The sequence below is a fragment of the Cyprinodon tularosa genome, unplaced genomic scaffold (genome assembly GCF_016077235.1).
Source record: "Cyprinodon tularosa strain WSP-4 unplaced genomic scaffold, ASM1607723v1 ctg1162, whole genome shotgun sequence".
In the NCBI taxonomy this organism is placed as follows: Eukaryota; Metazoa; Chordata; class Actinopteri; order Cyprinodontiformes; family Cyprinodontidae; genus Cyprinodon; species Cyprinodon tularosa.
The window spans coordinates 145,312-216,818 of NW_024037962.1; the positions used below are offsets into that span (position 1 = coordinate 145,312).

At 45.5% G+C, this 71,507-nt stretch overlaps 2 protein-coding genes across 3 annotated transcripts; one reads left to right on the top strand and one right to left on the bottom strand.

Annotated features, from left to right (window-relative positions):
* Positions 1-2,802: 2,802 nt before the first annotated feature.
* nek6 (NIMA-related kinase 6) lies at positions 2,803-35,500 on the top strand. Its single transcript, XM_038307458.1, has 10 exons — positions 2,803-3,006; positions 7,429-7,520; positions 7,827-7,967; positions 8,106-8,168; positions 11,311-11,421; positions 23,082-23,190; positions 23,982-24,089; positions 24,186-24,280; positions 30,139-30,252; positions 34,870-35,500. Exons 2-10 carry the CDS (start codon positions 7,443-7,445, stop codon positions 34,981-34,983), a joined length of 933 nt encoding a protein of 310 aa, XP_038163386.1. The 5' UTR covers positions 2,803-3,006; positions 7,429-7,442; the 3' UTR covers positions 34,984-35,500.
* An 8,619-nt stretch (positions 35,501-44,119) lies between these two features.
* On the bottom strand, positions 44,120-54,114 carry psmb7 (proteasome 20S subunit beta 7). Of its 2 annotated transcripts, XM_038307468.1 has the most exons (9): positions 53,985-54,114; positions 53,419-53,512; positions 52,888-52,985; positions 52,677-52,817; positions 49,834-49,949; positions 46,590-46,648; positions 46,360-46,511; positions 46,205-46,231; positions 44,120-44,280 (listed from the first exon to the last, which is right to left on the bottom strand). In XM_038307468.1, exons 1-9 carry the CDS (start codon positions 54,044-54,046, stop codon positions 44,169-44,171), a joined length of 861 nt encoding a protein of 286 aa, XP_038163396.1. In that variant the 5' UTR covers positions 54,047-54,114; the 3' UTR covers positions 44,120-44,168. The 2 variants fall into 2 exon arrangements, with proteins under 2 accessions (XP_038163396.1, XP_038163404.1); XM_038307476.1 differs by lacking the exon at positions 46,205-46,231.
* Positions 54,115-71,507: the final 17,393 nt, after the last annotated feature.

A 71,507-nucleotide genomic window follows, 5' to 3' on the forward strand; every position in this document is an offset into this window, starting at 1 on the left:
TTTAATTAATTTATTAGTTTCTCTTCTGAGTCTTTTTCCATTCATCCATACATCCAAGTAGGTCACAGGTTCTGTACAGACATCCCTCTGCCTGGAGACTCTAGCACATACAGGCCAGATGACCCCCGTTATCATCCTCATGCTTGAACCTAGGAGGGTCCCAGTGGGACAGGGGTCTCCTCCCAGTGGGACAGGGGTCTCCTCCCAATGGGACAGTGTTCTCCTCCCAATGGGACAGTGTTCTCCTCCCAATGGGACAGGGGTCTCATCCCAATGGGACAGTGTTCTCCTCCCAATGGGACAGGGGTCTCCTCCCAATGGGACAGTGTTCTCCTCCCAATGGGACAGTGTTCTCCTCCCAATGGGACAGGGGTCTCCTCCCAATGGGACAGTGTTCTCCTCCCAATGGGACAGGGGTCTCCTCCCAATGGGACAGGGGTCTCTTCCCAATGGGACAGTGGTTTCCAGCTGTCCAGTATTGGGTGAAACACAACAGATGGGTATTTTCTCCTCCCTCCTCACAACTTCAGAATAAAAACTTACATTCTGCCTTTCAGAATAAAAGCTTACATTCTGCCTTCACAATAAAAGCTTACATTCTGCCTTCACAATAAAAGCTTACATTCTGTCTTCACAATAAAAGCTTACACTCTGCTTTAACAATAAAAGCTTACATTCTACCTTCAGAATAAAAGCTTACATTCTACCTTCAGAATAAAAGCTTACATTCTACCTTCAGAATAAAAGCTTACATTCTACCTTCACAATAAAAGCTTACATTCTGCCTTCACAATAAAAGCTTACATTTTACCTTCACAATAAAAGCTTATATTCTGCCTTCACGATAAAAGCTTATATTCTGCCTTCACGATAAAAGCTTACATTCTACCTTCACAATAAAAGCTTACATTCTGCCTTCACAATAAAAGCTTACATTCTACCTTCACAATAAAAGCTTACATTCTGCCTTCACGATAAAAGCTTACATTCTGCCTTCAGAATAAAAGCTTACATTCTACCTTCAGAATAAAAGCTTACATTCTGCCTTCACAATAAAAGCTTACATTCTGCCTTCACAATAAAAGCTTACATTCTACCTTCACAATAAAAGCTTACATTCTGCCTTCACAATAAAAGCTTACATTTTACCTTCACAATAAAAGCTTACATTCTACCTTCACAATAAAAGCTTGCATTTTACCTTCACAATAAAAGCTTACATTTTACCTTCAGAATAAAGGCTTACATTCTCAGTGATGGGAGTAACGTTACTAACGCCGTTACCTTTTTTTTTAGTAACAAGTAATCTAAATTATTACTCTTACTGTAACTATGATGCCATTACCATTGCCGACACCCCGTTACTGCGCGTTATACTCAGGTCGCACAATGAACCTTTTTTTCATGCTAGGACTCGTGAGCGCCTTGTCATGAGAGAGAGGAGGATGAGAATGATTGATGTATAGTGACATTCCGTCTGTAAGTTGGGTAGGTGGGTGTTTCCGCTGGTGGGTGTTAACGTACAGCACACACAGAGAGATGGAGAGTGAGGAGGACTCCCGCAGCAAAAAACCTTTTTCCACATGGAAATAACGGTGTTACGTCGAGCTGCGTTTCCCCATCAGATACGCTTTGCCCTGCATCTCCACACAGCGCAGGCGGCATGATTGACCGTGCAAGTGATAGGAAATGCGCATGCTCGCTAAAGGAGCGCAACAGTCGCCCTGTGCTCGATGGATGGATGATGGATGGATGATGGATGGATGGATGGATGGATGGATGATGGATGGATGATGGATGGATGATGGATGGATGGATGGATGATGGATGGATGGATGGATGATGGATGGATGATGGATGGATGGATGGATGGATGATGGATGGATGGATGGATGATGGATGATGGATGGATGGATGGATGATGGATGGATGGATGGATGGATGGATGGATGATGGATGGATGGATGGATGGATGATGGATGATGGATGGATGGATGATGGATGGATGGATGATGGATGGATGGATGGATGGATGATGGATGATGGATGGATGGATGATGGATGGATGGATGGATGGATGATGGATGGATGTTGCAGTATCTATAACAACCCAAACTCACAGGATTTCAGAATCAGACATCGCCAGTTATTAATTTCATAAACTCACCAGATCTGAACGCCCTGTTAAAAACCTCCCCCCCATAGAGGTAATGCAGCCTGATGATATTTACACCCCGTCAGATAGCGTTCCCCCCATGTAAAGCAGGGGAACGCCATCTGACGGGGTTTATAGGCCCGTCAGATAGCGTTCCCCCCTGATGTCATTTACGTTGAGTTGCACTAAATGCTAAACTCTCTGCAGGTTCTTGTCTTTGTCGTCCGCTCTATTCAGCTGGCTTTGGAAACACACGGCGAGAAGGTGGGGGCCGGGGGGGAGGGCTACGGGGGCGAGAAACGGAAAAGTAACGCAGTAGTTACTTTTACTAGTAACTAGTTACTTTTATTGTGGAGTAACTCAGTTAGTAACTCAGTTACTTTTTGGGAGAAGTAACTAGTAACTATAACTAATTACTTTTTCAAAGTAACGTGCCCAACGCTGTACATTCTACCTTCACCATAAAAGCTTACATTACATGAAGGGAAGCAGTCATATTTCCACCACAATATATTCTATTTCCTATAAATGAAACCATAGACCGTTAGATTTGGATGATATTTTCAGTTCAAGAATAAGGTCTGATTGAAAGCAGGGGGCGCTGTTGTCCCTCTGCGCTCGGAGTGGTTCTCTGGCATCACATGTCGGAACTGGCAGAGCTGCGACGTCTGACCCAGTTTGGAGGAAGCGCTCTTTGTCACATTTCCTCCCGTCAGAAACTCATCTCATTCAGAAACCAGCGCAGCGCGGCGCGGCGTGGGGCGGGGGAGAGGGACCGCAGCCACGCGCACAGACTCAGCAAGTTTAGCTGCTGCCACACCGGGTTCTGGTTCAGGACGGGCTCCTCTCAGGTAAGACCTGCAGGGACGAGGACTTTAGGGAGGTGTCTGACTGACAGTCTGCAGCAGGAGCTCCTCACCGAGGAGGAGCAGAGGGAGGGAGGAGGAGCAGAGGAGCGCTGCCAGCAGGGCGCGTGCTGTCTGTCTGACGTGATCAGCGGGATTATGGCCCCACAAAGTCTGGTTGTTTTCAGGAAACTGGTCCTGTGATGCTGCAGGCGCCTGATGCAGACCGTGGATGTCCTCCATGCTGCTGCTCTCCTCTTCTTGGTGGTTTAGAGGGAATCCTGTTAAAGTTTGGTTTGGTCTGAAACTGATCTTTACCTGAGTGACGTATCTGACTGATTCTGGCCTCACCTTTACAGCTGCTGGGGTCCATTAGGTCAGGATGGTCTGGATCCTCAGAGCAGCTTTCACAGTCTGCTGTTTCACCAGCAGAAACATCCAGAAAATCATTCACAGACTGTATGTATGATAAAGATATGATACAGATAGATTAGCAAGGAAACAGAGAAAGGAGAAAACTAAATATGTTAGATGAAAAATTAAACCCTCACTAAGGAAACAGAAAAAAGCACAAATAATCATTCCATATTCTAAAATCTTCAATATTAAAAACATGAATCCAAACACCTGACAGAAATTAATTAGAACTTAATAAGTGGCTATAATATAAGATCATGGCTGATAAAGTAGTTTATATCAAACGCTGTCGTTTTAATTTATTAAAATATGAGTAAAGATCTTCTCAGGTCAGAATGAACAGATAAACATCAGTCTGAGCAGAGGAGCCTCACTGTGGGAGGAGCTGAGCGTTCTCTGCTCCTCTGGAGAGGAGGCCGGGTCCTGCTGAAGCCTGCAGGCTGGAGAGGAGGCCTGGTCCTGCTGATGCCTGCAGGCTGGAGGGAGGCCGGGTCCTGCTGAAGCCTGCAGGCTGGAGAGGAGGCCTGGTCCTGCTGAAGCCTGCAGGCTGGAGAGGAGGCCGGGTCCTGCCTTAAGCCTGCAGGCTGGAGAGGAGGCCGGGTCCTGCTGAAGCCTGCAGGCTGGAGAGGAGGCCTGGTCCTGCTGATGCCTGCAGGCTGGAGAGGAGGCCTGGTCCTGCTGAAGCCTGCAGGCTGGAGGGAGGCCTGGTCCTGCTGAAGCCTGCAGGCTGGAGAGGAGGCCTGGTCCTGCTGAAGCCTGCAGGCTGGAGAGGAGGCCTGGTCCTGCTGATGCCTGCAGGCTGGAGAGGAGGCCTGGTCCTGCTGAAGCCTGCAGGCTGGAGAGGAGGCCTGGTCCTGCTGATGCCTGCAGGCTGGAGAGGAGGCCTGGTCCTGCTGATGCCTGCAGGCTGGAGGGAGGCCGGGTCCTGCTGAAGCCTGCAGGCTGGAGAGGAGGCCTGGTCCTGCTGATGCCTGCAGGCTGGAGAGGAGGCCTGGTCCTGCTGAAGCCTGCAGGCTGGAGAGGAGGCCGGGTCCTGCCTTAAGCCTGCAGGCTGGAGAGGAGGCCGGGTCCTGCTGAAGCCTGCAGGCTGGAGAGGAGGCCTGGTCCTGCTGATGCCTGCAGGCTGGAGAGGAGGCCTGGTCCTGCTGAAGCCTGCAGGCTGGAGGGAGGCCTGGTCCTGCTGAAGCCTGCAGGCTGGAGGGAGGCCTGGTCCTGCTGAAGCCTGCAGGCTGAGGGAGGCCTGGTCCTGCTGATGCCTGCAGGCTGGAGGGAGGCCTGGTCCTGCTGATGCCTGCAGGCTGGAGAGGAGGCCTGGTCCTGCTGATGCCTGCAGGCTGGAGGGAGGCCGGGTCCTGCTGAAGCCTGCAGGCTGGAGAGGAGGCCGGGTCCTGCTGAAGCCTGCAGGCTGGAGAGGAGGCCTGGTCCTGCTGAAGCCTGCAGGCTGGAGAGGAGGCCTGGCCCTGCTGATGCCTGCAGGCTGGAGGGAGGCCGGGTCCTGCTGAAGCCTGCAGGCTGGAGAGGAGGCCTGGTCCTGCTGAAGCCTGCAGGCTGGAGAGGAAGCCGGGTCCTGCTGAAGCCTGCAGGCTGGAGAGGAGGCCGGGTCCTGCTGAAGCCTGCAGGCTGGAGGGAGGCCTGGTCCTGCTGAAGCCTGCAGGCTGAGGGAGGCCTGGTCCTGCTGATGCCTGCAGGCTGGAGGGAGGCCTGGTCCTGCTGATGCCTGCAGGCTGGAGAGGAGGCCTGGTCCTGCTGATGCCTGCAGGCTGGAGGGAGGCCGGGTCCTGCTGAAGCCTGCAGGCTGGAGAGGAGGCCGGGTCCTGCTGAAGCCTGCAGGCTGGAGAGGAGGCCTGGTCCTGCTGAAGCCTGCAGGCTGGAGAGGAGGCCTGGTCCTGCTGATGCCTGCAGGCTGGAGGGAGGCCGGGTCCTGCTGAAGCCTGCAGGCTGGAGAGGAGGCCTGGTCCTGCTGAAGCCTGCAGGCTGGAGAGGAAGCCGGGTCCTGCTGAAGCCTGCAGGCTGGAGAGGAGGCCGGGTCCTGCTGAAGCCTGCAGGCTGGAGAGGAGGCCGGGTCCTGCTGAAGCCTGCAGGCTGGAGAGGAGGCCTGGTCCTGCTGAAGCCTGCAGGCTGGAGGGAGGCCTGGTCCTGCTGAAGCCTGCAGGCTGAGGGAGGCCTGGTCCTGCTGATGCCTGCAGGCTGGAGGGAGGCCTGGTCCTGCTGATGCCTGCAGGCTGGAGAGGAGGCCTGGTCCTGCTGATGCCTGCAGGCTGGAGGGAGGCCGGGTCCTGCTGAAGCCTGCAGGCTGGAGAGGAGGCCGGGTCCTGCTGAAGCCTGCAGGCTGGAGAGGAGGCCTGGTCCTGCTGAAGCCTGCAGGCTGGAGAGGAGGCCTGGTCCTGCTGAAGCCTGCAGGCTGGAGAGGAGGCCGGGTCCTGCTGAAGCCTGCAGGCTGGAGAGGAGGCCGGGTCCTGCTGAAGCCTGCAGGCTGGAGAGGAGGCCTGGTCCTGCTGAAGCCTGCAGGCTGGAGAGGAGGCCGGGTCCTGCTGAAGCCTGCAGGCTGGAGAGGAGGCCGGGTCCTGCTGAAGCCTGCAGGCTGGAGAGGAGGCCTGGTCCTGCTGAAGCCTGCAGGCTGGAGAGGAGGCCTGGTCCTGCTGAAGCCTGCAGGCTGGAGAGGCGGCCTGGTCCTGCTGAAGCCTGCAGGCTGGAGAGGAGGCCGGGTCCTGCTGAAGCCTGCAGGCTGGAGAGGAGGCCGGGTCCTGCTGAAGCCTGCAGGCTGGAGAGGAGGCCGGGTCCTGCTGAAGCCTGCAGGCTGGAGAGGAGGCCGGGTCCTGCTGAAGCCTGCAGGCTGGAGAGGAGGCCGGGTCCTGCTGAAGCCTGCAGGCTGGAGGGAGGCCTCCTCTGCAGCTGATGCTGCATGGCGTCCATCTGAGCTCTGGAGGTGAAAGACAGCAGAACTGAAAGGTCACCTGATGCTTGGGCTGCAACTAATGATTGCTTTGCTTATCAATTATTCTGTTGATTATTATAATAATCAGAGCCAAAGGTTCCTTAAAGAGGATTTTATACAGAAATAAACCAGGTGAAACTAAAACTGTTCCTGGATAAAGCGTATTTACAGATGAAAAGGTTTTTAATCTTCAATGCAAAATATTTATATATAGTTTTTCACATTCTTGGTATAATTGCTGCTCTCAGCTCTGTCAGCTAAAGGTGTGTTTTCAAGTTTTTATATTCCAGTTTAACAATTAATCGATGTCCAAATGTAGCCGGGTCAGTACCGTTCATTCAGGTTCAGGGTTTTTTTTTTTTTAAACCTTTCTCCTTCTTTGTTTACATGCTGCCTGTTTGCCAGTGAGTGAAAACAAGCAGCAAATGGCTAAACGGGAAAGAAGCTCTGCAAAAAAAACAAAATACCAAAAGCAACCTTTAATCTAGAGATTATTCAAAGTTGCTCCAGACCAGAGCCTCAGTAAATGGGAGGTCCAGGAGGAGGAAACGGTTCGGTGGTTCAGATGGTCCAGTCCCATCTGGTGCCAGGAATTACTTGCATGCCTTTTTGCATGAAGACGTTTTAATTTTAGCTCATAGAAATCATGAAATGCTTTGGTGACTTTCAGTTGTGTGACGTGAGCTGCAGCTTAGTTTAACTTTAGTCAATGAGCTGCTCGTCGTTCATTCACTCACAGTTTCTTTCCTTTTTTGACCAACAAAGCAGATGTGAGAATATTAGAGGGGAAGCTAAAAGAGCTGACTCATGAAAACAGGCAACATGAACATCCTTTTACTCTAATGTTCTCTGGGTTTCAACAGTTCCACAAAGACATGTGGATTTAACCTTTAGGACATTTCATCCCAGTAATGTCAATAACGTCCCTGCATTTAATGCAAACATGGTTGATCAGACAAACTAGACAGAGATGTTTATCAGTGTTTGGTTTCCACCACCTCTCAGCCAAGCTCTTCTCCTGCCGTTCGTAGTTCTTTGTGTTTTATAGTTTTATCTCCTGTCGCTGTTTGTTGCAGGTGTTTGAGTCAACATGGAAGCAGAAAACAACAACCAGCCTGCTCTGGACAATCACAACAATCTGTGCACGCTAAAAGCTCAGGAGGATCAGGTGAGAGGGGTGGTGCCTCCAGCGGAGGATCAGACGTTCACAGTAAATGTTGCTGTCTTAAAGTAACACTTTTAGTGTTAAAGTAACACTTAAGAGTACATTTGGTCCCACTCTGAATTAGTGTGGGACCAAATGCACTCTCAAAGTGCTACTTTAACACTCAAAGTGTTATTTTACCACTGCAACATTTACTGTGTTGGAGCTGCTACTGGCAGGCGTCCATGTGGGCGTGTCAGACCGGACCATCTAGCACCGCCGACCTCAGTCTGACTACTGTTTTATTTCTCTGACCCTCCCATTGAACAGAAAAACGCATCAAGCCTGAAGTACTGCTGCACTGCGGCCAACTTCCGCATTGAGAAGAAGATCGGACGCGGTCAGTTCAGCGAGGTTTATAAAGCCACGTATCTGCTGGACGGCCAGCTCGTTGCACTCAAGAAAGTCCAGGTATGCTGCCTCAGAAACACTCCAGGAAGTAGTCCCGCCCCAGTGTGTCGGCCACTGGCAGGAGGCTCATATCCATTAACCTAAAACATTTTACAGTGCAACACACTCAGATAACCACACTCTGCTCTACCACTGCAGATCTTTGAGATGATGGATATGAAGGCTCGTAAGGACTGCATCAAGGAGATTGATCTTCTGAAGGTAAGGCGCTAATGGTAAACTGAGACTTTGACTTAAATTAAAACCCCTGCAGACATTAGTCCTGCATAATCCTGGTGATTTTAATCACCAGTTATTGCCACAAATGCATGCGGCTGCTGTGCCCGTAGCTTAGCAACAACAGAACTGATGACATCACTCAAAGTTTCAGGAAAGGCAGAAGGTGGAATATAAACTGTTGCCAAAACACTGGTAAACCCTCTAGGCCGATAATACGGTCGGAAACAACAGTTCAGCATCTGGGCTGCAGTGATGAATCTTCTCACCAACATGTCCTCCATCTGTTGGTCACTAACTCTGCCAACCCCCCTCCTTTGAGTTTCCCAGTCTTCTTTAAATGTCTGCCTGCTGGTACGGTCAATTCAATTCAATTCAGTTTATTTATATAGCGCCAAATTCACAACACATGTCATCTCAAGGCACTTTACAGTTCAACCAGATCATACAGTCAAATTGATACAAAGTTTTCTATCTAAGGAAAACCAGCTGATTGCATTGACTCATTGACTCAAATACAATCCCCCACACTAAGCATGCTTGTAGCGACAGTGGAGAGGAAAAACTCCCTTTTAACAGGAAGAAACCTCCAGCAGAACCAGGCTCAGTGTGAGCGGCCATCTGCCGAGGCCGACTGGGGTTCAAGGAGACAGAAGCAGAGATACAAAAAGCAGCTGTAAAAGGCGGCCCCGTCCAGAGTCAGAGAGACGCCGGAGTCTGAGCTATGATCCTGCAGCCATGTTTCAGTCAAACACATCATGCTGCATTGCTGGTATTCTGGCTGGGTGCTTGCTGGGACTGGGAGTTCTTCTAAGATGTTTGCTAAAGATCTACATTGGCCATGATGACTGATGGAAGAGATATTTTAAATTTCTTCTTGCTCTCTCTTCTTCTTTGCTACTTGCATCCCGGCACCTCCTTCTAAACTCTGTTGGTACTTGTAGAAGTAGTTGAAGTGTTATTTAGAGATGTTAAAGACCTGCTGCTCCTGGGTGTGATAAAATCAACTTGCTATGGTTGCTATGGTTGCTATGGTTACGCATCATAACAAGCATCCAAAAAGGACAGAAATATCAGTGAAAAACCCTCCAGTTTCACATCTTTCAACAACAGAGGAGAAAAAGTTTAGAAAAAAGAAACTGATCCACAAAGAAAGGAATATCAGAGGAAGGCTAGCAGAGCGACTCCAACATTCAGCCTCCTTAAGCAGTACTGAACTCTAGAACATCATGGATCCTTCCTGGAGTAAATCTCTTCTGCTGTAATTATTGATCTTTTCCCCTGAGCTTCATCTTCCTTCACGTCAAAATCCAGTTTACCTGCTACGCAGATGACACCTCGCTCTACCCCGCCTGCAACCCCTGCCATGTCAGCCCCCCTTCCCTCTCTCCTCGTACCCCTCAGATATCGACTCTTAGTTCAAAACAAATTTTCTTGAACTAAACTCAGATAAAACAAAAATTCTCTTAACCAACAGCTTTTCTTTGACTATTGACAGCTTCTAATCTCCCCCTCCTTTAAAGTGACGTGCCTGGGTGTCATCCTTGACAGCCCCCTCCTCTTTAAACCCCAAATAAATAGCATCACCTGTTCTGCTTATTTCCACATGCAGGCTATGAACTGCTTTGTCCCTGTCAGCCCCTCTTCACTTTGTCCTTATTCATGATTTCATCGCCTGCTGTAGTTTCCTCCTGTTCCTGCAGCCCATAGTATTACCCCCACCCCAACCCTCCACCTTATCAGCCCCGTTCTTAGACAGCTTCATGTTCTCCCCATCATGGCCTCATGCCACCGAGGCCCTGACTCCTGCATCACTGGGATCATGTGTACTTCATATTCTGTAGTATTGTGTTAACTTTCAATTCTATTCAGTTTATTTCTATAGCTCCAATTCACATCATGTCATCTCAGGTCACTTTCCAGTTCACCAGATCATCCAGTCAGATTGATTCAAAGTTTTCTATCTAAGGAAAACCAGCTGATTGCATCGACTCATTGACTCTTCAGCAATCCCTCACACTAAGCATGCTTGTAGCGACAGTGGAGAGGAAAAACTCCCTTTGAACAGGAAGAAACCTCCAGCAGAACCAGGCTCAGTGTGAGCGGCCATCTGCTGAGGCCCACTGGGGTTCAAGGAGACAGAAGCAGACATAGAAAAAGAAGCATAGATACAAAAGGCAACTGTCAACCAGCTCCACAGGCGGCCCCGTCCAGGAAACACACAGCCAGGCAGACGAGCTCCGAGCCAGCTCCCATGTCAGAGGATGAAGAGAGCACATCCAGTTAGTCACAGTCAGAGAAACAGGACTACACTGGAAAACAGGCCAAGCTCCAACATCTAGAAACAAAGGTGTTGATGGCAGCAGCACAGCTGATATTTCTCTCCAGGATGGTGTCACAGCCAAACAGCAGTGACACCATCAGAAACCTTTATTCATTTTAATCGGACAGATTCAAACAAAAGCCTGAAAGTTTCTTTGGTTCACTGATCACCTTAAAGCAGGAAGCATTACGTTGATTTTTTGGGGTGATTAAAGTTGACTTTAATTCCAGTTTACTCTGAGCTGGAATTAAAACCTAACAGTGGTAGCTAAATGTTCACTAAATGGAAATATTTAGCCAGCTTTAAGTGGTAGCTGTCGCTACCCGATTCTTCCCAGAAGCCTGATCCATGCTGCGCATACGCAAACAGAATAATAACATCTGATCGCCAAAAACGTAAGTAATGAAGGTACTGAAAATACTTATTTATATTCCTCAATCATTAAAGAATGCTAAACTACATCGTATAGAAAATATAGAAGATTTTTCTGAAAGAAAAGGTTACGTATTACATTCTCTCCATTGTATTGCGTGACATCATCGTCGGACATGCTCTGAGCAGTCACAGTATTGTTTCAAAGTATTGCTTTTTCAGTTTTTAGAATATGCAATATTTATGCAAATAGAAAATATTCAAAAGGAATGCGCAGGACGGACGGAGCTTCAGAGACGGATCGGGTGGTGAGAGTTGCGGAATCAAAAAATATCTTCTGCTTAGGTTTAGCTAGCATGAGATGGTCGGTAAAGATAAAAACGCTCCTTTGGAATAATTACTAAGAATGTTCTTCCTGTTTGTGTTTTTCAGCAACTGAATCATCCAAATGTAATCAAGTATCTGGACTCCTTTATTGAAGACAACGAGCTGAACATTGTGTTGGAGCTGGCAGATGCTGGAGATCTTTCCCAAATGATAAAGGTCAGGCGCCACAACCAAGAGCTCGCTTTGGTTAGATCAGATGGAAAATTAAAAACCTTAAAAATGTTTAGACACCACTAAAAAAACAAAAGGAACACTTTGAACGAGGATTAGAACACATTGAAAGACTAATCGTGCTGGATATCCAAACTGAAAGGCAATGGCTAACATGTTGGCAGCATTAGGAGGACACATGGTTGGCTGAAGATAGACTTAACCTGAAAAACTGCTGCAGCTGGTCCACATGGCGGGCAGGTCCTTCAGTAGCTCTCCAAGGTCCTGACTGGTTGGTCTGCAGAGGAAGACCTCCTAGGGACAAGGGCGTCAGGAGGTCGCATCACATCACTGAGCTCCCGGACAGTTTGAGGTGCAACCTGGTAGTATCAGATAGACCTGAACATGATGATCCAGAGATGTCTAATTGGATTAGATCACTGAGGTCATTTAGTGCACCTGCTGATATAAATATGACCATCTAACAGCTGAAAACACTCCTACTCAGTATTCTGCTTATTTAACCAATAACATAAATTCATTTAGACTTGTGTATTCATGACTGGCATCAATATGGACCTCTTACACCTTCTAACAGTTAAATGAAATAAACATGGCATATTTTCAGTGTTGTGGAACCTTAACTGTCATGGTTGGTTTAAGTGATCTGACCCACATGCAGAGAACCACTCAGAGACCAAGGAGAAACGTTTAACAGGTTTATTAAATGTAGATGAATAACAGAAGTTGGATCTGGAACTCAGCGGACTGGTGAATCGGAACTGGAAAGTCTGAAGGGGAGATCACAGTGATCAGTTCAGGGATCGTAGGAAATTTGACTGAGGCTTGAATATTACTGAAGAGGAACTCAAGTTTGAAGGGGCTCTTGTTAATCCCTGAATCCAGCTTGTGGGGGTTAATCTAGAGAGGAGACAGATAGACAAACGTTGGACCCAGAGGAGTAAAGGAGCGGACTGTCACTTGGATTTCCGATGAGGACTTGAACGGATCATGTGGAGGTTTTCCCCTGCTCAGTGTGTACTCAGTTAATCCTTCCAGGGGGAGAAGGTCCAGGTATCTAGTTACTCAGGAAGGCTTCCTGCTGAAGAGCAAAGACAAAAACTTGATATTTCTCAGAGAAACAAAGCTTAGGTTAGATTCTGCTAATCTCAGCTTGGCTAGAGTACCCAAAACTGGCAAACACTCTGGCGTCGACGTAGTGACAGCCCACTGCTCAAATACTCCTCCAGTAATGGTCCAATGAGCCGGATGTGTGCAGGGAGGCCCAACGAGGACAGGGCGCCACCTGGTGGTGGAGAGAGAAAAACAACCAACACAAACAGGATTCTTAACATTAACAAGATAAAGTCTAACATGAACGTCCACCAAAAGATGATAAATGGCTCCTCATCAGTGGACGAGTAGCGTATTTGCATCTATGTGTAACATTTGCAGTCTAATCTGTCTGATACATCTGTTGTGCAATTTTACCCAAAGATTATGAATATATTAAACTGGGAGGTATAGTTAATTAATATGTCATTGAAATCATGGGTAAAGCCAATAAATGTTATCTAATATTATTTAAACAATTCGAACTGTAATCTGCTTACTCACCAGGGTTTAGTCTTTTACATTAAGGTCGGACTCCTGGACTGTTAACCAAAAGGAGGGTAGATCTGACCTGAGTGACAAATCGTTCACTACATAAAATAACTAAAAAACACCAAAGGTTAAAATACAATGATGCCTTTAATAACTATTAATCCCTATCACTGGATTATTTTATATAATGACTGTGTAAATGCTAAACTATACTGAAAATAAGCACAAATAAATAAAAGCAGACAAAAAAGGATTTAAAGAGTCCATTCAAGAGTTTTTGAAGAATGTTCAAGTTTTAAGGCTTAATGCATTAAAAGTTTCCTTTAAAATACCAGCAGATAAATGTGAATAACTAATGCAGAGATTTGAAATGCAATCAATCAGTGAAAATGAACAAAAGACTCAGGAATGCATTAAAATATAGTAACGCTGTAAAGAATGGGTTAATTCAGCTGGTACCAGGCGGTCCGGTTTAGGGGCAGGACAGAGGACTCAGAAAGGCTGCTACCATAGGGAGCTAGCAATAACAAGCTATTGTTATTATCTTGGAGCTAACAATGCTATCAAATCCAACCGTAGTAGCCTAACCCTTGAACCAAATGCAAATGAGGAATTAAGAAGACAGTAACACGCAGCATGGATCATTCAGCCAGGATCAGTTAGCGTTAGCATTCAGTTCAGAACTCTGACTGAGAAACCATCTGCAGTTGAACCAGAAAGCTTCTTTTAAATAAAACACACAACACATCTAAAATGAACTTTTCTGCCTAGCTCTCGCCCAAGCAGAGTATCTGCTAAGCATCAGATGAAAGAGGGGAAAGGTGCTGGCTCAGTGGAATGGAGGAGGTGGGCTTTGGTTCCGTTCTAGAGTCTGATTTGGGTTGGTTGGTTCTGTTCAGTCCTAGAGAAGCAGTGTTGCCAACTCCTCAGAAAGGAAAGTAGCTATTGGCTGTGCTATAAGTCGCTGAATGACGTCATTGCCTAATTTCCATAATATATATATATTTTTTTTTACTTTTTTTTTATTTAACTTTTTCTTTTTTCCCGTGTGGTCCACTAAGGACCTTAAAAATCATGCTAAAACATGAACATTTTGAACCATAACATTTTTTTTTACATTACATTAACAATCTAAATGGGAAAAAGAAGACTATAAAGAATCAATGACAATGTGAGCAAATGGTAATTATTGTTTTTTTTTTTTTTTACTAATAAGAATTAGAATATAGTAACATTGGTTGGGCTGAAAATGGCCTATTAGCTGTTCTATGAGCCCTAATGCAGCCTGGTTAAAAGCCCTAGAATGAAACCACAGGTTTTCTTCCTTTTATGGTTTGATCATGAATATTTAGATGAGCTGTGCTCTGATTGGTTGGTTTACAACGAGGGAAGCTGCTGAGCAAAGACACATCATAGCAACAAGCACTCAGTCACTGAAACATCAGATTGTTGATATGGTAGGGGGACCAGACGTCCTCTTTTTCCCGGATATGTCCTACTTTTCATACCTAAAAAAATGTCCGGGGGGAGTTTCAACATCATCCGGGATTTTGGTCGCCTACAGTGCAGCACGGGTCGAAACAGACCAGGCACTTGAACCGAGCCGTCAGCTCCGGGGCTGGTCTGGGAACTCCGGTGGCCAGGGGCAGGCAGCCATCAGGGGATGAGGCAACCAAACCCGACCCGGTGACGGTAGCCTGGGCATCGGTGGCCCTGTGCTTCCCCCCGCCTGCTCGGTAAGGCAGGCGGGGGGAAGCACGGTAAGGATCGGTTCGAATGCCCGGTCCGGTCCAGTCCGGTCCGGTCCAGTCAGCGGCCCAGCGGCCACCCCCCTGGAAGGGATTCGAACAAACCAGCCAGAAAACCACTGAATTTAAAAGAAAAAGTTCTTAATTTATTTTAAAAAAATGTTCAAAAGATGATAAACTGGGCCTAAAAACAGAGGTCAACAAAACAGACCTCAGTTCAGGTACTAACATAAAGAACTGAAGCACAATCTGACCTAACAAACAAGACATGTGTCATGATGGGTTCCAGAAAAGCCCAGTATGCAGAACACCACGGAGACAGATGAAAAGTTTAACAAGTTTTATTAAGCACAAGCATATGGAATAAACACAGGAACTGGTTCAGGCCTGGGGGCAGGTTCACTGGAGTCTGTGAGGATGACAGTTCAGTTAGCTTGGGAGCAGATGAGTTTGAGTTTGAGAGTTTCTGATTGATACCTTGAGGAGTCCGGGTTTGGCTTTGAGAGAGGAACTGTTGGGTCCAGAGACTGTTTAGTTCAGCAGAGTCCAATAACCGCTTCAGCGTCTTACTTCTAGCGTGAGGGCAGACCTTGGCTTTGGGTTTCCAGCTCTTAGTCCAGAGCTGCATAGGAATCCAGAGAAGAGTCTTCAGGTTTGGCTGAGAGGGCAGGCTCGGCAGGTTAAGCTCTTCCAGAGCTTACAAGGGAAACAGGAATCCTGTAAGCAGAGACAAAGAGGGATTAGAATCCAACCAGGGAACAGAAGCAACGAAGGTACTCAGGAGATGCTAGGCTCAGGTGCTAACCAAACTGGATAAACACTGAGGCGTTGAGGCAAGGTCTGAAGGCAGGTTATATACTGGAGGATCCTCCTGATGATGAGATGCGCCTCAGGTGTGTCGAAGGCTCAGCTCAGGAGGATCCACGGCGAACTCTGCTGGAGAAAGGTGGAACTTCTCCAGATCCCAACTGTCATGATGGGTGTCACAGAGAGTAAGCCCAAGATGCAGAACACACACGGAGGCACTGGTAAAAGTCCAAAGAGTTTATTAAAGGCACAAGCACATGAATCACAGTTCAGGCAGGGAACTAATCCGCTGGGGTCTGTGCGGGGAAAGGGAGATGGCTGGATGTGAGCTGAGTTTGAGCTTCCAGCTCACTGCAGGGAACAACAGGGGAAATCCACATGGGAACCTCTTAGGGAAACTCCACAGAGGAGTCGTCAGGTAGCATCCACGTAGAATTCATGGGTAGGCTCACCAGGGCAGGTTAGCAGGTTAGCTTTCCTAGAGCGTCAGGCTAGGGACTGGCTTCCTGTGATGCAACTCTCCCAGAGCTGCAGGCCAGAGACAGGTGCCAGAGAGACTGCTCTTCCAGGGCTTCACGAAGAGACAGGAGGTTAAGCTCATCCAGAGCTTTCACAAAGAGACAGGAGGTTAAGCTCATCCAGAGCTTTCACAAAGAGACAGGAGGTTAAGCTCATCCAGAGCTTTCACGAGGAGACAGGTGGTTAAGCTCATCCAGAGCTTTCACAAAGAGACAGGAGGTTAAGCTCATCCAGAGCTTTCACGAAGAGACAGGAGGTTAAGCTCATCCAGAGCTTCACGAAGAGACAGGAGGTTAAGCTCATCCAGAGCTTCACGAGGAGACAGGAGGTTAAGCTCATCCAGAGCTTCACGAAGAGACAGGAGGTTAAGCTCATCCAGAGCTTTCACGAAGAGACAGGAGGTTAAGCTCATCCAGAGCTTTCACGAAGAGACAGGAGGTTAAGCTCATCCAGAGCTTTCACGAGGAGACAGGTGGTTAAGCTCATCCAGAGCTTCACGAGGAGACAGGAGGTTAAGCTCATCCAGAGCTTCACGAAGAGACAGGAGGTTAAGCTCATCCAGAGCTTCACGAGGAGACAGGAGGTTAAGCTCATCCAGAGCTTCACGAGGAGACAGGAGGTTAAGCTCATCCAGAGCTTCACGAGGAGACAGGAGGTTAAGCTCATCCAGAGCTTCACGAAGAGACAGGAGGTTAAGCTCATCCAGAGCTTCACGAGGAGACAGGTGGTTAAGCTCATCCAGAGCTTCACGAAGAGACAGGGGGTTAAGCTCATCCAGAGCTTCACGAAGAGACAGGAGGTTAAGCTCATCCAGAGCTTCACGAAGAGACAGGAGGTTAAGCTCATCCAGAGCTTCACGAAGAGACAGGATTCCTGTGAGGCAGAGACAAGGAAGAGTTAGAATCTGATCTCACACTTGAGATAACGAAGATTCTTCAGTAACAGAGGCTCAGGAAGCTAACCAACTAAGATCAACACTGCGGCGTGGAATCAAGGTCAGGCAGGAGCTTATAAAGGAGAGGTCTTCTGATAAGAGGATTAGGAACAGGTGTGCAGGAAGGTTCCAGCTCCAGAAGACCCACAGTGCATCCTGCTGGAGACAGGGGGTAATCTCCAGATCCCCACAGTAACTCCAACCCTAAGGGAAAAACAAAGAGAGCAGAAAAAGGATCCTCGGCGCCCTCTGGTGGGCAAGCCTGAGGATCCCAACAGAGCCCCCCCCTCAAGGGCGGATTCCAGACGCCCCCCGAAAAAGTCCAACAAAAACAAACAAAAAACAACCCACCCAGGGTGGGCGGAGGGGGCACTAGGGCGAGGAGGGCCAGAACCAACAGAAAAAGAGGTCCAACAAACAAAAAACAACCCACCCAGGGTGGGCGAAGGTGGAAACAGGCCAGGAGGGCAGAAAACAAAACCAGAGTCCAGAACAAAAAACGATCCACTTATGGTGGACGAAAACAAATGAAAACCCAAAAACTTTCTTGGGCAAAGTCTCTGGTGGCCAGCCGAGGGACCGGCAGCGGGACTGAGTCTCAGATGACCGGACAAGGGACCGGCAGCGGGACAGAGTCTCAGGTGGCCGGCCGAGGGACCGGCAGCAGGACACAGTGTCAGGTGGCCTGCCATGGGGCCGGCTGCAGGACACAGTCTCAGGTGGCCTGCCATGGGGCCGGCAGCAGGACACAGTCTCAGGTGGCCTGCCATGGGGCCGGCAGCAGGACACAGTCTCAGGTGGCCTGCCATGGGGCCGGCAGCAGGACACAGTCTCAGGTGGCCTGCCGTGGGGCCGGCAGCAGGACACAGTGTCAGGTGGCTTGCCGTAGGGCTGGCAGCAGGACACAGTCTCAGGTGGCCTGCCGTGGGGCCGGTTACAGGACACAGTGTCAGGTGACCTGCCGTAGGTCTGGCAGCAGGACACAGTCTCAGGTGGCCTGCCGTGGGGCCGGTTGCAGGACACAGTCTCAGGTGGCCTGCCATGGGGCCGGTTGCAGGACACAGTCTCAGGTGGCCTGCCATGGGGCCGGCAGCAGGACACAGTCTCAGGTGGCCTGCCGTAGGGCTGGCAGCAGGACACAGTCTCAGGTGGCCTGCTGTGGGGCCGGTTGCAGGACACAGTCTCAGGTGGCCTGCCATGGGGCCGGCAGCAGGACACAGTGTCAGGTGACCTGCCGTGGGGCCGGTTGCAGGACACAGTCTCAGGTGGCCTGCCGTGGGGCCGGTTGCAGGACACAGTCTCAGGTGGCCTGCCATGGGGCCGGCTGCAGGACACAGTCTCAGGTGGCCTGCCATGGGGCCGGCAGCAGGACACAGTGTCAGGTGACCTGCCGTGGGGCCGGTTGCAGGACACAGTCTCAGGTGGCCTGCCGTGGGGCCGGTTGCAGGACACAGTCTCAGGTGGCCTGCCATGGGGCCGGCTGCAGGACAAAGTCTCAGGTGGCCTGCCATGGGGCCGGCTGCAGGACACAGTCTCAGGTGGCCTGCCATGGGGCCGGCAGCAGGACACAGTCTCAGGTGGCCTGCCGTGGAGCCGGCAGCAGGACACAGTGTCAGGTGGCTTGCCGTAGGGCTGGCAGCAGGACACAGTGTCAGGTGGCTTGCCGTAGGGCTGGCAGCAGGACACAGTCTCAGGTGGCCTGCCGTAGGGCTGGCAGCAGGACACAGTCTCAGGTGGCCTGCCGTGGGGCCGGTTGCAGGACACAGTCTTAGGTGGCCTGCCATGGGGCCGGCTGCAGGACACAGTCTCAGGTGGCCTGCCATGGGGCCGGCAGCAGGACACAGTCTCAGGTGGCCTGCCGTGGGGCCGGTTGCAGGACACAGTCTTAGGTGGCCTGCCATGGGGCCGGCTGCAGGACACAGTCTCAGGTGGCCTGCCGTGGGGCCGGTTGCAGGACACAGTCTCAGGTGGCCTGCCGTGGGGCCGGCTGCAGGACACAGTCTCAGGTGGCCTGCCGTGGGGCCGGCTGCAGGACACAGTCTCAGGTGGCCTGCCGTGGGACCGGCAGCGGAAGCGTAGAAGCTGCTCAGGAGGCCGACCGTTGAGATGAATGTGGAGCAGCGTCTTAGGGAGACCACCGCCGGGCCGGAGGCACGGTTGAGGTTCAGGAGGCCGGCCTACGATCCGGCAACGGAGCAAAGTCTTAGGTGGCCGGCAGCGGGGTCGAGGGCGACGCTGACACTCTGGGGGTCTGCCGCGGGGCCGAAGGCGAAGAACCTTCTCAGAAGGAAGATGCCCAAACTTCAGCAGGAACCCCCACGGGGTACCCCGTCCCCTCCTCGGCAGCTCAGGCTCTGTAGCAACCGCCGACTGCGGCTCAGGAGGAGGCTCTGAGGAGACCATCGAGTGCGGCTCTGGAGGACGCTCTGAAGAGGCCGCAGACTGCGGCTCTGCAGGAGGCTCTGAAGAGGCCGCCGACTGCGACTCTGGAGGAGGCTCTGAAGAGGCCGCGGCTCTGGAGGAGGCTCTGAAGAGGCCGCGGACTGCGGCTCTGGAGGAGGCTCTGAAGAGGCCGCCGAATGCGGCTCTGGAGGAGGAGCAGGGGAGCCCGCCGACTGCGGCTCTGGAGGAGGCTCTGAAGAGGCCGCGGACTGCAGCTCTGGAGGAGGCTCTGAAGAGGCCGCCGACTGCGGCTCTGGAGGAGGCTCTGAAGAGACCGCGGACTGCGGCTCTGGAGGAGGCTCTGAAGAGGCCGCCGACTGCGGCTCTGGAGCAGGGGAGCCCGCCGACTGCGGCTCTGGAGCAGGGGAGCCCGCCGATTGCGGCTCTCGAGCATGGGAGCCCGCCGATTGCGGCTCCCGATCAGGAACAGGGGAGCCCGCCGATTGCGGCTCCCGATCAGGAACAGGGGAGCCCGCCGATTGCGGCTCCGGCTCAGGAACAGGGGAGCCCGCCGATTGCGGCTCCGGGTCTGGAACAGGGGAGCTCCGGCTCCGGGTCTGGAACATGTGGAATCACCGACTGTGGTTCCACCTCTGGGACTGGAGGGAACATCCATGGAGGCTCTAGTTCTGTCTCTGAGGAGGCTTGAAAAGTCTGTAGAGGGCTCTTGGCGAATTGTGGTCCCTGTAGAGAGGCTCTTGGAGGCCTATCACCATCAACTCCGAATTCAGAAGTCCTTCTAACCTTTAGCTCAGGAGTCTCTAGACGGCACAGGGCAGGCTCAGGGGTCTCTGGACGGCACAGAACAGGCTCAGGAGTCTCTGGATGACACAGAGCTGTCTCAGGGGTCTCTAGACGGCACAGAGCTGACACAAGGCGACGCCTTTTCTTACGCCGAGAAGTATTAGGAGCTAAGCTAAGTGGTTTATTGAAAGGATCAGACGCAAAATTAACCGGTTGAGAAAAAATAATTCCTGAATGGATTACAGGATCTGGGGCTAACAAATCAGGCATGGGGTCTGGTTCAAAACAAACTGGGTTATTTTCTGGTCTGGGAGCTGGATTAAGCTGGCGTGAAACAGAAAGCGGAGGCTCGAAAGGGCAGATATCATCCCTATCTCCATAGAAAAAGTTCCATAACTCAGCTTCATGGATGTGGGGAGCTCGATTAACAGGCGAGGGAAATGGTTTTGAAAACACGGAAACAGGTTCAGGTGTCTGGTCAGGCTGTACGGCTCTGGGTCTTGTTAGCATTGTAGAAGTGGTTAGCGAATTCTAACTGTAACTCACGGAGGGTTTGTCTATGTTCATGAATCTGAGCGTCCCTTTTCTCAGTCCAAAGACGGAGGTGATCTGCTGGGCTTTGGGTCTGGCCGCAGTGTTCTGTCATGATGGGTGTCACAGAGAGTAAGCCCAAGATGCAGAACACACACGGAGGCACTGGTAAAAGTCCAAAGAGTTTATTAAAGGCACAAGCACATGAATCACAGTTCAGGCAGGGGACTAATCCGCTGGGGTCTGTGCGGGGAAAGGGAGATGGCTGGATGTGAGCTGAGTTTGAGCTTCCAGCTCACTGCAGGGAACAACAGGGGAAATCCACATGGGAACCTCTTAGGGAAACTCCACAGAGGAGTCGTCAGGTAGCATCCACGTAGAATTCATGGGTAGGCTCACCAGGGCAGGTTAGCAGGTTAGCTTTCCTAGAGCGTCAGGCTAGGGACTGGCTTCCTGTGATGCAACTCTCCCAGAGCTGCAGGCCAGAGACAGGTGCCAGAGAGACTGCTCTTCCAGGGCTTCACGAAGAGACAGGTGGTTAAGCTTATCCAGAGCTTTCACGAAGAGACAGGAGGTTAAGCTCATCCAGAGCTTTCACAAAGAGACAGGAGGTTAAGCTCATCCAGAGCTTTCACGAGGAGACAGGTGGTTAAGCTTATCCAGAGCTTTCACGAAGAGACAGGAGGTTAAGCTCATCCAGAGCTTTCACGAAGAGACAGGAGGTTAAGCTCATCCAGAGCTTTCACGAGGAGACAGGTGGTTAAGCTCATCCAGAGCTTTCACGAGAGACAGGATTCCTGTGAGGCAGAGACAAAGAAGAGTTAGAATCTGATCTCACACGAGAGATAACGAAGATTCTTCAGTAACAGAGGCTCAGGAAGCTAACCAACTAAGATCAACACTGCGGCGTGGAATCAAGGACAGGCAGGAACTTATAAAGGAGAGGTCTTCTGATAAGAGGATTAGGAACAGGTGTGCAGGAAGGTTCCAGCTCCAGAAGACCCACAGCGCATCCTGCTGGAGACAGAGGGTAAACTCCAGATCCCCACAGTAACTCCAACCCTAAGGGAAAAACAAAGAGAGCAGAAAAAGGATCCTTGGCGCCCTCTGGTGGGCAAGCCTGAGGATCCCAACACCAACAACATGAGGGAAACCTAAACTGTGGCTGATCAGACCATTTAATTTAACTAATTAACAAAATTACCCAAACTTAGAATATTTAAACAAATGATGAACAAATTTCCCCTCCCATTCCAAATGGTTTGACCCGCTGATTAGCCTGGAGCGACCAACTGAGGAAAGCTGGAGCTCATTGCAGTCCTCCACCAGCAGATCTAAAGGAAACTGGCAACTCAGAGAGGAAATTAATCAATTGCATCTTAACAAAAAACAACCTGACAAAGTTAACTTAATGTGTGCACTGCAAAAAGCTAACTTAAAGTCAGGCTAATGAAGATATATGAAATATACAACTCATTTTCAAAATTAAAAAAATATAAAAGATATATACGTTAGCTATGCTAGCTTGCTATCAACAGCTTAGCGACAGAATGCATTTTATGACCCCTACATAGCAGCCACCAGTTTGTAGCAGCGACTCAGAGGCCGGCAGCACAGCTCTAACCAGAGCCAAACCAGTGGGTCACAGTCCGGTGGTTTATCGGTGCAACGACAGAACCGTTAGAACACGGGTCGGCAGCTTCTAGCAGCTCCTCACAGAACAGCAATAGGGCTGGTTCATGGTCCAACCAGAACTGGAGAGTTTCTCATCTGCTTCAGCAGGCAGGTTCACTAAACACTGCATTCAAACTGGTTTGAAACGCAGGAAAAGACCATTGCTACCTTCAGCTCCTTCTGAATCGTAGGCAGCGAACACAGACTCTTATCTGGAGGTTTTTTCAACTGAAAACCAGCGAATGTATACCCTATTAAGGCCGCAGGACCGCAGGACCGCAGGACCGAGGCAGCTGAATGAAGTCGGCTGCTTAAGAAAACTGTTGCAGGGATGATCGTCAACACTTCTTACATTCTGCTAGCCCTGAAATGACCGTAGCAATGCTCTCTTTCATCTGCATGTCTAGTTTATCGATGTAATGGAAACTAAACCATGACTAAGGATCTTAATGCTAAAACCATCATGGCTGTATCGCCTTAAAGCACTTATTTAAACACTGATAAGAGACAAAGTCAGACTTCAGGCTCAGTGTTACTGAGCCTGAAGTCTGACTGACCTTTCTATGTGTCGATAGAAGCAACTAAACTAGAAACGGTTTAGTTGCACCGTGAATTAAAGCTGAATAGATTCTTTCATCTGATGCTTTTTTATGTCCTTGCAGTACTTCAAGAAACACCGGCGGCTGATACCAGAAAGGACCATCTGGAAATACTTTGTGCAGCTGTGCAGCGCCCTTGAGCATATGCATTCACGCAGAGTTATGCACCGCGGTAAAGAGCTGGATCTTAGTTTGTTCATTCATTCTTTCATTCATTCATTCATTCATTCATTCATTCATTGTCATGGCTGCATAGTCAGTATAACTCCTCCTGTCTGACTCCATCTAGGTCAGCTGACCTTTTGCACACAGTGCTGCAAACAAACAGTAACACTTTACAAATCCCATCATTTATAAACAAAGAGGAGAGCATTTATTGATGATTAACAGATTATTAATGTTGGATGTTAATTTATAAACTGCATCTACACTATTAATAAAAGGTAAATAGATCATATATCCGTGCTATATTGGTTTAATGTCAATGGAGTAGCTTCTTGCCTAATCCTAATCTGACTGATTTATGTTAGATTAGCTCTGAGGCTAACATCAGTAATAATGATCTAATTACCTTTTATAAATGGTTTATATGCAGTTTATAACTTAATCAAACATTAATAAACTGTTAATCATTAATAAATGGTGTGTTTAGTATTTATAAATGATGGTTTTGATGGTTATCTATATACAGTGTAACCAAACATGCATTTAACCCAATCAGTGAGCGACTCTGGCCTTGTTCATGAGGCGGGCTGCAGGTGGGAAGAAGCTGGTTTGTTGCAGCCTGTTCTGGTCCTGTAGGACTGCTGCCTCCTAACAGAGGGGAAGGTGAAACAGCCAGTGTCTGGGTGGGGGGGTTTAGCTTTAACACTGACTGTTCCTGCTAGCCTCTGGGTCCTGGAGGTGTACAGTTTACTGTTGAAGTGTTTCTACTGAAAGACGTGTTTGTTTGTTTGTGAGCAGATATCAAACCAGCCAACGTGTTTATGACAGCCTCAGGGGAGGTGAAGCTGGGAGATCTGGGATTAGGGCGATTCTTCAGCTCCAAAACCACAGCAGCTCATTCTTTAGGTGACGCACACATTGGTCCATCCATGCATGCTGTTCTTCTAAGATGCTTCTCTGAGCAGACATCAGCGTGGACCTCTCCTGTTCTCCTGCTTGCAGTGGGGACGCCGTACTACATGTCGCCGGAGCGGATCCATGAGAACGGATATAATTTCAAGTCGGATATCTGGTCCCTGGGGTGTCTTCTGTACGAGGTGAGCTCAGTGTGTGGACCCTGCAGCCTGAGAGCTTCATCCTGGCAGGAACCAGAACAGCTGGTCCAGCTGATGGTGCTCCTTCCTGAGGTCCTTGAAAGCATCGCTAGGTTCTGCTCTGGATTGATCTGAAGAGAGAGCAGCTTTTTTTCACACAGTTAGGTTTTTTTAATCGAAAAGGATGAAAACACATTTAGTTTTACACAGAAAAATTAGTTATAAAAAAATGGATGATTGGATGATAAACTATATGTTACATTTAGAACATTTATAAAAAAGGATATTTAAATAAAACAGAAGCCAGAAAAAATGAATTGAAAAAAAAGTGTGTATATATATATATATATATATATATATATATATATATATATATATATATATATATACATATATATATATATATATATATATATATATATGTATATATATATACATATATATATATATATATATATATATATGTATATATATATATATATATATATATATATATATATATACAGTCAGGTCCATAAATATTGGGATATCAACACAGTTCTAATCTTTTTGGCTCTATACACCACCACAATGGATTTGAAATGAAACAATTTGAGGGTATTTACATCCAAATCAGATGAAGGGTGTAGGAATTACAACAGTGTGTACAGGTGCTGGTCATAAAATTAGAATATCATGAAAAAGTAGATTGATTTCAGTAATTCCATTTAAAAAGTGAAACTTGTATATTATATTCATACATTACATACAAACTCATATATTTCAGATGTTTATTTTGTTTAATTTTGATGATTACAAATGACAACAAATGAAAATCTCAAATTCATCATATCAGAAAATTAGAATATTTGCATTGAAGTCTGCACCAACAGACTTCAATGCAAAGCAGAACTAAAATGAACCCTGTACAGTGACCATCCAGCTTCTTCTGATGGTCTAGACTGGATGAAACTGGCCTCCTTCATCCATCCAGCTTCACGCTGTTACCAGGCTTCTCTATACCAGTCTCACTATAACCTTTTAGTTTTGGTGTATTTTAAGTCAGATCCCATTAGAGGGATTGAGCTTTAGAAATTTACTGCTTTTGCCACCTGCTAATATATAAACATCTACTCACAGTTATGTTTGCAGCATTATTTCTTGTCTTTTCTTTGTTGAACATCAGACAGAAAAAGGTCATTTAAAAAAACAAACAGGTATTTTTTCCCCATTTTTTTCCTACCTTTAAGCTCCTGATGCAGAATAAATTACAGGTGCTGGTCATAAAATTAGAATATCATGAAAAAGTAGATTGATTTCAGTAATTCCATTTAAAAAGTGAAACTTGTATATTATATTCATACATTACATACAAACTCATATATTTCAGATGTTTATTTTGTTTAATTTTGATGATTACAAATGACAACAAATGAAAATCTCAAATTCATCATATCAGAAAATTAGAATATTGTGAAAAGGTTCAAAATTGATGGCCCCTGGTGCCACACTCTAATCAGCTAATTAACTCAAACCACCTGCAAAAGCCTTTAAATGGTCTTTCAGTCTAGTTCTATAGGCTACACAATCATGGGGAAGACTGCTGACTTGACAGTTGTCCAAAAGACGACCATCGACACCTTGCACAAGGAGGGCAAGACACAAAAGGTCATCGCTAAAGAGGCTGGCTGTTCACAGAGCTCAGTGTCCAAGCACATTAATAGAGAGGCGAAGGGAAGGAAAAGATGTGGTGGAAAAAAGTGTACAAGCAAGAGAGATAACCGCACCCTGGAGAGGATTGTGAAACAAAACCCCTTCAAAAATGTGGGGGAGATTCACAAAGAGTGGACTGCAGCTGGAGTGAGTGCTTCAAGAACCACCACACACAGACGTATGAAAGACATGGGTTTCTGCTGTCGCATTCCTTGTGTCAAGCCACTCTTGAACCACAGACAGCGTCAGAAGCGTCTTGCCTGGGCTAAAGAGAAACAGGACTGGACTGCTGGTGAGTGGTCCAAAGTCATGTTCTCTGATGAAAGTAAATTTTGCATTTCCTTTGGAAATCAAGGTCCCAGAGTCTGGAGGAAAAGAAGAGAGGCACTTCATCCACGTTGCTTGAAGTCCAGTGTAAAGTTTCCACAGTCAGTGATGGTTTGGGGTGCCATGTCATCTGCTGGTGTTGGTCCATTGTGTTTTCTGAGGTCCAGGGTCAACGCAGCCACATACCAGGAAGTTTTAGAGCACTTCCTGCTTCCTGCAGCTGACCAACTTTTTGGAGATGCAGATTTCATTTTCCAACAGGACTTGGCACCTGCACACAGTGCCAAAGCTACCAGTACCTGGTTGAAGGACCATGGTATCCCTGTTCTTAATTGGCCAGCAAACTCTCCTGACCTTAACCCCATAGAAAATCTATGGGGTATTGTGAAGAAGAAGATGCAATACACCAGACCCAACAATTCAGAAGAGCTAAAAGCCACTATTAGAGCAACCTGGGCTATCATAACACCTGAGCAGTGCCACAGACTGATCGACTCCATGCCACGCCGCATTGCTGCAGTAATACAGGCCAAAGGAGGCCCAACTAAATACTGAGTGCTGTACATGCTCATACTTTTCATGTTCATACTTTTCAGTTGGCCAACATTTCTATAAATCCTTTGTTTTTATTGGTCTTCAGTAATATTCTAATTTTCTGATATGATGAATTTGAGATTTTCATTTGTTGTCATTTGTAATCATCAAAATTAAACAAAATAAACATCTGAAATATATGAGTTTGTATGTAATGTATGAATATAATATACAAGTTTCACTTTTTAAATGGAATTACTGAAATCAATCTACTTTTTCATGATATTCTAATTTTATGACCAGCACCTGTATATGTGCCTGCCACTTTTTTAGGGACCCAAAGTAATGGGACAATCTGCTGCTCAGCTGTTCCATGGCCAGGTGTGTGTTATTCTCTCATTATCCCATTTACAAGGAGCAGATAAAAGGTCCAGAGTTCATTTCAAGTCTACTGTTTGCATTTGGAATCTGTTGCTGTCAACTGTCAATATGAGATCTAAAGAGCTGTTGCTATCAGTGAAGCAAGCCATCATTAGGCTGAAAAATCACAACAAACCCATCAGAGAGATAGCTAAAACATTAGGTGTGGCCAAATCAAGTGTTAGGAACAATCTTAAGAAGAAAGAACGCACCGGTGAGCTCAGCAACACCAAAAGACCCGGAAGACCACGGAAAACCACTGTGGTGGATGACCGAAGAATTCTTTCCCTGGTGAAGAAAACACCCTTAACAACAGTTGGCCAGATCAAGAACACTCTCCAGGAGGTAGGTGTATGTGTGTCAAAGTCAACAATCAAGAGAAGACTTCACCAGAGTGAATAAAAAGGGTTTACCACAAGATGTAAACCATTGGTGAGCCTCAAAAACCGGAAGGCCAGATTAAAGTTTGCCAAACAACATCTAAAAAAGCCTTCACAGTTCTGGAACAACATCCTTTGGACGGATGAAACCAAGATCAACTTGTACCAGAGTGATGGAAAGAGAAGAGTGTGGAGAAGGAAAGGAACTGCTCATGATCCAAAGCATACCACCTCATCAGTGAAGCATTGTGGTGTTAGTGTCATGGCGTGGGCATGTATGGCTGCCAATGGAACTGGTTCTCTTGTATTTATTGATGATGTGACTGCTGACAAAAGCAGCAGGATAATTTCTGAAGTGTTTCAGGCAATATTATCCGCTCATATTCAGCCAAATGCTTCAGAACTCATTGGAAGGCGCTCCACAGTGCAGATGGACAATGACCCAAAGCATACTGCGAAAGCAACCAAAGAGTTTTGTAAGGGAAAGAAGTGGAATGTTATGCAATGGCCAAGTCAATCACCTGACCTGAATCCGATTGAGCATGCATTTCACTTGCTGAAGACAAAACTGAAGGGAAAATGCCCCAAGAACAAGCAGGAACTGAAGACCGTTGCAGGAACTGAAGACCGTTGCAGTAGAGGCCTGGACGAGCATCACCAGGGATGAAACCCAGCGTCTGGTGATGTCTATGCCTTTCAGACTACAGGCTGTAATTGACTGCAAAGGATTTGCAACCAAGTATTAAAAAGTGAAAGTTTGATTTATGATTATTAATCTGTCCCAATACTTTTGGTCCCTTAAAAAGTGGCAGGCACATATACACACTGTTGTAATTCCTACACCCTTCATCTGATTTGGATGTAAATACCTTCAAATTAAAGCTGAAAGTCTGCAGATAAAGCACATATTGTTTGTTTCATTTCAAATCCATTGTGGTGGTGTATAGAGCCAAAAAGATTAGAATTGTGTTGATGTCCCAATATTTATGGACCTGACTGTGTATATATATATATATATATATATATATATATAAAATGGGTTTAATGGGAGCTGTAGAATCTCTTATTCCAATTATTTTCCAATTTAAAGTCGTAGGGAAATTAGATTTAAAAGTCAAATCATTCTGGCTTAAACATGTATGTAAATGTTCTCTTTATCAGACCAGATTGTCCCAAAATGTAGAACATTTCTATTTTTAAAACAATCCTGTCTTTAAATCTGTGTTTTTTTCGTTATCTTCTGCAGGCCAGTTAGTTCTACGTCAGCCTGAACACCTAAATTCAGCCAATCATAGATCAACGGTCATCTGTCAATCAAATGTTTTCGGTCATAGCATCTTGATTCATATGTCGCAGCTAATATACGCAACGGTTGAAACCAGAATCCTTTCCTTTCCCATTGAGTTGCGTCCCAGTGTTCACGGGGATGGACGTCTGTGTCTTCAGCAGGCGTAGAGCTAACAGAACTGGCAGCGTTGCGAGGCAAGGGCTCAAACATGTACGGCTGGAAGCCTTCTACACCAAACCAAGCTTCTGCCGCCCTGGCGTCCTCTTCCACAACATCTTCGTCCCCGCTTTCCTCCTCTAAATAAAACATGGATGACGGAGGAGACTCATCCACGACCTCCGACACTAAACTCTCCTCCTCTTGCATGTTTCCGCTGTCCATAGCGTTCCTTGACAGCGTCGTTTCTAAGCCACCAATTTAGTGCTACTTGATCCCAATGGAATGGAAATGCGACGGTTGGAACGGCCGCTTCCCTACGACTTTGAGAAGAACAGTCTGTTCTTGGACGGACTGGGAGCCTTTCACCCACTGACCTCTGCAGACTGGTGCCAATGGCTGGAACCCACAGAGGGTCTTTGGGGGCACTGCCTGAAGATGGCAATGTTTTAACTTTAATGTCAGCTGACCAATAATTGAGGAATGCTTTTTGAAATGAATGACTCCTCCTAATGGTTGGGTTCATGAAGGTCCAGAGCTTTCCTGCAAACAGCAGGTAGCGGCGGTCCTCTGTAGCTTCCAGCTCTGACCTCATGGTGGTCCTGAATGATGGCGCTGGATGAACTGCTGGATCAGAAGACTAAAGTTCTCCTATTACCGGATGAACCGGTTTGGAGATAAGGTCACCAAACATCTCCAAGGAGAAGCCAGGATGAGACGCCTGTCCTCCCTGCCTCCCTCTGACCTGCTGAGAGGGAAAACTATCCTGCTCCATCCAGACCTCCTTAGATTTCTCCTGCATGCTGAGCCATTGTTCAGGTGTAACATGCAGGGCGTGGCCTCAGTACTCGCTGCAGGTCGGCGGCTCTGATTGGCCGCTGCTCTGGTCTCAGACACCTGATAGCGTTGGCTCTCATTCATTCCTATTGTGTCTCTGGAAAGAGTCCTGAAATGAATCTTCCTTGGGGAACATGGAGTTTGGTTCCCCTGGTACCTGCTAAACACCTCCCTGAAGCAGCCAGAGAGCCTGGGCCCCACGCATCACTGTCTCCCTCTGTCTGCAGATGGCGGCGCTGCAGAGTCCATTTTATGGGGACAAGATGAACCTGCTGACGCTGTGTCAAAAGATCGAGCAGTGTGACTACCCTCCTCTCCCGCCTGACCATTACTCCCAGAAGGTAAGCTGCTCTCATCCACGGCCGCCATTTTAGAACAGGAGGTAAAATCACTGGCTGTGAAAATGTAACGCTGAAATAACTATAAGGGTCTGGGTTGTTTATTTCAGTGTTTGGTTTGCCTGAGAATAGACCTTAGCTACATTGAAGACAGGTTTCATTAAAGTCCTTCCTCTCAATGAGAAGCAGTGGAAAATTCAGCTTCATTAAAAGCAGAACTCACAAATACTCAGGGGGGGGGGGTTCTGTCACAGGAAAACAGGCAACATTTGTTACGTTAAGATTATGTTGATTTTTAGCAACAAAGATTTATTAAAAAAATATATATATTGCAATACTACTAATCCAAAGTTTCATTCAATAATAATTCAGTATAAATAAATCAATAACCCAAATTCCATCACAACCAATTTATAAGTAAACTCAAAGTCTCACTTTATATCGCAAAACAAAACAACCCTAATAACTGAAAGTCCAAAAGTGTCTGTTCTTTTTTATATTTTTTTATATAATGTCCACACAGGAGTTCCATATCCCCCGAACTCTAAGCAAAATCCTGGAAGTCCAAAGTCCGATCCAAAACGAAAAACGATTACAAACGATATTACCGTATTTTCACGACCATAAGGTGCACCGTACTAAAAGGCGCAGTCTCAGTTATGTGTCCCTTTTCCAGACATGGGCAATGTGGAGTCAACAAGTCATCTCCATGTCATGTATTTGAAGATTTCCAATCTTCACTGTGAATTAACCTGTGCAGATTGGACTCACCTGGTTAATTGGCTACATGACATGGAGATGACTTGTTGACTCCACATTGCCCATGTCTGCCCATTTCTGTATTTAACACACACATAAGGCGCACCGGACTATAGGGCGCGTTTTTTATATACAGGTACATGTCCTCTACTACCTTTAAATTCCTCTACTGCGTATTTAAAAATAGAGCGGGAGCTAAACTGAGTATGTTTGTGCTTTATTCATGTATTTATTACAAAGTATTAATCAAACCCATCAAAGTCATCATCCTCTGTTTCTGAATTAAACAGCTGCGCTAAATCAGACATGCCAGTTTCCCCTTCTTCGCTGTCAGAGTCACTTTCCGTGCAGCGCGGCTCCTCAGAAATAATGCCGGCTTTTGCGAAAGCTTGTACAACAGAGCCAGCAGACACGTTAGTCCAAGCATCAACAATCCATCCGCTAACGGTGGCGTAACTTGCCCGGCGCTGCCTTCCACTTTTCCTGAAACTGTGGTCTCTGTCTGTCATCCATCGCTCCCACGCCGCTCGCAGCCTTACTTTGAACGGCCGCTTCACACTGATGTCGAGCGGTGGAAGTTCCTTTGTCAGACCCCCCGGGATAACGGCGAGCACAGCGTTCATTTGATTCACCTTTTTTTTCACATCGGCTGTGAGATGGGCACGCAGCGATGGTGATGCGTGGAAAAAACCACCTGGTCTCCTCACATACACCTCCCTCAGCCACGCTTTCATCATCTCCTCATCCATCCAGCCCTTTTCATTTGCGTTAATATCATATGTCATCAGAGCGCTGTGTCTGTCTCGCTGTCAGCTCCCAGATCAGCTTCTCTGATTGGTTGATGCGGCGCGTCCAGCAGCAAAACTTCAATTTTTCCATCTCGAGCAGCAGCAGCGCGTTGGCGGTGCGTCAGATGCTTAAACGCTTCCCGACGCGCTGCGCCTGCTGCTCAAAACGCGCTGCGGGACCTTTTGCTGCGTCTATACGCTCGTCAACCATTGACTTTGCATGTAAACTCGCTGCTTCTGCTGCACCTGCTGGGTCCGGTTCACAGCGAGCACAGCTTAATTTGTTTCCCCATGTTTTTCACATCAGCTGTGAGATGGGCACGCATGGAGTTACATATTAATGGTGATGAGTGGAAAAAAAACACCTGGTCTCCTTACATTCAGCCACTCTTTCATCATCTCCTCAATGAGGTGGTCTCAAAAGTCGCAGTTACAACACACATAGGGCGCACCGCACATTTTGAGGGAAAAAAAGACGTTTAAGTGCGCCTTATAGTCGTGAAAATACGGTAATTTTATGTAGAATGTTTATTGATACAAGTAGGTGAGTAATGACAATGGAAAAGATTTACGCCCCAGAACTCAAAACTGAGTTTTATCCACTATCCCTTTATCTAGAAATTCTGGATGTTTAAATAAATGCATCTATTTGTTAAATGCTGTAGGAAAGTATAGTTATTTATTTAGAAAATATGGGTGTTTTGCTGGTTAATTTTCCTGTTGGAACATTGTAGACTGACCCTGGGGTTCTGGTGCCTGCCCCCCCCTCAGTGTATGTTGGTTATCGCCTGGCCACCCTTATAAACATTTCTGGCTCCGCCTCTGTCACCGGGCGGCGTCCTCTGGGTGCAAACTCCCTTCAGTTTCCTCCATGGCTGATCTGCAGCGCTGGGACAATCTTTGACTGTGTTTTATCTTTCTTCATTATTTTTTGACTTGTTTTTAACAGACATCTAGACAAACGTCAGACCTGTCAGAGCGCGTCTTCCTCACCTGTCAGGCTGCGCGCCGACTGACACGCCCCTTTTTATTAAGAAATTTCTCCTCACCAAAATAACCCAGCATATTAATTCCCATCATCATTTTTAACCAGTGGAGATTCTAAATAATATTACCAATGAACTAACTGTTCTACAGGACAGTTTGTTATCGGCACACTTTAATGTACTTTATACAAAAATAGAAAATAACACAGTGGTTCTGTTACAGCAGGAAATGACAGAATAACACAGCTGCCAGCCATGAATTTGTTTTCCTTTTACTGCCACCTGCTGGACTGGGGGTGTAGTGTAATTTTCTTCCACATACATTATTTTAATGATTTAAAATTTTCACGACCTTTGAAGAAGTGAAAACAGAAATAACCCAAATAACCAGAGATCCTTTTACCTGAGCAGGTTTTTAAAGGAAAAGTCAGCAAGAAATGATAATGGAGCATTATTTACGTTTGCTATGATTTAATGAATTTAGCGTTAATCAGTAAAAAAAGTTAAATATTTTTTCGTGGCAATCATTGAGTCTGGGAGCGGCCATTTTTGCCCAAATATAGTAACCCCTCCCTCCTGCCATCTTCCAGCAGTGACGTCACGGTGCGGTAAGCCTAGCGCCATTCTCCCCGCTTTCCAAGCTAAATCAATGGGAACTACTAGACACATCTGCAATCAACAACAATTATTGAAGATTTCCAGAGGACTTCACCATTGAAATTCACCAGAGCTATAGTGAAACTGACAATGCCCACGTGCATGGCAGCTGGATGCTGGAATACATCGGGTAAAAGTGAAAAAAAGAGTTATTCCACCTTTCTGATTCCTGATCCTCCACGGACGGGTTGGTCGTTGGATCGCCAACTTGAAGAGGGAGGATTTGCCATCGAACTTCTGGCCAGAGAAAAAACCCGTAATATGTAGCCAACATTTGGAAGAAGAATGTTTTCAAGATGACTTGGATAATAGCGCGTTGTGACAAACACCAGATACAGCACTGGGACTTGATCAACAGCCGATACCGCACCGTGACAATGTCACTAACCAGTAGGTGGCAGTAGTGTTCTTTGACAAACATGGATGCCTCCAGTAAAGCACATTCACATGAAAATGACTCTGAATTAAAAACACTGATCATTTATTGAACAGGATGGAATCATTTCACATTCAAAGAACTTTCAGAAGTTTGGATTCTGAATATGAGCGACTTTTCCTTTAAATCCTGAACTTTGTCTCAGTCAAACCTTCGCTGTGCAGTGAGTGTTGGTCTTTATTTTCAGTTGAATAAAAGGTTTAGATCGTTTCCTCAGACAGTTAATCAGGAATTATCCCCTGAAATATCAGCTGAGCTTCAAACTGATCGTTTCTCTGCTCTATTCTGGTCCGAGGCGGTTATACTGGTTTATACTGGTTAACTCGTTAGATAAACCATCTACATACTGGGCTTAGGTTGTCAGACAGAAATGTGTTTCTTTACAATGCATCATTATTAGTGTGAGCACAAGTTACCATGGAAACACGCCAGATTTAGCCTGTGATGCTAATTTTCACCTGTAGTCTGTTAGCTGGTAAATGTAAAAACCAGAAGCAGAAAGATTCTAAAAGCAGCAGCTGGTTTAAAGACGGACATGTTGTGAAAACTCACCTGAGGACGAACATTTGGTCGTCTGGAGGAACCTTTGATTTAGAGAAAGTTAGGAGGAGCAGGAAAAAAATAAACTGCCCTTCCTAGTTGGTGCCTCGTCTAGCGGGGAGCCATTGGGTAGAAAGGGCCCTGCAGGACCCTATTGGGTAGAAACTGCCCCATGGGGCCTCGTTGGGTAGAAAGTGCCTTTTGGACTTTTTTGGGTAGACAGGGTCCTGCGGGCCCCGTCCAGTAGAAAGGGCCCTGTGGGGCCTCGTTGGGTAAAAAGGGCCCTGCGGGGAATCAGCGGTTTGTGATTTCAGAGTCAGAAACATTTCGTTTTCTATTCCTATAGTTTTCTATTAAATGAAAGTTATTATAGATTATATCGGTTCTGTTTCTAAGGTTACTGAGGATAGAAATGGCTGCTGGATCTGAAACCTCAGCTTCTTCTCCTCTCCAGCTGCGTGACCTGGTCAGCATGTGCATCAACCCAGACCCGGTCCAGAGGCCCGACATCGTCTTCATGCTGCAGATGGCCAAGCAGATGCACGCCTGGACGTCCAGCAGCCCCTGAGGGCCCATTGGAGCCGCCTCTGAGGTCTGAGGACGCCGCTGCCTCCGCCGTGCCTTAGCTTCTGTTCCTGAAAGAAAAGACGTTCCTCTGGCTCTGCCAACGCTGATGTCATGGTGGCTGTAGCTGTGAGCTCAGCGGAGCGGAGAACCTGACCTCCATGTGGAGGAAGTCTGGATGAGGAGCCCTGATCCTCCGGTTCTGGTCCAGTAGAGCAGAATCAGGACCGCTCCGACCCAACGGCTGCTTCATCTCCTGTCCAAATAAAGACCTGCCAGCTGAGCTGCACACGGTTGGAGAGATCTGACCTCCCTCCCTCCTTTCCTCCCTCCCTCCTTTCTGGAACCTTCTGATGTTCCTTCTGTCCAGACCTCAGGTGTCCTTCAGTGAACCTCTCCTCCATCATGGACTCGTTTTTCTTATTTTCCAGGTGGATCATCTGGTTCAGGTTTGCAGCAGATCAAATGTTGTTTATCTCTGTTTTCCTTTTCTGTATAAAATAAAGCGACTATAAATCCTCCACCACTGGTTCTCTTCATGCTGCTCTGTAGAAGTGGACTTCTGGGTCTGAGCCATGTTCTATATGAGCTAGATCTATACTCTTGCTGATTGTATAATTATGGTCAGTTTAATTTTTTCCTGATTTATTAAATCAAAAGGTTTATTTTATTAGGAGTAAAGAAAAACAAGCCATCCAAACCAAAACCACCGTGGTTCTGTTTGATAAGATCAGAAGATTTCTGGTTCTTCCACTGATGCTCTGTGTGAAGAACCAGTGGAGCAGAACCTCCAAGACCACCTGAAACCTTAAATGCAGGTCAGGAAGTCAGAACACGTCACCTGGAGAACATTTCCACTAACCTGACTCCGCCAGATGGATTTGCTCCGCATATCCATCTGGAAACCTTCCGTTGAAGTAATTTTGGGAAGGGGCGAAAATACTGGTTAGCTGATTGGCCTATGTTGGTGATAGAAAGGCCAGATAAACCAATCAGATCACGAAGCATATGACGTACTAACAGAGCGACGACGAAGAGGAGCCAATTGATAGATCAAACTCTTGCTGAAACCAGTCGGGAGAAGAGCAAAAACATCTTTTCCTCTGAGAAAAGCCTCCAGAGCAGTGTTTTGCTCTTCTTTCAGTGAAGAAATACTCTGTAATTCCCATAAAACTTGCTCGATAGCCACGCTAACGCTAGTTTCATCGGCTGAAGCCGCCATGTTCTTTAGACTGAACTGTCGCGCTTCTCGTTGCGTCACACCTCAACCCGCCTCAAAGCCAACGCTGATTGGACGTTCGTTTGATGAGGTCCCCCTGCTCAAGCAGAAACATGTTCAGGCCCGCATGAAGCTCGCCATTCACCACCTGGACGACTCCGAAGAGGCCTGGAAGAAGGTGATGTGGTCAGATGAGACCAACATAGAACTTTTTGGTCTCCACTCAACTCGTTGTGTTTGGAGGGCAAAGAACAGCGAGTACAACTCAAAGAACACCATCCCCACCGTCAAGCATGGTGGTGGCAACATCATGCTTTGGGGGTGCTTTTCAGCCAAGGGGGCGGGACGACTCCATGGTATTGAGGGGAGGATGGACGGGGCCATGTATGGTGGAATTCTGGACCAACATCTCCTTCCCTCAGTGAGAGAGCTGAAGATGGGTGGAGGATGGGTGTTTCAGCACCACAGCGACCCTAAGCACATCGCCATGGCAACAAAAGAGTGGCTGAAGAAGAAGCACATCAAGGTTCTGGGGTGGCCTAGCCAGTCTCCACACCTGAATCTAGTTGAAAATCTTTGGAGGGATTCGAGTTGCCAGGCAACAACCTGGGAACCTGAATGATTTGGAGGCTATCTGCAGGGAGGAGTGGGCCAATATTCCTGCTGAAATGTGGAGGCTGTCTGCAGGGAGGAGTGGGCCAATATCCCTGCTGAAATGTGGAGGCTGTCTGCAGGGAGGAGTGGGCCAATATCCCTGCTGAAATGTGGAGGTTGTCTGCAGGGAGGAGTGGGCCAAAATCCCTGCTGAAATGTGGAGGTTGTCTGCAGGGAGGAGTGGGCCAATATCCCTGCTGAAATGTGGAGGCTGTCTGCAGGGAGGAGTGGGCCAAAATCCCTGCTGAAATGTGGAGGCTGTCTGCAGGGAGGAGTGGGCCAAAATCCCTGCTGAAATGTGCACAAACCTTTTCACCAACTATAGAAACCGTTTGACGTCTGTGCTGGCCAATAATAGCTTTTCTACAAAGTATTAACATGCTGTTCGTCCAGGGGGTCAAATACTTGTTTTTCCTCATCAGATGGTTTTAATTTTTATAAATTCATATGATGTTATTTTCTGGAATTTTCTTTGGGATTCCGTCTCACTGTTAGAATGTACACTATATTGCCAAAAGTATTTGCTCACCTGCCTTGACTCACATATGAGCTTAAGTGACATCCCGTTCCTAATCCATAGGGTTCAATATGACGTCGGTCCACCCTTTGCAGCTAGAACAGCTTCAACTCTTCTGGGAAGGCTGTCCACAAGGTTTAGGAGTGTGTTTATGGGAATTTTTGACCATTCTTCCAGAAGCGCATTTGTGAGGTCGCACACTGATGTTGGACGAGAAGGCCTGGCTCTCAGTCTCCGCTCTAATTCATCCCAAAGGTGTTCTATCGGGTTGAGGTCAGGACTCTGTGCAGGCCAGTCAATTTCATCCACACCAGACTCTGTCATCCATGTCTTTATGGACCTTGCTTTGTGCACTGGTGCACAGTCATGTTGGAAGAGGAAGGGGCCAGCTCCAAACTGTTCCCACAAAGTTGGGAGCATGGAATTGTCCAAAATGTCTTGGTATGCTGAAGCATTCAGAGTTCCTTTCACTGGAACTAAGGGGCCAAGCCCAGCTCCTGAAAAACAACCCCACACCATAATCCCCCCTCCACCAAACTTTACACTTGGCACAATGCAGTCAGACAAGTACCGTTCTCCTGGCAACCGCCAAACCCAGACCCGTCCATCAGATTGCCAGATGGAGAAGCGCGATTCGTCACTCCAGAGAACGCGTCTCCACTGCTCTAGAGTCCAGTGGCGGCGTGCTTTACACCACCGCATCCGACGCTTTGCATTGCACTTGGTGATGTATGGCTTGGATGCAGCTGCTCGACCATGGAAACCCATTCCATGAAGCTCTCTGCGCACTGTTCTTGAGCTAATCTGAAGGCCACATGAAGTTTGGAGGTCTGTAGTGATTGACTCTGCAGAAAGTTGGCGACCTCTTCGCACTATGCGCGTCAGCATCCGCTGACCCCGCTCCGTCAGTTTACGTGGCCTACCACTTCGTGGCTGAGTTGCTGTCGTTCCCAAACACTTCCATTTTCTTATAATACAGCTGACAGTTGACTGTGGAATATTTAGGAGCGAGGAAATTTCACGACTGGATTTGTTGCACAGGTGGCATCCTATCACAGTTCCACGCTGGAATTCACTGAGCTCCTGAGAGCGACCCATTCTTTCACAAATGTTTGTAAAAACAGTCTGCATGCCTAGGTGCTTGAATTTATACACCTGTGGCCATGGAAGTGATTGGAACACCTGATTCCAATAATTTGGAAGGGTGAGCAAATACTTTTGGCAATATAGTGTATATATGATTGAAATTATAGATCGTTGCTTTCTTTGTAAGTGGGCAAACCTGCAAAATCAGCAAGGAGTCAAATACTTATTTCCCCCCCACTCAAAGCCACTCAAAGCAGTGCATCCTGGGAAACGGCAGAGGTTCAAACCTCGAGTAAAAAAACCAAAATATAGGACTAATTCTACAGCAGGATATATTAAAATATATCCACGTCTAGTGAAGGTGAACAGTGGCAGATCTAGACCAAATGGACCAGGGGCCCAGCAGGGGGCCAGCGTGTTTTCATGGGGGCCCAGAAAAGCATGAAATAAAAAACAGGGCAAGAGATTCAAATATATTAGAGAGCTGCATGAAGGGAAATTTATTTTCAATAAGGTTCAATAAAAATTCAATTTCTTATAAGGTCAATATACATTTATAATTTAGGAATTTTAGAGATTATTGACTTAATTTAAAACTACTGTTTTCTATAAAATTTTAATTAGAACTAAAAAAACTGTTAAATTCATCTGTAAAAATTAGAGCATTTTTTATTTGTTGTGAAAAAAACCATTTAGTAGATTGAAACTGGGATCCTCTCTCAGTAGCACTGAAGATATCACCTCAATGTTTTTGAATAATTAGTAAATCAGAATTTGTAAAGAATCAGCTGCAGAATGAAATCGATCCGAAGGACCCATCAGTAACCATGTCTGTTCCAGCACAGATCATCATTCAAATTTATTTTAAGTATTGTCTTCAGTACAGGGGCCATAACAGGGGCACTGGCCCCCGTTGGCCCCTGTCTAGAACCGGCCATGGTGAGGAATGATGACATCATGGCGAGGTGCACTGTATGCTGAAGTCCATGAAAAACAGAAAGCACAACCGATGTTCAAGGCTACAAGATTGAAAGTATTGAAAATAAAGAATCTCCCTGAAATGAGTTTTTGGAACTTGGGATATCTGTTAATGTTTGAAAACCAAATTTGTCTTTTGAAAATCCAATACCAAAAACGGCCAGTAGATGGCTATAGTGACTATTTGAACGAAACAAAAATTCCAAAATAAAAAACTTAAGACTAACCCCCAGATTCCACATACAGGTGCTGGTCATAAAATTAGAATATCATGAAAAAGTAGATTGATTTCAGTAATTCCATTTAAAAAGTGAAACTTGTATATTATATTCATACATTACATACAAACTCATATATTTCAGATGTTTATTTTGTTTAATTTTGATGATTACAAATGACAACAAATGAAAATCTCAAATTCATCATATCAGAAAATTAGAATATTGCTGAAGACCAATAAAAACAAAGGATTTATAGAAATGTTGGCCAACTGAAAAGTATGAACATGAAAAGTATGAGCATGTACAGCACTCAGTATTTAGTTGGGCCTCCTTTGGCCTGTATTACTGCAGCAATGCGGCGTGGCATGGAGTCGATCAGTCTGTGGCACTGCTCAGGTGTTATGATAGCCCAGGTTGCTCTAATAGTGGCTTTTAGCTCTTCTGAATTGTTGGGTCTGGTGTATTGCATCTTCTTCTTCACAATACCCCATAGATTTTCTATGGGGTTAAGGTCAGGAGAGTTTGCTGGCCAATTAAGAACAGGGATACCATGGTCCTTCAACCAGGTACTGGTAGCTTTGGCACTGTGTGCAGGTGCCAAGTCCTGTTGGAAAATGAAATCTGCATCTCCAAAAAGTTGGTCAGCTGCAGGAAGCATGAAGGGCTCTAAAACTTCCTGGTATGTGGCTGCGTTGACCCTGGACCTCAGAAAACACAATGGACCAACACCAGCAGATGACATGGCACCCCAAACCATCACTGACTGTGGAAACTTTACACTGGACTTCAAGCAACGTGGATGAAGTGCCTCTCTTCTTTTCCTCCAGACTCTGGGACCTTGATTTCCAAAGGAAATGCAAAATTTACTTTCATCAGAGAACATGACTTTGGACCACTCACCAGCAGTCCAGTCCTGTTTCTCTTTAGCCCAGGCAAGACGCTTCTGACGCTGTCTGTGGTTCAAGAGTGGCTTGACACAAGGAATGCGACAGCAGAAACCCATGTCTTTCATACGTCTGTGTGTGGTGGTTCTTGAAGCACTCACTCCAGCTGCAGTCCACTCTTTGTGAATCTCCCCCACATTTTTGAAGGGGTTTTGTTTCACAATCCTCTCCAGGGTGCGGTTATCTCTCTTGCTTGTACACTTTTTTCCACCACATCTTTTCCTTCCCTTCGCCTCTCTATTAATGTGCTTGGACACTGAGCTCTGTGAACAGCCAGCCTCTTTAGCGATGACCTTTTGTGTCTTGCCCTCCTTGTGCAAGGTGTCGATGGTCGTCTTTTGGACAACTGTCAAGTCAGCAGTCTTCCCCATGATTGTGTAGCCTATAGAACTAGACTGAAAGACCATTTAAAGGCTTTTGCAGGTGGTTTGAGTTAATTAGCTGATTAGAGTGTGGCACCAGGGGCCATCAATTTTGAACCTTTTCACAATATTCTAATTTTCTGATATGATGAATTTGAGATTTTCATTTGTTGTCATTTGTAATCATCAAAATTAAACAAAATAAACATCTGAAATATATGAGTTTGTATGTAATGTATGAATATAATATACAAGTTTCACTTTTTAAATGGAATTACTGAAATCAATCTACTTTTTCATGATATTCTAATTTTATGACCAGCACCTGTACTCCGTCAGCGCTCCGCTCCGCCCCGCTGACGTACGTCGTGCGGAGCGCTTGTCTTTCATGGAAATCAATGAGAGCTGTTCCACATCCACCGCTACTCCTCCGCACGTCTCCGTCCACGTACGTCTTCTCCGTCCGTCACCGACAAAATACGGAGCCGAGCTATTTTTTGCTCGGTTCCGGTCCGGCCAGGTCAAGATCCGCAATTGCAATCGCACCAAACAGGAAAAAGAACATCGACAAATTCCGGTTCGTCAAATTAAAATATAGCAGCAACAGATCGGTGACTAGAAATTATAGCACAATTCTTATATATATATATATATAAAAAAAACTAACACCGTTTATTTAAATGATTGGATCCAAACTATTGGTTATTCACCAACGAGGAAGCAGATTTCTCATCTCCATAAAAATATTTATTTTATACCGAGGGACTTAAACTTTAATCAAATCCATTCAAAAGAAACTTCTTATTACAGGAATGAAAAGAGATGCTGAGTTTGGGAGTAGAGAACAAGTTCATTAAAAAAAAGCAGTTTTGAATTATCCTTATCCCTGTTACAAAAATATATATATATATTTGGGCAGAAACTGAACATATGCTGGATGATGGTGGGATTTTTTTAATATGTCATATTAAATTAAGCGCTCACAGGGTTCATACAGGAATGAGTGACTCTAATTTAATGCTATTTGAAATGATTTTAATGCCATCAACAAGAACCATGTACACAAGTTATTAGTGTACATGAAATATGAAGGAGCTGCAAGCACAGTTCCATGACTCCTGTATGTATGTAAACACACACACATATATACGTATATATATATCCTCTAGCTTTTTCTCCGCCTGGAGATTCCTTTCTGAACATACGGCTTTATGATCAGTTCCACGCAAATTAATAATTTTCAATTCAATTCAGTTTATTTATATAGCGCCAAATTCACAACACATGTCATCTCAAGGCACTTTACAGTTCAACCAGATCATACAGTCAAATTGATACAAAGTTTTCTAAGGAAAACCAGTTGATTGCATCGACTCAAATACAATCCCTCACACTAAGCATGCTTGTAGCGACAGTGGAGAGGAAAAACTCCCTTTTAACAGGAAGAAACCTCCAGCAGAACCAGGCTCAGTGTGAGCGGCCATCTGCTGAGGCCGACTGGGGTTCAAGGAGACAGAAGCAGACATAGAAAAAGCAGCTGTAAAAGGCGGCCCCGTCCAGGAAACACACAGCCAGGCAGACAAGCTCCAAGGCAGCTCCCATGCCAGAGGACGAAGAGAGCACATCCAGCCAGTCACGGTCAGAGAAACAGGACCACACTGGAAAAAACTGCTTTTTTTTATTATAATAGCGATATAATATATCGGACGAAATTGTTTTTATAAACATTTTTTATTAAAGAATTATAAATACTTCGATAAACATATTTAAATAATTTTAGTGCCAATTAAGGCCTCGATTTAAAGAAAAAATTAATGAATTGTAATTATTTTTAATGATCCGCGGAAACCCTGGTTCATCTCGCGCATGCTCTCTACGGTCTCCAAGAAACTCAGAGCGGAGGGAACAGGAGCCACAGCGGAGGATGGATGCTTTGCTTTGCGCAGGCGGTCTGGAGCGCAGCGGAGCACTGACGGAGTATGTGGGATTTCAGGGTCAAAGGTGATGAAAGCAAAGGTGAATTTAACTGAAACAGCCACCTGATGCACCGTACATTCCGGCTTAGTAAGTCCAAAAAGATCAAAAAGGATGGAAATCCAGTTCTTTGGTTGTTTTATTGTCCGTACAGAAAAACAGGTTACAGGATTCTGCTACTGTCTCCCTCTAATCCCTGCACCTGTTCTTTGGTTGACTGGCTGAAAACTGAACTGGTAAAAAAAAACAAAAAAACATGACCACCCAGGTGCATTGTGAGCTACCTAAGACCCCCCTATTTATACTGTGAAACACCCACATCCCAAGCTAAAATTAACTAATTAACTAAATTAACAAATCTCATTCTAAATAAGAAATCAAACTAATTAATCTAAATTCTAAGATTCAACTAAAAATTGAGAAATTGCTCCTACAAGGGCAATAGTGCATCTCTATCTACCACCTTCATGAACCGCATTTCTTTTGACATGTCGTTTTGCTGCTAAGTGTTGTGTTCAGCGAGGAAACAAACCAGTTTTAACCGGCATACGGTCAGTTACTGACGGCGGTACATCAGATGCTGCTGTAGCTCCTGGTAAACGTGTGGCGTGGACAGTCGCACGGACAGCAGCTTAATGACCCGGGTCCAATTCCTGTTAGCGTAGCATCTTTTTGCCACTGGATGCGTATACAAGCTTCATGGAGCACAGCGTGCCGGAGTTCATGAACTGCGTGGTTCCCCCTCCACGTTATTCCGTTCTGTCGTCCTTCTCTCCAAACACAAAGTTTCATTTATTTTTATTTTTTAACTTGCGCATGGTGGCCAACTTCAGCACTGAACCTTAATCTGACGCCTTGAGCAAGAAACTAATACTGTTAGCTTCAGAGCGCTGCTTTGCTACCATTGGCTGACAAAGCAAGGGGGATTTCAATTGTCTTTCTGAAATTTATTTACCGTCAATTTATTTTCAAATGATTTTTTTTACCCATTGACAATCACTACGAGCCGGAAATCTGGCCTGTTGCAAGAATACTTTAATCCCTCCCATAAATATTTTAAATCAGGTTGGGTCTAATCCGTGACCTTTGGTTTCGACATTCAGCCATGATGCTAATTATCATGTTGCTAACGCCTCAGTGGATCATCTTCTGCCTCAAACCGACAAACCAACCAACAGACACCAGTGACTCCAAACATTTATTGTGAACAAAGAAACAGAGGAGCAGCAGGAGTTTAGGAGGTGTCCATAGTCTGGACGGACTCGTTCACCACCTCCAGGAGCAGCGGGGTGACGGACTGGGACAGCACCGCAGTGGTTCCCCTTTTGTACTTGTAATCCCCGGTCCTGCATCCAGGAGAGGAAAAAAGCAGAGTTAGGTTTTCAGAGCTGCAGCAAACACTGACGGCGTTCATGATCCTAGCATAAACCGGTATCCTACAGCACACTGTGTTAGCGGCAGTTAGCGGCAATGTTCATGATCCTAGCATAAACCGGTATCCTACAGCACACTGAGTGTTAGCGGCGGTTAGCGACAATGTTCATGATCCTAGCATAAACCGGTATCCTACAGCACACTGAGTGTTAGCGGCGGTTAGCGACAATGTTCATGATCCTAGCATAAACCGGTATCCTACAGCACACTGTGTTAGCGGCGGTTAGCGGCAATGTTCATGATCCTAGCATAAACCGGTATCCTACAGCACACTGAGTGTTAGCGGCGGTTAGCGACAATGTTCATGATCCTAGCATAAACCGATATCCTACAGCACACTGTGTGTTAGCAGCGGTTAGCGACAATGTTCATGATCCTAGCATAAACCGGTATCCTACAGCACACTGTGTGTTAGCGGCGGTTAGCGACAATGTTCATGATCCTAGCATAAACCGGTATCCTACAGCACACTGTGTTAGCGGAGGTTAGCGGCAATGTTCATGATCCTAGCATAAACCGGTATCCTACAGCACACTGTGTTAGCGGCGGTTAGCGGCAATGTTCATGATCCTAGCATAAACCGGTATCCTACAGCACACTGAGTGTTAGCGGCGGTTAGCGACAATGTTCATGATCCTAGCATAAACCGATATCCTACAGCACACTGTGTTAGCGGCAGTTAGCGGCAATGTTCATGATCCTAGCATAAACCGGTATCCTACAGCACACTGAGTGTTAGCGGCGGTTAGCGACAATGTTCATGATCCTAGCATAAACCGGTATCCTACAGCACACTGAGTGTTAGCGGCGGTTAGCGACAATGTTCATGATCCTAGCATAAACCGGTATCCTACAGCACACTGTGTTAGCGGCGGTTAGCGGCAATGTTCATGATCCTAGCATAAACCGGTATCCTACAGCACACTGAGTGTTAGCGGCGGTTAGCGACAATGTTCATGATCCTAGCATAAACCGATATCCTACAGCACACTGTGTGTTAGCAGCGGTTAGCGACAATGTTCATGATCCTAGCATAAACCGGTATCCTACAGCACACTGTGTGTTAGCGGCGGTTAGCGACAATGTTCATGATCCTAGCATAAACCGGTATCCTACAGCACACTGTGTTAGCGGAGGTTAGCGGCAATGTTCATGATCCTAGCATAAACCGGTATCCTACAGCACACTGTGTGTTAGCTGCGGTTAGCGACAATGTTCATGATCCTAGCATAAACCAGTATCCTACAGCACACTGTGTGTTAGCGGCGGTTAGCGACAATGTTCATGATCCTAGCATAAACCGTCATCCTACAGCACAGCACACTGAGTGTTAGCGGGGGGTTAGCGACCATGTTCATGATCCTAGCATAAACCGTCATCCTACAGCACAGCACACTGAGTGTTAGCGGGGGGTTAGCGACCATGTTCATGATCCTAGCATAAACCGGTATCCTACAGCACAGCACACTGAGTGTTAGCGGGGGTTAGCGACCATGTTCATGATCCTAGCATAAACCGATATCCTACAGCACACTGTGTGTTAGCGGCGGTTAGCGACAATGTTCATGATCCTAGCATAAACCGGTATCCTACAGCACAGCACACTGTGTGTTAGCGGCGGTTAGCGACAATGTTCATGACCCTAGCATAAACCGGTATCCTACAGCACACTGTGTTAGCGGCGGTTAGCGACAATGTTCATGACCCTAGCATAAACCGGTATCCTACAGCACAGCACACTGTGTGTTAGCGGCGGTTAGCGACGGCGTTCATGATCCTAGCATAAACCGGTATCCTAAATCGGCTAGCGGAGCACAAACACCCGGCCGTACTCACAGCCTGCATCCTTCAGGCTCATTCAGGCTTCAGGCAGAACAGGCACCAGAACAGGAAGTCAGCCTCAGGTCAAACTGGTTCAAACTAGTCAGAGATGATCTAAAGGGTGGCAGGAGGCCACCAACAGAACATGGGAGGTTCCTGGATGTCCTCACCTGACGCCCTTCTTGTTGGCCTCATCATGGGGTCGGATGTAGTCCACGTTGCCCTTGGTGATGACGGTCAGGTCAATGTTGCTGCCGGAGCCAAGGTCGTTAAAGATGCCTGCAGCGATGGCGTCCCTCACCAGCCGCTTGGCATCCTCCTCCTGTTGACAACAACATAGATGCTGAATCTGTCATCACAGGCGGCTGTAGCAGAGCAACAGGTGGGGGAGGGGACTCACCTCCATGTCCGGTTTGTAACGATCCTCAAAGACCGCCATGGCAGCCAGCGAGCCGGAGCCTTTGGAGGAGAACAGAGGGACATGTTAGCCTGAAGCTGCGCCCAGAGACCCACGCAGCAGCAGCTTCTAGGAGGCAGAGGTCTAGGAGGAGCAGCTTCTAGGAGGAGCAGCATCTAGGAGGCAAAGGTCTAGGAGGAGGAGCAGCATCTAGGAGGCAAAGGTCTAGGAGGAGGAGCAGCATCTAGGAGGCAAAGGTCTGGGAGGAGGAGCAGCATCTAGGAGGCAAAGGTCTGGGAGGAGAAGCAGCATCTAGGAGGCAAAGGTCTAGGAGGAGTAGCAGCATCTAGGAGGCAAAGGTCTAGGAGGAGGAGCAGCATCTAGGAGGCAAAGGTCTGGGAGGAGGAGCAGCATCTAGGAGGCAAAGGTCTGGGAGGAGGAGCAGCATCTAGGAGGCAAAGGTCTGGGAGGAGGAGCAGCATCTAGGAGGCAAAGGTCTAGGAGGAGGAGCAGCATCTAGGAGGCAAAGGTCTAGGAGGAGGAGCAGCATCTAGGAGGCAAAGGTCTGGGAGGAGGAGCAGCATCTAGGAGGCAAAGGTCTAGGAGGAGGAGCAGCATCTAGGAGGCAAAGGTCTAGGAGGAGAAGCAGCATCTAGGAGGCAAAGGTCTGGGAGGAGGAGCAGCATCTAGGAGGCAAAGGTCTAGGAGGAGGAGCAGCATCTAGGAGGCAAAGGTCTGGGAGGAGGAGCAGCATCTAGGAGGCAAAGGTCTAGAAGGAGTAGCAGCATCTAGGAGGCAAAGGTCTAGGAGGAGGAGCAGCATCTAGGAGGCAAAGGTCTAGGAGGAGGAGCAGCATCTAGGAGGCAAAGGTCTAGGAGGAGGAGCAGCATCTAGGAGGCAAAGGTCTAGAAGGAGTAGCAGCATCTAGGAGGCAAAGGTCTAGGAGGAGGAGCAGCATCTAGGAGGCAAAGGTCTAGGAGGAGGAGCAGCATCTAGGAGGCAAAGGTCTGGGAGGAGGAGCAGCATCTAGGAGGCAAAGGTCTGGGAGGAGGAGCAGCATCTAGGAGGCAAAGGTCTAGAAGGAGTAGCAGCATCTAGGAGGCAAAGGTCTAGGAGGAGGAGCAGCATCTAGGAGGCAAAGGTCTAGGAGGAGGAGCAGCATCTAGGAGGAGCAGCATCTAGGAGGCAAAGGTCTAGGAGGAGGAGCAGCATCTAGGAGGCAAAGGTCTGGGAGGGGCAGCAGCATCTAGGAGGCAAAGGTCTAGGAGGAGTAGCAGCATCTAGGAGGAGCAGCATCTAGGAGGCAAAGGTCTGGGAGGAGGAGCAGCATCTAGGAGGAGCAGCATCTAGGAGGCAAAGGTCTGGGAGGAGGAGCAGCATCTAGGAGGCAAAGGTCTGGGAGGGGCAGCAGCATCTAGGAGGCAAAGGTCTGGGAGGGGCAGCAGCATCTAGGAGGCAAAGGTCTGGGAGGAGGAGCAGCATCTAGGAGGAGCAGCATCTAGGAGGCAAAGGTCTGGGAGGAGGAGCAGCATCTAGGAGGCAAAGGTCTGGGAGGGGCAGCAGCATCTAGGAGGCAAAGGTCTGGGAGGAGGAGCATCTAGGAGGCAAAGGTCTGGGAGGAGGAGCAGCATCTAGGAGGCAAAGGTCTGGGAGGAGCAGCATCTAGGAGGCAAAGGTCTGGGAGGAGGAGCAGCATCTAGGAGGCAAAGGTCTGGGAGGGGCAGCAGCATCTAGGAGGCAAAGGTCTGGGAGGGGCAGCAGCATCTAGGAGGCAAAGGTCTGGGAGGAGGAGCAGCATCTAGGAGGAGCAGCATCTAGGAGGCAAAGGTCTGGGAGGAGGAGCAGCATCTAGGAGGCAAAGGTCTGGGAGGGGCAGCAGCATCTAGGAGGCAAAGGTCTGGGAGGGGCAGCAGCATCTAGGAGGCAAAGGTCTGGGAGGAGGAGCAGCATCTAGGAGGCAAAGGTCTGGGAGGAGCAGCATCTAGGAGGCAAAGGTCTGGGAGGAGGAGCAGCATCTAGGAGGCAAAGGTCTGGGAGGAGGAGCAGCATCTAGGAGGCAAAGGTCTGGGAGGAGGAGCATCTAGGAGGCAAAGGTCTGGGAGGAGGAGCAGCATCTAGGAGGCAAAGGTCTGGGAGGAGGAGCATCTAGGAGGCAAAGGTCTGGGAGGAGGAGCAGCATCTAGGAGGCAAAGGTCTGGGAGGAGGAGCAGCATCTAGGAGGCAAAGGTCTGGGAGGAGGAGCATCTAGGAGGCAAAGGTCTGGGAGGAGGAGCATCTAGGAGGCAAAGGTCTGGGAGGAGCAGCATCTAGGAGGCAAAGGTCTGGGAGGAGGAGCAGCATCTAGGAGGAGCAGCATCTAGGAGGCAAAGGTCTGGGAGGAGGAGCAGCATCTAGGAGGCAAAGGTCTGGGAGGGGCAGCAGCATCTAGGAGGCAAAGGTCTGGGAGGGGCAGCAGCATCTAGGAGGCAAAGGTCTGGGAGGAGGAGCAGCATCTAGGAGGCAAAGGTCTGGGAGGAGCAGCATCTAGGAGGCAAAGGTCTGGGAGGGGCAGCAGCATCTAGGAGGCAAAGGTCTGGGAGGAGTAGCAGCATCTAGGAGGCAAAGGTCTGGGAGGAGCAGCAGCATCTAGGAGGCAAAGGTCTGGGAGGAGCAGCATCTAGGAGGCAAAGGTCTGGGAGGGGCAGCAGCATCTAGGAGGCAAAGGTCTAGGAGGAGTAGCAGCATCTAGGAGGCAAAGGTCTGGGAGGAGCAGCAGCATCTAGGAGGCAAAGGTCTGGGAGGAGCAGCATCTAGGAGGCAAAGGTCTGGGAGGAGGAGCAGCATCTAGGAGGCAAAGGTCTGGGAGGAGCAGCATCTAGGAGGAGCAGCATCTAGGAGGCAAAGGTCTAGGAGGAGTAGCAGCATCTAGGAGGCAAAGGTCTGGGAGGAGGAGCAGCATCTAGGAGGCAAAGGTCTGGGAGGAGCAGCATCTAGGAGGCAAAGGTCTGGGAGGAGGAGCAGCATCTAGGAGGCAAAGGTCTGGGAGGAGCAGCATCTAGGAGGAGCAGCATCTAGGAGGCAAAGGTCTAGGAGGAGTAGCAGCATCTAGGAGGCAAAGGTCTAGGAGGAGTAGCAGCATCTAGGAGGCAAAGGTCTGGGAGGAGCAGCAGCATCTAGGAGGCAAAGGTCTGGGAGGGGCAGCAGCAGGAAGTGGCTGAGGATAAATGGGTCAGACTAAACGGGTCAGAATCAGAAAGGTTCTACTGACCCATGGTGACGTAGGGCAGCTTATCCGTAGAGCCGTGAGGGTAGATGCTATACAGGTGAGGTCCGTTACAGTCCACTCCGCCCAGAACCAGAGCAGCACCGATGTAACCCTGATACCTGCAGACACAGAGAGGGAGCCGGTTCTGATGCAGCAGATCTATCCCATGATGCTCCCTTCTTTCTCTGACCCGTCCAGCTCAGAGCTGCCGGCTTTAACAGAACCAGGACGCCAACATGGCGGATCTGCTGCCTTTACTGAACCTCCAGAACCTGTTTGACACCAAACTCATCCTCCAGTGGTAAACATCAGAGATATTCTGCTCCAATCAGGATTCATTAACAGCAGGAGCTCTGCTGCCCCCTGGTGGCTGAGCCACGGAGCAGTTCTGCAGACGGCCCTCAGGTCTTTCTGCTTCAGTCTTTACTTCGTTTTTTGGCCTCAATAAATATTAGTGAGGCCAGTTTAAAAAAGAAAAACACTAATAACAACCTGAGAGAAACAGCAAGGAAGAGAATTTAGTCTCTAGTCTGACTGGCTGATCCGCTGCTAACCGATCCCAGTAGTAGGGATTCCCAAAACGTCCATTTAACTCTAAAGGCGCTCATATACTGTGAGATTTGTTTGCCGAGTTTAAGCCTGATGGTGCGTGGTGTACGGGGGGGGGGGGGGGGGGGGGGGGTTAACGAGGGGCGATCAGCCTTTAACGACCTCCTCTATCAGGAATCTTAAAGGAATAGTACACCCAAAACATGATTAGCCTTCATTTTCTACTCACCCCCATGCTGAACAACACTCTGGAGTCCCTTTTGATATCTCAAATGCATCTGGAGATCTGGGAGGCTTCTTGCTGTCTGCTGACATTCAAATAATGGAGGTCTATGGCGCCCGAGGCAGAAAGGTCCATAAAAGTCCACAAAAAACGTGTCAATATTCCTCCATACTGCTCGTCCAATGTATTCCAAGTGTCCTGAGTGGGTAGCGTCCAGAATTTACTGGAAACGAAGTCATTTAGAATGTTTTTAGAGCATAAACAGTAGTGTATAGGATGTCCTAAAAGCGCGCACCTGCGAGTTCACGACGCTACGGAAGCCGGCAGACCAAACCAGCGCATTCAGCGTCTGCTCTGCCGATAATGCAAGCGTAGAAGAAGAAATGTGCTGTTTACCTGTGCAAAGAAAGAAACAACGAAAGGAAAATGTCTGAGGACTTCAGTGTTGAGGAAGAGCATGAGTTCTTTGCCGAGCTGAATGCGCACTTTCATCTGGTTTGGTCTGCTGCGGTTTCCGTAGCGTCGCGATCGCGCTTTTAGGAAATCCTATACACTACTGTTTATGCTCTAAAAACATTCTAAATGACTTCGTTTCGAGTAAATTCTGGACGCTACCCACTCAGGACACTTGGAATACATTGGACGAGCAGTATGGAGGAATATTGACACGTTTTTTGTGGACTTTTATGGACCTTTCTGCCTCGGGCGCCATAGACCTCCATTATTTGAATGTCAGCAGACAGCAAGAAGCCTCCCAGATCTCCAGATGCATTTGAGATATCAAAAAAGTACTCCAGAGTGTTGTTCAGCATGGGGGTGAGTAGAAAATGAAGGCTAATCATGTTTTGGGTGTACTATTCCTTTAAGGTCGGGAGGAAATCCAACATGATTGTAATTCAGTCGGCCGTCGTAAGGTGGTCGTGGACAAATCGCTCAGCGGGCAACAAGGATTCTTCTTCTTCTTCCTCTCAGATGTAAACCCAGAATCATGGCGGGGGGGCAATGAGTGAAATGGAGTTCTTCCTGTCAAACTGACAGACCGTAGTAGCCACGTTAGCTCAGCCATGTCTTTGTCCAAATACGTCGTCTCCTTTTCTTTTTAGGGCTTTCAGCACTAAATCGCCCAAATATCCAAGGCAGCGCGTTTCACTCTAGTGAGCTTCATGTTCCTCTGCTAATGGTGTGGCTTCCAGATAGACGAGTCCGAGTAGCGCCATCTCACTGCGGAGCTGAGTCCCACCTGGTTTTTAGACGTACAGTGAGCAGGTAGATCGCATCAGAGCGTCGGGTCGCACAGCATCGTGTGTTGTGAGCTGTGAACTTTAAAACCCTGCGGTTTGATCGTACAGTTTGAGCTGTAGCTGCGTGCAACCATTGAAAATATCGTACAGTTTATGCCGCGCTTTAACAACTAAATAAAAACAAACATCCAGGAAACTGAGATGTAACTAATATTCTGGCCACCTCCAGGGGGCGCCATGCTGAGCGGGATCACTGCTCTGCAGCATTTCAGCTCACTGTTTCCTTTTCCATGTTTTCTAAAAACTTTGTTGTGCTGCTGGATAAAACCTGGAACTAAACGCTATTTCTGACATTATAAATAAAAAAATCTTCCTGGATGGAAGAGAAACGTCTTCAAACTTGGAAACAAAGTGGATTGATTTTAACTTTCTTTGAAGTTTCAGCTCATCGTCACCTTTGATCACAGGATCCCTCGACTTAAAAACATCCACCTCATTTAAAAAAGAAAAATCCTCCTAAATGAATATGAAGCAGTTCTGACTGCATCTGTGAGCAAGTATGACAAAGATTTATGAATTTTACTCTTTTCTTTAGTTCATCATGCAAATATTACAGAACATTAACCAGTTTATTAAGACCATTATTATCTGTAGATCATTTCATGTTGGAGGAACTGGACTCCATCACTGAGATCTGTGGGAAAGAAGCTCCAAGGTTCAACTGGAATGGCCCAAACAGGGCTTCACATTCAAGATGGCCGCCATTACACTGTCCTGTTTGGATGAAGCAGGTACGTTTAAAGGAGCCCATCAGGCAGCAATCAGAGACCTACCTGAAGAGCATCTGCTTCAGCATGCGGTTAGCGGTGGCGACGCGCGGCAGCCTGCCTGTGGAGAGCGCGTGCAGCTCCAGGTTGGACGAGATTATCTGGGTGGTCATCTCCGTGTCTGCAGCAGTTCCTGCTCCACAGCAGCTGCAAAACAGGCCTGAGTCAAACCTACATAGAAAAAACACCTAGATCCATCCTGACAGGTGACACTTACTAAATGTTGGGGGAGATGTAGTGGATCTTGGAGCAGTTTTTATCAGCGACCACCATTCCCTCAGTGGCTCTGGTGTCGGCGCCGAGGACGACGCCGTCCTAAACAGGAAGTCACAACAAACACTTTAGAATCTGTTTCTCTCCTGTTGTTCTAAGCGACATGAAGCAATTCCTCTGAGGTCTGTCAAATCACGGAAGAAGGAGGCAGGGAAGCCTCCTTTGTTCAACTTTACAGTAATAAGGAAACACAGGAGAGGTTTTTTTTCTCAGCGACAGCATGAAACCATCTGAAACAAACGTTCAATCAAACATCTAAATCTGCTGGGAGTCCAGATCCAGACCCTGATCCAGATCCTGGATCTGTTTTTTTCAGGGACGTGGAGCTGAAATTGGCTACGAGCTGAAGCCTGATTGGTGCGATTCTGATAGAAAGTCCTGATGGACTGGGCCCAGTCAGGTCCAGTCAGGTCCCAGTCCGGGGTCCAGTCAGCTCCCGGTCCGGGTCCAGTCAGGTCCAGTTTCTGTCACCAACCTTGAAGACGATGCCACAGATGGTGGTTCCGGTTTTCCGAGCAGCAGGCAAACTGCATCCCAGTTTACCGGCTTCACCTTCTAGAAGCACATTTCTGGAATCAGAGAGATTAAGTTTTATTTTTAGTGGGGGTAACTGCATTAATAACATTTGACACATTAAAACACATTTAAAGGAAGGAATCCTCAGATATTTGATCAATTTTTAACCTTAAACCAGAGGATCTATAGTAGATCTGCAGCCAGACTGATCGCCTTTCATTCAATATTCAATTTTTAAAATAATATAAACAGCAAATCGCGGAAATAATTTGGGCTTAATTCGTTTGTAATAAAAACAATAAATGAAACTAATTTATTTCACATCAGAGAAGTAAAAGCCGGAGGAATAAATGAGCGAGTGGCCGGAAACCCTGAGTCATTGTAGGGATCATCACTGAGCTAGCATCCTTTAGCTAAGCTAAGCTAGGCTAAGCTAAAGGAAGCTAAACTGTTCCGATAGAAACTTCAACACCTCGTTCATCGGGACAGCAGGTCTCTGACCGGACAGCCAGAATAACTCTTTACCTTCGGCAGTTTTCGAAACTGAAACCCGCGAGAGGAGCTCTGCTCACTGCCAACGTCGCCATCTTGGATGAAGGTTTGTGTTTCCGGGAAGTGGAGGAAGGAGCTCAGGAGAGATGCGGCATTTAAGGACCGCTGGCAGGGTGGGGAAAAACAGACCCTCCGACACTACATCAGTTAGAAAACACAGCTTATCGGTTTTATTTCACGCTTTATTTATCAAAACTGACTATATCTATCTATCTATCTATCTATCTATCTATCTATCTATCTATCTATCTATCTATCTATCTATCTATCTATCTATCTATCTATCTATCTATCTATCTATCTATCTATCTTACAGTAATAATGACTAAATGTTGTTGTTTTGTTTCTTGTTCAGTTGCAGATGCTTGAATGTGTTCCTTATATCTCTGCTTTGTTCTTTTTCTGTTCTCTGTGTTTCTCAGTGAACAGATTATTTTTTTTCAGTCTCTGTTTCCATGTTTTTTCCTTAATCTGCTGCCATGTGGTGTCCTTGAGCAGCACAGGTGCCAACTGGATGCCAGGTGGATGTCAAGGTCTAGTAATGAGTTTCAGGGAGGGGAGGATCAGATAGCACACCATCAGAGGAGGTTGGAGTGCATTATGTTGATTGAGCTTTTTACCTGAGTCAGAAGGTGGGAGAGGGGAAAGGAAAACAGGAGGGCAGACAGATAATCAGGGAGATCTAAGAGACAATAACAAAGATTTAATGTGCTTTGACCTTGACATCAGGAAGCGGGTATGTTGACCTTTATATTCCAGCAGATTATTTTAGATTAAAATAAAGATTGATCACTTCCTCTCTGTCCTTTTTTAAAAGAAGTGTTTGTTTGAAATGAGGGTGGTCTGTTTGATTTAATTTCCCACAGTCTAAAACATGACTGTAATAACGACTGCATAAATAAGCAACAAATAAGATCTTACGGGCTGAAAATAATAAATTAAAGGAATTAATATCCTGAAAAAAGCTTCAGGATTGTTTTTATGCATATTGTTTATTTCTCTTATTTTAAGGGCATAGATCCTCCTTCCATTGACAGATCCTCCTATTTATCTGCTCAAATTAAGGAAAACTACACTTATTTCAGGAAATTATGCTAAATTTTAGGTTTTTGTTTTTTTTTTTGCGATGTTTTACTCTGGCTGAGTCACAGCCAAACAGGAACAGACCAGATGAAGCTACTATGAGAAAAAGCAGAGAGAGCAGAACGTTAGAGATTGAACTAACAGTTTCTGCAGAGTGGGAGAATAGAGATAGAATGAAGCAGAATGATGAAAAAGGGGTCCCTATGTCCTCCAGCAGTCTAAGCCTATAGCAGCAGAACTATAGAGATAGCTCAGGATAACCTGAGCCACTCTAACTAGAAGCTTTATCAAAAAGGAAAGTTTTAAGCCTAGTCTTAAAAGTAGACAGAGTGTCTGCCTCACGGACTAAAACTGGTAGTTGGTTCCACAGGAGAGGAGCCTGATAACTAAAAGATCTGCCTCCCATTCTACTTTTAGAAATTCTAGGAACCACTAGTAAACCTGCAGATTGAGAGCGAAGTGCTCTGTTAGGAACATAAGGAACAATCAGATCTCTGATATCAGATGGAGCTTGGCCATTTAAGGCTTTATATGTGAGAAGGAGGATTTTAAATTCTATTCTGGATTTAACAGGAAGCCAATGAAGAGAAGCCAGGATAGGAGAGATATGATCTCTCTTTTTCATTTTCATCAGAACTCTGGCTGCAGCATTTTGGATCAGCTGAAGGCTTTTAACTACAGTTTGTGGACTTCCTGATAGTAAAGAATTACAATAGTCCAGCCTTGAAGTAACAAATGCATGGACTAGTTTCTCAGCATCACCCCTGGACAGGAGATTGCTAATTTTTGCAATATTCCTCAGATGAAAGAAGGATATTCTAGAAACCTCTTTGATCTGGGATTTAAATGACAGGTCCTGATCAAAAATAACACCAAGATTTTTTACTTTATTATCTGAAATCAGTTTAATCCCATCCAGATGAAGTGACTGACTAATCAGCTTCTTTTTCAGAGACTCTGGTCCAAAGACTATAACTTCTGTTTTGTCTGCATTCAGAAGCAGAAAGTTAAGAGTCATCCAGGTTTTTGTGTCTTCAAACATGCCTGTAATCTATGTAATGGGTTAGCTTCATCTGGATTATAGACAGATATAGCTGGGTATCATCAGCATAACAGTGGAAATTAATCCCATGCTGTCTAATAACTCTACCAATTGGGAGCATGTATAAAGTAAAGAGAACCGGTCCTAGCACTGATTTTAATAAGATCAATCTTATTTATAAAGAATCCCATAAAATCATTGCTGCTAAGAGCAGGTGGAATGGACGGTTCAACAGAGCTATGGCTCTGGGTGAGTTTGGCAACTGGATTAAAAAGATATCTAGGATTTTCTAGGAGTTTCCTAGCATTTTGCTTCAAAGTGCACAGCTCTAGATTAACCAAGCAGCCAGCTTTCTATTTTTCATGTTTTTCATTTTTAAAGGAGCTGCATTGTCTAAGGCTAAAGATCATTTTCATTATGGCCTGTTGCTATTAAAAAAAACTGACAAAATAAGTAGTTTCATCCAGACAATTCCTTTCTTTGTGGTTTGACTCAGTGTTGCCCCAACATTTTGTGCACCACATACCAAACTCAATAGTTTTTCAAGATGATCTGTGGTAAATGGTAAATGTCCTGTACTTATATAGCGTCTTTATTCAAGTCAGGAGACTTGACCAAAGCGCTTTACACTACATTCATTCACCCATTCAAGCACACACTCACACACCGATTGTGGTGAGCTACATTGTAGCCACAGCTGCCCTGGAGCTCACTGACAGAAGCGGGGCTGCCGTACACTGGCGCCACCCTCTGGCCACCATCAGTAGACAATGCAGGTGAAGTGTGTTGCCCAAGGACACGACAATGAAAGTCGGATCCGGGGCTTGAACCATCAATCCTTTGATTTCAGTGGCCTACATCCGACGCCACTGTCGCCCCGTCCATCCATCCATCCATCCATCCATCAATCCATCCATCCATCATCCATCCATCCATCCATCATCCATCCATCCATCCATCCATCATCCATCCATCCATCCATCATCCATCCATCCATCCATCCATCCATCCATCCATCCATCCATCCATCCATCATCCATCCATCCATCCATCCATCATCCATCCATCCATCCATCCATCCATCAATCCATCCATCCATCATCCATCCATCCATCCATCCATCCATCATCCATCCATCCATCCATCCATCCATCCATCCATCCATCCATCCATCAATCATCCATCCATCCATCCATCATCCATCCATCCATCCATCATCCATCCATCCATCCATCCATCCATCCATCCATCCATCCATCCATCCATCCATCCATCCATCCATCCATCCATCCATCATCCGCCCATCCATCCGTCCATCCATCCATCCATCCATCATCCGCCCATCCATCCGCCCATCCATCCGTCCATCCATCCATCCATCCATCCATCCATTCATCATCCATCATCCGCCCATCCATCCGTCCATCCATCCATCCATCCATCCATCCATCCATCCATCCATCCATCCATCCATCCATCCATCCATCCATCCATCCATCCATCCATCCATCCACCATCCATCCATCCATCCATCCATCCATCCATCCATCCATCCATCCATCCATCCATCCATCCATCTTCTTCCTCTTATCCGGGGTTTGGTTGTGGGGGTAGGGAGGTCCAGACGTCCCTCTCTCCAGCCACTTGGTCCAGCTCCTCTAAGGAATCCCAAGGCGCTCCCAGGCCAGCAGAGAAACATAGTCTCTCCAACGTGTCCTGGGTCTCCCCCTGGGCCTCCTCCCGGTGGGACGTGCCTGGAACACCTCACCAGGGAGATGCCCAGGTGGCAGTCCCTCTCTGGGCTTGGTGGAGGGCTTTGAGTGTCCCAGTGATGTCTGGGGGGTTTATTCCCCCTAGTAGGGTCACCCAAGGTGGACAGGTCCTAGGTGAGGGACCAGAAAAAGACCAGCCTAAAGACCTCTTATGATGAATAAAATTAATGGACCCAGTGTTCCCTCGCCCGGATGCGGGTCAGTGGGGCCCCACTCTGGAGCCAGTCCTGGAGGTGGGGCACGCTGGCGAATGCCTGGTGGCCGGGCTTTTACTGTTAGGTTTAAACACCAAACATTTTATTCAGTAACCTGTACAAAGAAAGACACAGAGAATTTAGTATAATTTACTTGCAAGGAGAGGGGGTCAGAAACTGCATTCAGTTACAACCTCCAACCCACTCTGAAACAGTTTCCGCTTTCTCCAAGCTTTTATTAAGGAACGCCCTGGCTACAATGTTGGTTCCGACCGCTAAAAGGGAGGAGGGGGTGAAACCAGTCGGAACCAGAAGTTTTGCATCACATCATACAATATCATAAGATAAGGAGAGCTTCACTCCTCATCCGGTGCCAGTACGTGCAATTCTCCCCTTTCCACCAATCTCCTGACCTTGCTTCCTGCACACACTAGTAACAAGCATTAGAAAGACAGCAAGTGAAACATTTCAACACTTTGTGTAATACAAGTATACAGGAATATGCAAATGTGTAAATATGAATGTATAAGTATAATATGATTAAAGTAGAATAACTTGTACAATTAATCCAACATTTACCCATGGAGCCTGTCGGGGCACAGCCCGAAGAAGAAACATGGACCCCCCTTGCAATGGGCTCACCACCTGTAGGAGGGGCCAAAGGGGTCGGATGCAATGTGTGATGGGTGGCAGTCGAGGGCGGGGACCTTTGTGTTCTGATCCTCGGCTGGAGAAGCTGGCTCTTTTTCAAGATAATGCAAAGTTAAATTTGACTTTAAAATTAAGGTTCACAGGAGTCCGAGCCACAAGATCAGAGGTCCAGAAGCAGAACGGGTCAGGATCAGGCAATCAGAAAACACTGATACTCACTACAGGACTCTCACCAAAGGCTTGAATAATCTGGCACTAAGGGGAGCACTAGTTCTAGGACCAGAAATGGAGAGAGTGGGGCTAGTAATCAAGCAGTCGGTTGTGTGTTCCTGTCTTATTTGTTAGAGGTGTGAGCTGCAGCCTCAGGAATAGCAGCTTGTTTTCATCTAATAAACCCAGTTGATGGGACTGCCTTGGCTTTTTTGCCGTCATTCCAATACTTTTGACACCTCTGCAGAAAACGGCTGGGATCAACTCTGTTGTTGCAAACTATGATGTTGCGTTTTAGATTAAAACATCCTAATGAACACCAGAGATTAGCTGGTTTTATATTTATGGTTTTATTTCCACCTGGCAGTGAAGCTACATTAAAAATGCCCCCCAGCTGTGGAACATGGCTCTTCCTGGCAGCCAGTGCTGGTCCGCTGCCCAGTGTAGCCCTGCAGCTAAGCAATAATAACTCAGCACCACACCCTCAGTCTGATCTCAGCCTGGGAACGGCACTTCGACCTGATTGGCTGCGGCCTTGGAAGTCCTGTATGGTGAGTCTGATCATCTGAAGCTAACTGCTAAGATAAGCAGTGTTTTTCACATGAATGCAGAGTTTATAGACTTTGATCTAATCCATAGTTATTCTGGTCATTAAGGACAACAGATAACAATCAGCGTTACAAGAAGCTCTTGATTTTTGTTTCTTTATTTCTGTTTATTTTCTGATATTCAAGCAAAGGTGAAGAATTAAAGCTATTAAAACAGACATTTTTTCAGCATTCTGGCTCAATTAAAATCCCATAATCTTAGTTATTCATATATCTGGCAGATTTTTAACTTCAGTAAATTTAGGAGTGTAAAAGTAGTACTTAAAGAGTTACGTTTAACACCAATCTGAGTGCATTTGGTCCCACCGTGAATTAGTGTTAAATAAACTCTCTACATATTGTATATCTGACTGCAGTTGATTGTATTAATAACTCTAAAAGAGTTCATATACTTTGACATTGCATATTTAACACCGGAATTTACTAAGTTTCAGGAATGAGAAATAAAAAAACTGGATCTATTTTAAAGTTTCATGCTTTATTTAATGTCTTATTCAGATTATGAATCACTATTATTATGTGAAGTAAAAATGAGCACTGAGAGTTGATATGCAAGGAAGAAAAGGTTTTATTTTACTCTGCAGAGGAGAACGACTCAAACAGCTGAATCCAGCTCCCAGTGAGGCTCTGGCGTGTTCAGCATCCCAGCCCTGCATATAAAGAGACTCCACACGCATAGACATTGTTTCCTCAGTTCATCAAGGACAAACATTTAGTCAGATAAACACTTCAGACAACTGTTTCCATCCATACCAGAAACGGGACGTCAGAACATTTAACACAGTGAAAACTTTTCCTTCTGCTCTAAACTAAGGAGGAAACTTTCTTCTTCTCAGGTTTCTAGATAATCACCCGATTCAGGCAAAGAAAAACACCTTAAACATTTAATCTCACAAACAGGACAAGGAAAATATGATTCCACAGATCCTCCCTTTTGATCCTTAATGGAACAATTACAACAACAAATAAAACAGAGTAAAAAACTCTAAATAAAGTAAAATACATACAAATATAAATGAATAAAATAATAACATAATGTGTAAAATAATAGCTAAAGCAAAAACAAGAATGATCATGATGAAGATGATGACGATGATTCGGAGAGACGGCATCCATCCCACTTTGGATGGTGCAGCTCTTCTTTCTAGGAATCTGGACACATTTATTGGTCCTCCAAAACCCTGACCCCCCAGGGTGCAGACCAGGAAGCAGAGTCCTAGTTTAACAGACCTCTCTGCAGCTTCTCTACTGTTACCCACTCTTTACTCCATCCAGACAGTGTCTTGCCCACGACCAAAATCTAATAAATTAGCAAAGATTCCCAAAGGAGGAAATCATGATAATCTAATTAAAATCAAAATAACTCCAATTGGGGAAAAAGTTAAAACAATTAAATGCGGTCTGTTTAACATAAGATCGCTTTCCTCTAAAAGTCTACTAGTTAATGACTTGATTTGTGATAATCACATTGACTTGTGTTGCCTTACAGAAACCTGGCTGCAGCAAGAGGATTATGTGAGCATAAATGAGGCAACTCCTTCAAGCTATTTAAATTTTCACATACCCAGAAGTTCTGGGCGAGGAGGAGGAGTAGCAACAATCTTCCAGTCTGACTTACTGATTACTCCCAAAACAGTTAATACCTACAACTCTTTTGAACATTTAACCCTTAATTTCCCTGATCCAAATTTCAAGGCAAGAAAACCTCTTCTTTTTGTAACTCTGTATCGTCCACCAGGTCCTTACTCTGAATTTTTAGATGAGTTTTCAGAGTTCCTTTCTGATTTGGTATTAAATACTGACAGGGTCATCATAGTGGGAGATTTTAACATCCATGCTGACATTGAAGGCGATAGCTTAAGAGCAGCCTTTAATACTATCTTAGACACTATTGGCTTTGTTCAAAATGTGAATAGTCCCACACATTCTCATCTTCATACTTTGGATCTTGTGCTGACATACGGCATAGAATGTGAAGAAATAACAGTATTTCCTCACAACCCTGTCCTCTCTGACCACTTTCTAATAACCTTCAGGATTACTTTAACAGAGTTCTCCTCCCCCAAAAGAAGGTTTCATTTTAGTAGATCTTTATCAGATAGTGCAGTTATAAATTTTAAAGAATCTGCTTCACTTTCTCTCTCCTCTGTGTCGCTGAGCAGTGTTGCAGAGTGCAAAAGTATAGCTTATTCCCCTTCACAGGTTGATGATTTTGTTGATGGGGTTGCTAGTTCTCTGCGTACTGCCTTAGACAACGCAGCTCCTTTGAAAATGAAAACCGTTAAAAATAGAAAGCTTGCTCCTTGGTTTAATGCAGAGCTGCGCACTTTGAAGCAAAATGCTAGGAAACTGGAGAGAAAATATCGCTCCACAGGCCTGCGGGAGTCCTTCCTAGTCTGGAAAAATGGTTTACTGCTGTATAAGAGGACCCTTTGTAAAGCAAGAGCAGCATACTTCTCCTCATTAATAGAGGAGAATGAGAATAATCCTAGATTTCTTTTTAATACAGTTGTCAATCTCACCCAGAGCCATAGCTCTGTTGAACTGTCCATTCCACCTGCTCTTAGCAGCAATGATTTTATGGGATTCTTTATAAATAAGATTGATCTTATTTTTAATAAGATCATAAGCACTCCTCTATCCGCGATTGTACCTGAGGTAGTCATGGAATCTGAACCGGGTTTAGACTGCTTTGATCCAGTTGAACTTTCTGAATTAGCAAAATTATTGTCTACATCTAAGCCTTCAACTTGTATGTTAGATCCAGTTCCAACCAGGTTATTTAAGGAGGTATTCCCTTTGATCTCCTCCTCCATTTTAGATGTGATTAATCTATCTCTGTTACAGGGATATGTACCTAAAGCTTTTAAGGTTGCTGGAATTAAACCTCTGCTTAAGAAACCGTCTCTTGACCCAGATGACTTGGTCAATTATAGACCTATATCCAATCTTCCTTTCTTATCCAAAATTCTTGAGAAAGTAGTTGCCAAACAAGTTTGCGATCACTTACACCAAAATGAACTTTTTGAAGAGTTTCAGTCTGGCTTTAGAGCTCATCATAGCACTGAAACAGCTCTGGTGAAAGTCACTAATGATATTCTCATGGCCTCAGATAATGGACTTGTATCTGTGCTCGTCCTGTTGGATCTCAGTGCTGCATTTGATACAGTTGACAATAATATTCTTTTAGAAAGACTTGAATATTTTGTTGGAATTAAAGGAACGGCTCTAGACTGGTTTAAATCTTATCTATCTGATCGAATTCAGTTTGTTCATGTTAATGATAGATCTTCAACACGCTCAAAGGTTACCTGTGGAGTACCACAGGGATCAGTGCTAGGACCAATTCTCTTTACTTTATACATGCTCCCAATCGGTAGAGTTATTAGACAGCATGGGATTAATTTCCACTGTTATGCTGACGATACTCAGCTATATCTGTCTATAAATCCAGATGAAGCTAACCCATTACATAGATTACAGGCATGTTTGAAGACATAAAAACCTGGATGACTCTTAACTTTCTGCTTCTGAATGCAGATAAAACAGAAGTTATAGTCTTTGGACCAGAGTCTCTGAAAAAGAAACTGATTAGCCAGTCACTTCATTTGGATGGGATTAAACTGATTTCAGATAAAAAAGTAAAAAACCTTGGTGTTATTTTTGATCAGGACCTGTCATTTAAATCCCAGATCAAAGAGGTTTCTAGAATTTCCTTCTTTCATCTGAGGAATATTGCAAAAATGAGGAATCTCCTGTCCAGGGGTGATGCTGAGAAACTAGTCCATGCATTTGTTACTTCAAGGCTGGACTATTGTAATTCTTTACTATCAGGAAGTCCACAAACTGTAGTTAAAAGCCTTCAGCTGATCCAAAATGCTGCAGCCAGAGTTCTGATGAAAATGAAAAAGAGAGATCACATCTCTCCTATCCTGGCTTCTCTTCATTGGCTTCCTGTTAAATCCAGAATAGAATTTAAAATCCTCCTTCTCACATATAAAGCCTTAAATGGCCAAGCTCCATCTGATATCAGACATCTGATTGTTCCTTATGTTCCTAACAGAGCACTTCGCTCTCAATCTGCAGGTTTACTAGTGGTTCCTAGAATTTCTAAAAGTAGAATGGGAGGCAGATCTTTTAGTTATCAGGCTCCTCTCCTGTGGAACCAACTACCAGTTTTAGTCCGTGAGGCAGACACCCTGTCTACTTTTAAGGCTAGGCTTAAAACTTTCCTTTTTGATAAAGCTTCTAGTTAGAGTGGCTCAGGTTATCCTGAGCTATCTCTATAGTTCTGCTGCTATAGGCTTAGACTGCTGGAGGACATAGGCAGGCACGTGCAGGGGCTTGAGCACCTGCCCCTTTTGCTCCATGATCCCAATGTGCCTTTTTTTTTTTTTTTTTTGACACATGTACTGAAATTATTATTATTAACTTTTTTTTTTTTGGCAAGAAAAACAATACAATAAGCCCTCCGGTCACATTGTTACCTTTGACCTTTTGCCGGTGCTAAAGGAGCTAAAGGTAGCGAATATTCCACATTCCACTGTGGCCGCTGCTCATTTGGCCCTAAGCAAGATCAACCATGATCGGACGGATGGCTATGTCTTCAGTCTGCACCGCCTCTCCAATGTCAACCTGAATAGAGATGTAAGTGAAACCAAATGAGCCCCATGGATGATGCAGTATTGTTTGATCTAAAACACTGTTTGCTCTGTGCTTTTAGTATTTTACATTGAAAATCATGTTTTTTAATTCACAAAAAACTGTTCTGTAATGATTACAGAACAGTTTTTTTGTGAATTAAAAAACATAATTTTTGGTGAAAATACTGGAGTAGGCTTGCTACTTGTCAGACAACGGAAAACTTTGAACGTTGTATAATTTCTCTACTTTAGCAAAGAGTAGCGGTTTAAACGGAGGAAAGTAGTTCTTTCTCTGAAGAACTACTGAGCGGGAGGAGACAGCCAGGTGAGGAAAAGCTGTTCTTATCTATCGATTCAGTATTTTTATCATACAGACATTAGGCTGTTGTTCTTGTGCTATGAGCTAGCTGCTAGCTAATGCTAGCAAAGCAAGATAACTAAAAAGCTTCCCTGTGTCGTTAATGATAGTAGGACATTCTTCAGTATTACTTATGCAATAGGGGCACATCGCCCGTCAAAAACCTATCATCTCCATAATGGATATATGTCTGATTTTCTAATTTCATGGCCTGCATGATGTACATTGCATTTATTCTAGCGTTAGGTAAAGGTATCTTGAAGGAGAACTCATCCAGAACTACCATGATAGATATATGATAGATATAATGTATGAAGCTGGTGAAAACAAAACTGCGCAGCTTATGCAAGGAGGATCGGTTGTCAGACCTTCTTTTAATAATAATAATAATAATAGATTTTATTTGTAACGCACCTTACATTTCAAAGAAATCTCAAAGTGCTACAGAGACCAAAAGAAGAAAAAAAAAAAAAGACAAAGACAAAAATAATAACAATAGTAAAAAAAAAAAAAAAAAAAAAACTGTAGGGCTTACAGCAATACATCCTACATCGAGCGGCACCAAAAACCAACAATTACCAAAAAATAATAATAATAGTAATAATAAATAGTAATAATAAAAAATAAAGAATAAATTGTAGGGCCCACAGCAACACATCTCGCACCAAGTGGTACCAAAACCAACAATTGAAACCAACAATAAAAACCACAATTTAAAACAAAACTTAGAGTTCTAAAAAGGCCTGTTTAAAAAGGTGAGTCTTTTGTTGGCAATCGAGAAGGATGTGCCAATCATTCACAGTGAGGTTATTAACATTTTTAAAGACATGGCTAACAGAAAACTGCTGCTGTGAACAAAAGAGAACAAAAATAGCAAAAATGCCTAAAAGTTGGAAATTTGTTTTCAAACAGTTAAATCACCATGACAGAAAATAAGTTTTTGGATCATAATCTTGGATTTAGTTTGGGGGAAAAAGAAAGGCAAGAGACTGAAATAAATAAGAAATTGACCTTCACTCAACACAGAAAAGATGAGACAATGAGGAAAAAAAGAAAAGAGAAACTGACAAGAAAAAACGAAGAGGAAAGATTGAAGAAAATGTATTTAGGTACTTACAAAATACACTAAGACACAAACAGAGTAGGCTTTTCTCATGGTGACATGCATTAATAAAATGTTTGCTTTTGTTCTTTTTTTTCTGCAGTTCCACGTTAAAGTTTGATGCAGCAGCTCTGCTTTTCTGAATGGACCGTCTCCATCTCCACTGTCAGTACAGCAAACCAGGCAGACATTCTTTTTTATAGATTACAGTACACTAAAAGGTTGCATTGTGCCCTTGTATGCATTTTTAACAGTTTAATTCTGTAAAGACAAAATATGTCTGGTGATCCAGCTCTGATTTACATCTTTGGCTAAATTGCAGGTTTGAATATTGTAATACTTTCCTATAACAAAATAGACCTGCAGAAAGAAATTACTAATAAAATATTTTACATATGCATAGTTCTATGTTCTATGTAGAGATTTCCCTTAGCTTTGATTGTATGTCTCACAATTTTGTAATTTATCATTGTTCATTAAACTCTGAAAGCTATGTGACTTTGTTAATATTCTGTCCTAAAATGCGATAAGATGTGCCCTTCTTTTTTTTTTGAGCACCTGCCCCTTTAGTGGTCTCTGCACGGCCCTGGACATAGGGACCCCTTTTTCATCATTCTGCTTCATTCTATCTCTATTCTCCCACTCTGCAGAATCTGTTAGTTCAATCTCTAACGTTCTGCTCTCTCTGCTTTTCCTCAGAGTAGCTTCATCTGGTCTGTTCCTGTTTGGCTGTGACTCCATCCTGGAGAGAAATATCAGCTGTGCTGCTGCCATCAACACCTTTGTTTCTAGATGTTGGAGCTTGGCCTGTTTTCCAGTGTAGTCCTGTTTCTCTGACTGTGACTAACTGGATGTGCTCTCTTCATCCTCTGACATGGGAGCTGGCTCGGAGCTCGTCTGCCTGGCTGTGTGTTTCCTGGACGGGGCCGCCTGTGGAGCTGGTTGACAGTTGCCTTTTGTATCTATGCTTCTTTTTCTATGTCTGCTTCTGTCTCCTTGAACCCCAGTGGGCCTCAGCAGATGGCCGCTCACACTGAGCCTGGTTCTGCTGGAGGTTTCTTCCTGTTCAAAGGGAGTTTTTCCTCTCCACTGTCGCTACAAGCATGCTTAGTGTGAGGGATTGCTGAAGAGTCAATGAGTCGATGCAATCAGCTGGTTTTCCTTAGATAGAAAACTTTGAATCAATCTGACTGGATGATCTGGTTGAACTGGAAAGTGACCTGAGATGACATGTGTTGTGAATTTGGCGCTATATAAATAAACTGAATTGAATTGAACACCAGTGCTTCAGTATCCGTCACTGTTCAGTGGTTTAAGACAGAACCTCCATTAAGACGAATCACTGGAATTAAGCTGTTTCAGAAATAGACATCTAGGTGATCATACGCAAAATAAAATAAAAAACTTCTTTTTTAAGAATAATAGTGACAAAACTAAAAATAGAAATTATCACAGGGCAAATAAACATCAAAATGTCAAAGTCTGACAGTCACTTCAACCTAGAATGATTGTTTAGATCAGAAGGTTGCTCTTCAACCCAATCAACAGTCTGGAAGCTCAGAGATTTGGTGAAAGCAGCCGTCAGTTGTAAACACCACTAAGGATGGCTTTAGGATGAGATAACAAACTTCCACTGTTAAAATCTACTGTTTTATATATGTTTACCTGAATTTAGAATAGTTCAAATTACTCATAAAGGACAAAATAGTCTGAGATTTTTATTAGGTAGGAGTAGATTACTGAAGTAAAAAGTATGACACAATAAACCTAATTCTTAAAGTACATCTTTTGTCTTTAAATTGTTACTACCGGTAAATTAAATGTAACTGAGTAAATGTAACCAATCACTACACCCCCCCCCCCCCCCCCCCCCCCTGGTTGTTACCATGTTCTATTAATGAAATGGCAGAAAATCTATGAATTCAATTCGAGGTTTGCAGGAGTTTGAATATGAGAAATGAATATTTTACAATACTTTACAAGGCAAATGAAAGGCAGAAGAAAAACATATTAGATTATTTTGAGTTTTTAAAATGATGAGGCCTCAATCTGACCACCAAGATCTACAACAAACAGCTATGATAGAACAAAATAACTGTAAATAAATCCCTTTTTAGATTCTTACTGTATGACGCTCAAGATATTCTTTTATAATTTGATATGCCATACATAGTACAAAAACATCTGATTAGCTATTGAAGGGATCCCATGGCACAAGTTATTAACTGCACTGACCAGAAGTATTCAGTCAGTTGTAAACCACAGTATGTCAGAGTTTGAAAGCATCCAAGTCTATGACTATAAATTATAGCATTTACATAAAAAATCGTAGGCTTTAACAGAGTCCTATTACAGAGGCCATGTTGAGTATATAAAGCACATGATTTAGATGGGTTTACCTTTTTAATACATTTAGAAAAGAATCACACATTTGAGTTTACAAGTTTGGAGCTTTTAATGTTACATCCCCAGATCCAGATTGATCTTTTAGTTCTAGCTCATTGTCTGTGTACTGATTCTTCCACCAAACGAGTCGTCAGTCTTTAGCTGTGTTGTAGAAACCACATTCAACACTTCATCCACAGCAAATGAAAAGGCTTGGTGTGATGGGACTGGAAGTCATTGCAAATTACATTAACAGCAGCACCGTGATATTCAGTGGGCATTTATAACCAAGCAACTTCCTTATCCATCATATCATTTCTCAGTGTTCCTCCATGTTCCAAGCAGAATGCTGGCAGAGAGGCATCTGGACTGCTGTTGGTATTGCAGAGCAGCCAGCTTCACAATAAGAGTTGGAATATCATATCACAGTTCACTGTCTTCGGGGTGGGGTGTTATTAATCACAGGAAGTTTTCCTTTAATCTGGGAGGATTGTAAACCAGAAGAGCAGTGTGAGCAGCACGCTGCCCCAGATTGAAGATCTAGCACCTTGTAGCAGCTTTTAGCCACTGTGGTATCTGCAGGCTTCTTGCAGGCCTGTTTCTTAATGCTGCCTCAGCTAGGATTGATCCTACTGAGTAGGTTGATGTAGGTGACATCTTAGTGAAACTCAGATGAAGATTCCAGATGGAAGTGTGTGATGTAGCTCCAAGATTGAGCTATGTTTGTCTGCTTCTTTAGCCTACTCTGGTACTCTGCCTGTGAACTTTTCGCAGTGGGAAGCATGGACCCAGGTGGTTCTCTCAGCTGCCTTTACTGCTGTGCAGGTGGTCAGCAACACCTGGAATGGAACCATCAACCTCCAGGATCTTCCAATCTTCCTCCTGAAATTTCTAATAAAGACAAAATCTCCAGGCTGTAAATCATGGACTGTTAGTAGCTGGTGAAGGCAGTCCTCTCTGTGTCTGGTCTCCACTTGCTTTAGCCGGGCTGTAAGGGAAATTAATTAATGAAGCTTTTTATCACCATATGCAAGTGTAGATGCTGTATGAGTCTCTGGCAGTCCTGCAAAGACAATTTCATAAAACCTGAGATTAGATGTTTTACGGCAGAGCATTCGCATCAGAACAATTTCTAGTGCCTGGACCCAATTCAGACCCGTTTCTTGACAGATCTAATTTCTCTTTCAGCAGCTCCTCTGCTCTGTGGATGATAGACACAATGCTTCATTAGGTTAACATTAAACATTTCAGCATATGTTGGAATATTTCAATTGCAAAATGTTAGGCTTCAATCCATCTTGAAAACATATCTAAATCACTAAGCAACATTTCTTTCCTTCACATGGAGTTAGTTCAAAAAATCTATCATTAGATGTTGAAATGGAGCATCAACTATTTTTATGGCTCCTCAGCCCATCATTTTCTATCCTCTAGAAACGTTGTGAGTTGCACAGATTAAACAATCTTCACAAAACTTTGTTGATATTTGAGAAAAAATAAACCGTTAACCAATTTTTATCCATCCATTTCCTAGTCCTCCCTTTAGACGCATGGTCCCCCATGGGTCAAAACACAAAATGGATGGAAAAAATAGTTTAGGAAATCATTTAAGCCCCACCAGACGTTATTTGGAAAAAAAAAAAAAGACAAAGAAGGAAAAAAAGTAAAGTCTTAGAGCTCCATTTGTCCAGTCCGGATGACAAAGGACCTCATCTCATCATCTTTAGACGCCCTGCAGTTCACAGGTTTTGGGCAGAAAGCTCAGAAAATAGTTCAGCCTCATAAATCAGCTTAAAAGGAATGATGAAGATTTAAGAAAGTAGAAGGAATCCAAAAAAAACTAGACTGAGATTGAATGACTAAACTGAATTATTTAATGATAGCAACATTGTATTGATTTTAATATCATTATTACATTTTATATGATTATAAAATGTAATAATGATATACACCTGCTTTCTCATGTGTCAAAATAACAGCAGTGTTATCTGGGTGTGATGATCTGGAAAGGAAACGCATTTCAGATCCAGGGAAATTTAAGGTGGGACTTCCTCAGGTGTTTTTTTGTTGAATGCAAGATTATGAATTTAATTATTTTCAGGTATGACAAGGTGGGGGTACAAAAGGGGTCAGATTAGAATCAACCACAGTGTCTGAAGCAATGCTGGGATAGCAGTGTAGTAACCATCACAAACACGCAGAATATGTGACAGTCCTGTTATTACAGCATTTAATTTGGAGAAGAAATGGTAACTATTGCTAATTTGTTACCAAATTATTGGAGCAATACAAAAATCTACAGTCTCCCTGCTCATCCACCATTCATGGTTAAACAGACAGAGTGGACTGGAAAACACCAGAGTGGAAGCCATTACAAATTTTTGTAGACGCTTTAGGTGATATAAAATAAAAAAAATAATAATAAAAACTCTCTGGAGGTCATATATGATGAGGTGAGGAAACAGGCCTGTTTTATATTAGATAATCCTCAGAGATCTCTAACGCAGCACATCATTAAAGAAAACCTATAGATAAGAGAAAGACAGAAAGTTTTGCTACGATACCGTTTATCAGAGAAAGCTAATTAAAACCTGATCAAACTGTTATTGAGAGTTTTAGTTACTGGATATCCATTATTAGATAAAAAAGAAATATCAATTTAAACATGAGACCAGCAACTCACCGGAGAAAAACATACAAAATTATCAGGAAACTAATATAGTCTCTATAATGTACTTTGTGTGTATGTGTTACTTGCAGTCTGTTTGAACCGGGGGTCGCTCCAACGGCTCCCTCACTAGTCAGCAGAGTAACCTTGCTTTGGTGCCTGATATCCCCCTTGCTGAGAATGGCTTCTCTGTCCTCTCTGGCCTCCAAGGTAGGGTGGTGGACCTCCATGATGAACTGAGCCTCTGCCACATCCTCCTTTGCCCCCATGTTTTTTGTGTGGCACACGTTTTCTATCACAGTCACTCAAGTTGTCCTCACGGCGGCCCCTCCTTGAATGAAGAGCTGGTCCACAGGAGAGCTGGTCCACAGGAGAGCCGGTCCATACGGGCTGTTTGCTGGGTGTGGAAGATGGCTCCTATTTAGTGACCATGGAGCAAAGGTGATAGATGGATCCCAGCAGTTGGCCCCAGGGATACTAGAGTCTGGGTGTGAGTCTAGTTGGAGGTCAAATGACAGTCTCAGTTCGCCCCCATCATCTTCCTCCTCTGGTTTGGCTCTCTGAGAAACAGGGTAATAAAAGTCCTCTTTTAGAAATGGATTTGTAGCCTTGGGTTGATAAGGTGGATGTAGAGCAGAGAGCAGCAGGCCGGTGGTAAACTGGGATACAGGCTGGAGGAGCTCAGTGGTGCCGTTGGAGACGAACCCGCGGCCACAACAGCCGAAGAAGAAGAGTAAAAAAAGAAAATATAGATGTGCATTAATTCAATTCAATTCAGTT

Coding starts and splice junctions, on each gene's coding strand:
- psmb7 (XM_038307468.1), bottom strand. CDS start 54,046: ATGGCGACGTTGGCAGTGAGCAGAGCTCCTCTCGCGGGTTTCAGTTTC. Junction 53,513..53,984: donor AGTTTCGAAAACTGCCGAAG/GTAAAGAGTTAT, acceptor CTCTGATTCCAG/AAATGTGCTTCTAGAAGGTG. Junction 44,281..46,204: donor GAGCCTGAAGGATGCAGGCT/GTGAGTACGGCC, acceptor TCCTGGATGCAG/GACCGGGGATTACAAGTACA.
- nek6 (XM_038307458.1), top strand. CDS start 7,443: ATGGAAGCAGAAAACAACAACCAGCCTGCTCTGGACAATCACAACAAT. Junction 24,090..24,185: donor CACAGCAGCTCATTCTTTAG/GTGACGCACACA, acceptor TCCTGCTTGCAG/TGGGGACGCCGTACTACATG. Junction 30,253..34,869: donor CTGACCATTACTCCCAGAAG/GTAAGCTGCTCT, acceptor TCTCCTCTCCAG/CTGCGTGACCTGGTCAGCAT.